This window comes from Lolium perenne, chromosome 6 (assembly GCF_019359855.2).
Source record: "Lolium perenne isolate Kyuss_39 chromosome 6, Kyuss_2.0, whole genome shotgun sequence".
NCBI classification, from domain to species: domain Eukaryota; kingdom Viridiplantae; phylum Streptophyta; class Magnoliopsida; order Poales; family Poaceae; genus Lolium; species Lolium perenne.
Window position 1 is genome coordinate 13,777,093 of NC_067249.2, and position 72,089 is coordinate 13,849,181.

At 44.3% G+C, this 72,089-nt stretch overlaps 1 protein-coding gene and 1 non-coding gene across 2 annotated transcripts; one reads left to right on the plus strand and one right to left on the minus strand.

Annotated features, from left to right (window-relative positions):
• Positions 1-25,919: 25,919 nt before the first annotated feature.
• On the minus strand, positions 25,920-28,507 carry LOC127308818 (probable metal-nicotianamine transporter YSL7). Its single transcript, XM_051339722.2, has one exon. It carries the CDS (start codon positions 28,356-28,358, stop codon positions 26,268-26,270), a length of 2,091 nt encoding a protein of 696 aa, XP_051195682.1. The 5' UTR covers positions 28,359-28,507; the 3' UTR covers positions 25,920-26,267.
• An 8,852-nt stretch (positions 28,508-37,359) lies between these two features.
• TRNAD-GUC (transfer RNA aspartic acid (anticodon GUC)) lies at positions 37,360-37,431 on the plus strand. The gene has a single exon. It is a non-coding gene; the product is annotated as a tRNA-Asp (tRNA).
• Positions 37,432-72,089: the final 34,658 nt, after the last annotated feature.

Genomic DNA, 72,089 nt, shown 5'->3' on the forward strand with positions numbered 1-72,089 from the left:
TTAGGGTTTAGGATTTAGGATTAGCTAGCTAGGGTTTTAGGGTAGGGTTTGGGTTAAGGTTAATTAATTAGGGTTTAGGGTTTAGGGTTTAGGGTTTGGGGTTTGGGGTTTGGGGTTTGGGGTTTAGGGTTTAGGGTCTAGGGTTTAGGGTTTAGTGTTTAGGGTGTACGTTTAAGGTATAATTAGGGATCATGGATTAGGGTTTTAGGGTTTAAGGTTTAGGGATCATCGATCGAGCTAGTGCACAGACACATTATTAGAGGCACCCGCGCCTTTGCGCATAAAGTGCATGCGTATATATATAATAAGTGTGTTTCTTGGCCACCAACGATATATATAGATCGAGAGAGAGATTGAAATATATATATATATCCCCAAGAATATGTTCAGATATATATTGAGATATATATATGCACGAATGATATGTCCATGGTATGCCATGCGCGCATGCACACTAATTGTATATATATTATGAGGCAACTTAATCAAATGTGTTTTCATTCGAGAGAACTTGTCAAGATTCAAGTTAATTAATTTATCAGCGCTAATTATTTGTTCGCCTGCTTGATGCGCAATTAAGTGTCGTTGGCCTATATATATGTAGTGTTTAATTAGGGTTTAGGTTTTAGGGTTAGCTAGCTAGGGTTTTAGGGTTAGGGTTAGGGTTAATTAGGGTTTAGGGTCTAGGGTTTAGGGTTTAGTACGTGTTTAGGGTTTAGGGTCTAGGGTTAGGGTTTAGGGTTTAGTGTTTAGGGTTTAGGGTTTAAGGTATAGGGTTTAGGGTTTAGTGTTTAGGGTGTTTAGGGTGTACGGTTAGGGTATAATTAGGGATTAGGGTTTTAGGGTTTAAGGTTTAGGGATCATCGATCGAGTGCACACACACATTAATTATTACAGGCACCCACGCCTTTGCGCATAAAGTGCATGCGTATATATATATATAAGTAAGCTTCTTGGCCACCAAAGATATATAGATCTAGAGAGAGATTGAAATATATTTAGGGTTTATGGTTTAGGGTTTAGGGTTCAGGGTCAAGGGTTGGGGTTTAGGGTTTAGGGTCTAGTGTTTAGGGTTTAGGGTATATGGAGTAGTGTTTAGGGTTTAGGGTCTAGGGTTTAGTGTTTAGGGTGTATGTTTAGGGTATAATTAGGGATTAGGGTTTTAGGGTTTAAGGTTTAGGGATCATCGATCGAGTGCACACACACATTATTAGAGGCACCCGCGCCTTTGCGCATAAAGTGCATGCGTATATATATAAGTGTGTTTCTTGTCCACCAACGATATATAGAACGAGAGATAGAGATTGAAATCCCCAAGAATATGTTCAAATATACGCACACACATGAATTATTAGAGGCACCCGCGCCTTTGCGCATAAAGTGCATGCATATGTGTGTTGTTCTGGCCACCAACGATAGATCGAGAGAGATAGATAGATTGAAATCCCCAAGAATTAGAGGACCCCTTGCACAAGTGTTGGCCATCTATATATAATATGAATCCCAATAATGTTCATACATGATAGGGCATATGTGTGAAGCAAATTTTTTTCGAGAACTTGTAAAGATTCAAATTTATCAGTGCTAATGGAAACTAGTGCACATTAGAGGACCCCCTCTTACACGTGTTGGCCATCTATGTATAGTTTGAATCCAAATAATGTTCATACATGATAGGCTATATGTGAATCAATTTTTTCTTCCAAGAACTTGTCAACATTCAAATTTATCGGTGCTAATGGAAACTAGTGCGCACTAGACGAGCCCCTTGCGCAAGTGCTGGCCATTGCATATAGTTTAAAACTCAAGAATGTTCATACATGATAGGCCATATGTGCAAAGGAATTTTTTTCCCGTGAACTTGTCAAAATTCAAGTTTATCGGTGCAAATGGAAACTAGTCCAAAAAATTACATAGAGGTCCAAGAGAACTAGACAATAACTAATAGGACCTGCAACTTTACAAAAACCCAAAACATATAGAAGAAAATCAATCGAGTCCTTCTGGACCGCACATCAGATCTCTGCTCCGCATCCTTTCCAAAGCAACTCCGTCGCCGGGGACGCACCACTTGGGACGGTGTCGCCGGTAGTCGCCAGGACGAAGGAGAAGAAGGGCCTCAGCAACGGCACATTGGCTCTGAGAAGGGCCGCTGAAAGGCCAAGATGTTCCCGGGCAAGACGGATGACGCCGTCGTATGCCCCGAGCTTGTGAACGTTAGCAGCTTGACTTCCCCATTGACCAGATCTGAAGCACTGACCAAAGCAAGCCTCACCGTTAGCGCCATCACCTTGATGGCACCAGATCGGGGTTTGGCCGGCAAGATCCGCCAGATTCACCGTAGGCCAGATCTGAAGCCGATGACGAGATCCCCGACTCCATTGCGCCGTTCTGCTCATTGGAAACACTGGATCTAAGCTTACAACAACATGAACTCCCTCGGATCCAAATTAACTGACTCAACTTTGCTTATCTAAATATGGATGTATCCACACATGTTTTTACTCGAGATACATACACGTCTAAGGAAAGTTGAATCAATTAATTTAGTTCGGAGGGTGTACGATATACAGAGAGAAGTCGGCCTCGTCTCCGCCGGCGAGGCTACCTGGAGAGAAGGGGGAGAGGAGCTGTGGAGTGGGAGAGACTCGAGAGAGAAAGAGAAGAGGAAGAAATGAGAGCTCCCTGGGGAAGAACATTATTTTTGTCGTTCTGCTCGTAGCTTGAAACTGAAAATTTTGGCCGCGCGCCAAATCATCCCACCGCATCCATTCGAAAATCCCGTGACCAGTTTTACCCTTTTAACCCTGGTCCGGAAGCTACAACCCACCGACCATGGAGGGCTCATTCGGTAACAATGAAATATCTTGCCTAGATCCCGAACCCTCCCCACAGGCCCACACCCACCCACCAACCATTCGCCCCATTAGCTCAAAAATACTCTCACACGCCAAAGCTCGACTCTCTACAAGATTAGATCTGCTTCGCCGCCGGCATACTCCTCCACAACAGAAGCCTTGATCGTGTTGGCTGTCCACCCACCTGATCCGCTCCCCCACCGCCCTCGCCACCGACGGATCTGCTTCACCGCCGACCTCGCCACCGACGGATCTGCTTCACCGCCGACCTCGCCACCGACGGATCTGCTTCACTGCCGACCTCATCCACAGCGTAGCAATCAACGCCTTTCCTGTTGACGCACCGGATCCTCTCCAACGAAACCGTGTCTACTTCACCGCGCCCCCCTCCACAGAAGCCGATCTATTCCACCGACTACCTCGGTGCAGCGGCTGTATCAACTTCACCGAATCCCTTGCCAGCCAACCAGATCTGCTTCACTAACGCCCGCTTCTACTGAAACAGGGTCGACTCATCGTCTCCCGCGTTCGCCGCCGGAATGCAAGTTGCCGCCCCCGTCCACCCCGCCGCAGCTTGGTTAGTACGCTGGCCCGTTAGATCGCGGTGTTTCTTTAGCCATGTTTTGTGTAGTTATTTGCAGATCTCATATGCCATTAAATTTCTTGATGTGTTACTTCGCATGAAGTTCGTTTAAATATTGTACAAGCATCAAAGCATTATCCGGCCGCTACCATCCTGTTCATTCTATCGACACCTGTGTGCATCCACATATTTATAGGGGACCCATTCATTTGTCGCCAACCGTTTTTGTACCGCATGCTATTCCTTTTATAGTCATGCTATGGGCATTTCCAATCTGGTTGTTCTTATACCACGTCATTAGCTCACCGCTAGCCGCTAGCTGTTTTCTCGTGTCTGCTATTCTTTATCGCTTTTATAATCATGCTATGTGCATTTCCAATCTGCTTGCTCTTATACCTCGTCTTTAGCTTATAGCTATTTTTTTCCATGAATGCTCCTCTGCCGCACGCCTTGTATAGTTATTCTTTGCGTGCATGTCCGGTCTTTGTATTATCGTAGACTAACTTGTCAATGTTATTTTTCCTAGGGATTGATCATGCGAACCACTTATTAGAATATCCAACATTAACAATGGGACGCTAGGGAAGGTTGGAATCTGAGTTCTTGGTTGGTAACTTTGGCGCTTTACTTCCGTTATTATCTATAACCTATATGCATTGTTCCTTATGCAAGAGATAAACACTTGGAACCCCGCCATAGCAATGCCATCCATGCTTTACTATGTTTCTTCCTATTTGATATGCTTGTCTTGGAGCAATCGCGAAGGTGATTTGAACTCGACATTTGGTCATTCTTAATGCCGCTTACTTTATGTGGAAAACCTTGGCATTACCCTACTCTAAATCAATGTCTCAAATTCGTATCTCATGCAAAGCAACATCTAGTTGGTTTTAATCGATATCTGGTAAATATTGGCTTATTCATTTGGCAGCTCAAGTTTTTTGTTATTTGAAACCAAATTTGACTTGGTCTTAAATGTGATATCTAAACACAGATTAAGGACAATGGAGCAGAGGATTAGCATTTCACTTGATGGCTGAACCTAAAATGACAGCATGTCGACCACGACTAGTGCACGCAAGAGAAGGACCTGCAATGAGCCAAGATGTTCTCGCTACATGTCGTTATCTGAACTCTACATTGCGTAATACATGTTTGAATAGTTAATTGTTGTAACTATTTTTGCAATATTACCAGAATGCAGTTTTAGTGAAGCAGTCATCATTAGAAGATAGTCGCCAAAGCGACCATGTGCAACATTATGATGTAAGTCTGCTTAGTACAAGTTCCATACATTGTCTTATTTATGCAACTTTTTATTATCTTATATCTACATTGCATAATAAATGTTTGAATAGTTCACTGTTGTAACTATGTTTGCAATATTACTAGAATGCAGTTGTAATGAAGAAGTCCTTAGTAGAAGATAGAGCGCTAAAAGGTTCCCATGGAGCCTATGCAACGATATAATGTAAGTCTGCGCTTAGTACTTGTGACTATCTCATATCGACAATGCTTAATACATGTTTGCATAGTTCATCGTTTAACTCTTTTTGCATTATTATCAGAATGCAGTTCTGATGAAGCAATCTTCATTAGAAGAGAGGCCCACAAAAATATCTGATCTTTGTTCTGATGCATCCTCTCATAGCCGTCAACCTAGACCATTCTTTTCATCAAACAGTGAACATCTCAAGGCTGTACTTTATAAAAGACATGGTATTGCTGCTTTAAGGTCTCAGAGTGATATGTTGACCAAGAGTACACAAGATTCAATCAAGGCGATTGCCAAATGTCAACATGTTATTGATGATGCTAATAGAAGTCCTCAATGATTCTATGTAATTTTTTTTATTTGGGCACATTAATTGCCTTGTAATTTTCCTAGTTATTTTATTTGTGTATGTAGTTGTGTGTATCATTGATATTAGATTTTAGGCTCATGTAATTTAATGCAAGTTGACTAGTCAAACAACCAGGGCCCTATAACAGATTGGGCCGGCCCATTAACAGTAGTGTGGGACCCACTTTCATTTTGGGCCGGCTCACTTACTTACTGGGCCGGCCCATTAACAGGAAAGTGGGACCCACCTGTGCTTTTGGCCCGGCCCACTGTCTTGTTGGGCCAGCCCACTTGCTACATGACGGACCCCACATACTAAATGGGCCGGCCCTTTAAGAGGAAAGTGGGACCCACCTGCGTTTTTGGGCCGGCCCACTAGCGTGTTGGGCCGGCCCACTTGCTATATGGTGGACCCCACATACTAAATGGGCCGGCCCTTTCACGGGAAAGTGGGACCCACCTATGCTTTTGGCCCGGCACACTAGCTTGTTGGGCCGGCCCACTTGCTATATGGTGGACCCCACATACTAAATGGGCCGGCCCTTTAACTGGAAAGTGGGACCCACCTGTGTTTTTGGTCCGGCCCACTATCTTGTTGGGCCGGCCCACTTGCTATATGGTGGACCCCACATACTAAATGGGCTGGCCCATTAATAGGAAAGTGGGATCCACCTGTGCTTTTGGCCCGGCCCACTGGCTTGGTGGGCCGGCCCATTTGATCTAATGTGGACCCCACGCACTAAATGGGTCGGCCCGATTAGCAGGAAAGTGGGACCCACGTGCTAATTGGGCCAGCCCAATAACTTCTTGGGCCGGCCCACTTGCTTTAAGGTGGACCCCACTTGGTCAAACGAGTGCATTTGGCCCGGCCCACATGCTTAGTGGGCCGACCCATTAATGTTTTGACCAGTCAACCTTAGAGGTTAGGCCCGGCCCACGTAACTAATGGACCAGCCCAGCTATATAGTTGACCGGTCAAACTAAGTCAGCTGGCCCGGCCCGCAAACTTAATGGGCCGGCCCGCTTAAGACGTGGCAGGCCTCGTGTGGGCCTACCATCTACCACGGGGTTTCAGCGGTTAACGCCGTTAACTGCCAGTTAACGGCGTCTGCCACGTGTCAGTTTGCATGACGTCAGCAGTCAACGGGCTCCCGGAAACACTTCTGCAACGGTCCGATTTTCCGTGGCGGAAGGGCACCCAAGCGCGACGGACCGGGAAAAACGTGGTAGGACTTTGCCTGACGCAGTTTCGACAACAGAACCCATATCGTCGGGTTAGGCCCATAGGCGACGAAAAACACCCCTTAGCGGACGATTTTGGGACGTTGCCTATCAGAACTTTTCTTGTAGTGTTTGTTGGCTTCCTCAAGAGAGAGCATCTTCTTTTTGAGCTCACCGATCAACTCAAGAGCATGGTCTCGATCCTTGGTGAGCCGAGAAACAATAGCTTCGTTGGAGTCTTCAAGGACGATGACACTAGCTTCAAGAGACATGCGTAGATTTCGTTCATCATCAAGCTCCTCTTTGAGAGAGGCAATCTCATTTGCCGCTTCCCTTTCCAACCTCTCCTTCTCCTCTATAAGATCTTGTGCCGCACCGAGTTGGCTCAAGAGAGCCCCAACATGAGTCTTGGTATCCCCTTGCATGTTAGTGAGAAAAGAATCCAAACCCATAATCTCACGTTTAACGGTGAGACTAGTGGCATCATCAATATATAAGGCGTTAGTCGAGGATTATGGTTTGGAGGGGGATTTTACCTCCGTGGATACCTTTGCCATAAGGCAACGAGCATTGTTAGTGATGAGGTTCTCATTGGGAGAGTCGAAGAGGGAGATAGAGGGAGTGGTAATGGCGATGGCGGCCACTCCCTCTCCTTCCTTGTTGGAGCTCTTGTCCCCACGTTCTTCATCTTCATCGGAGGAGTACTCTTCTCGAATGATGAAGGCTCTAGGCTTCTTGTTGTAGGAGACCTTGTCGTCATCGGACTTGGGGGAGAACTTGGAGAATCCTTTGGAGAGTGACTTGAACTTTTCCTTGCGGATAAGTCTTCCACCATGATCTTCTATTCTCTCAAACATACAATCCGCGACAACATGATTCTTGTCGCCGCAATTGTAGCATGTTCTTCCCCTTTGCCCCTCCCTTGGGCTCTTGGAGAGACTTCTTGGAGAATCACGTGATCTTCTTGGTCTTGTGCTTCGGGACTTGTTTCCATCCCAAAATTTCTTGGCGGCGAGAGCCATGTGCTCATGATAATTCATCTTGAGATCATCCGGTCCCCACTCAACGGGATCCTCATCGCTTTCACTATCCTCATGTACCCTCATCTTCAATGCAAGGTTGGGCTTGCGGGAGTTGTGAGCGCGAGCAACAAGATCCTACGCATTCTTCTTGGAGATGTCCAAAGCGATGACTTCGCTAAGAACTTCATCGGATGTCATAGCACGGAAGGAGGCGTTTTGGCGGATGGCCGTCAACTTCACTTCCTCATAAGGGAGGAGAGCGTTGTAGAACTTGCGCTTGATCCAATGGTCATCCACGAACATTGCTCCAAGATCTTGCATTTGTACGGCAAGAGCGATGAGGCGCCGATACATTTCTTCAGGGGACTCTCCTTCAATCATGACGAAGTTGTCGGCCATATTGTTCACTTCATCAAAACGAGAGCTTTGGATGCTTGCATTTGCGAGGAAGAGCTTCTCAAGTTTATCCCATGCTTCCTTGGCGGTCTTGAGCGAGCGGATATGAGCGCGATCCTTGGGCGTGATGGCCACGTGGATCATGTTGATGGCGGTGGCGTTGAGTTGGTCATCCACCACATCTCTTCTTGTCAAGTTCTTTGGGTCTCGTGGTGAATAGCCCTCCTCGATGATGCGCCAAAGCTCGGTAGAAGCGCTGCGCACATGAGAACGCATTAATAATTGCCAATTCTCAAAGTTGTTTGACTCAAGTAACGGTGGTGAACCATGCGACAAGATATGCGGCATAGGTATTGGAACGTTTATGGTGTAATCATTTGGTGGTGGCACCGCATGATAACCCCCTAGACATTCCGCAACCGGTGTCTCATCATCCTTCCCTTTTGTTGAAGTGCCAGTTGATACGTCTCCGACCTCTGGGGGCCCCACACACCAGGCTGGAGCGGCCAGGGGGTGGGCCGCGCCCCCCTACTGTGTCACCGCCTCGTTCGCCCTCCGACTCCGCCTCTTCGCCTATATAAAGGTCCCTGACCTAAAACATCGATACGAAAAAGTCACGGTACGAGAAACCTTCCAGAGCCGCCGCCATCGCGAAGCCAAGATCTGGGGGACAGGAGTTTCTGTTCCGGCACGCCGCCGGGACGGGGAAGTGCCCCCGGAAGGCTTCTCCATCGACACCACCGCCATCTTCATCAACGCTGCTGTCTCCCATTAGGAGGGAGTAGTTCTCCATCGAGGCTAAGGGCTGTACCGGTAGCTATGTGGTTAATCTCTCTCCCTATGTACTTCAATACAATGATCTCATGAGCTGCCTTACATGATTGAGATCCATATGATGATGCTTGTAATCTAGATGTCGTTATGCTAGTCAAGTGAATTTTACTTATGTGATCTCCGGAGACTCCTTGTCCCACGTGTGTAAAGGTGACAGTGTGTGCACCGTGTGGGTCTCTTAGGCTATATTTCACAGAATACTTATTCACTGTTATGGATAGCATAGTGAAGTGCTTATTTATATCCCTTTATGATTGCAATGTGCTTTGTATCACTATTTATCTATGTGCTACTCTAGTGATGTTATTAAAGTAGTCTATTCCTCCTGCACGGTGTAATGGTGACAGTGTGTGCATCGTGTAGTACTTGGCGTAGGTTATGATTATGATCTCTTGTAGATTATGAAGTTAATTATTGCTATGATAGTATTGATGTGATCTATGCCTCCTTCATAGTGTGATGGTGACAGTGTGCATGCTATGTTAGTACTTGGTGTAATTGCAATGATCTATCATGCACTCTAAGGTTATTTAAATATGAATATCGAATATTGTGGAGCTTGTTAACTCCGGCATTGAGGGTTCGTGTAATCCTACACAATTAGTGGTGTTCATCATCCAACAACAGAGTGTAGAGTGGTTTATGTGATCAATGTTGAGAGTGTCCACTAGTGAAAGTATAATCCCTAGGCCTTGTTCCCAAATACTGAAATCGCTGCTTGTTTATCGTTTTATCGCATCCGTATCACCGCAATATTCCCACCATCAACCACACGCCGCTTGTAGCATCAAGTATTTTCTGGCGCCGTTACTGCTGCTCATATATTCATACCACCTGTATTTCACTATCTCTTCGCCGAACTAGTGCACCTATACATCTGACAAGTGTATTAGGTGTGTTGGGGACACAAGAGACTTCTTGCTTTGTGGTTGCAGGGTTGCTCGAGAGGGATATCTTTGACCTCTTCCTCCCTGAGTTCGATAAACCTTGGGTGATCACTTAAGGGAAAACTTGCTGCTGTTCTACAAATCTCTGCTCTTGGAGGCCCAACACTGTCTACAGGAAAAGAAGCGTGAGTAGACATCAAGCATATTTTCTGGCGCCGTTGCCGGGGAGGAAAGATAAAAGGTACTCACACTCCAGCTCTCGGCTACTAAGCTATTTTCCGGCGCCGTTGTAAGTGCTCGAAGCTATTTCCTTTAGATCCTGCAATTGCATCTTTTTGTTTCTTGTTTATCACTAGTTTGGCATAATGGAAAGCAACAGTGAGCTTTTAAAATTATTTCCTGAGTTAAGACATGGATGGTTTGATGCGAAAATTAAAAAACCTATGGAACATATTAGTATGAATACTTTGAACACCATTGTTGCTAATGATATGGAAAATTCTAAGCTTGGGGAAGCTGGTTTTGATGAGCATGATATTTTTAGTCCCCCAAGCATTGAGGAGGAAATTTACTTTGATGATACTTTGCCTCCTATTTATGATGATTATAATGATAGTAGCCTTTTGGTGCCGTCTGTTATGGAGGATAAATTTGATTATGATTACAATATGCCTCCTATATTTGATGATGAGAATAATAATGATAGCTACTTTGTTGAATTTGCTCCCACTACAACTAATAAAATTGATTATGCTTATGTGGAGAGTAATAATTTTATGCATGAGACTCATGATAAGAATGCTTTATGTGATAGTTATATTGTTGAGTTTTCTCATGATGCTACTGGATATTATTATGAGAGAGGAAAATATGGGTGTAGAAATTTTCATGTTACTAAAACACCTCTCTATATACTAATTTTTTTGAAGCTACACTTGTTCTATCTTCCTATGCTTGTTACTTTGCTCTTCATGAACTTGTTTATTTACAAGATTCCTTTCCATAGGAAGTGGGTTAGACTTAAATGTGTTTTGAATTTGCTTCTTGATGTTCTCTTTTGCTTCAACTCTTATTTCTTGCGAGTGCATCATTAAAACTGCTGAGCCCATCTTAATGGCTATAAAGAAAGAACTTCTTGGGAGATAACCCATGTGTTTATTTTACTACAGCAATTTTGTTTTATATTTGTGTCTTGGAAGTTGTTACTACTTTAGCAACCTCTTCTTATCTTTATTTTGTTGCATTGTTGTGCCAAGTAAAGTCTTTGATAGTAAGGTTCATACTAGATTTGGATTACTGCGCAGAAACAGATTTCTTGCTGTCACGAATCTGGGCATAATTCTCTGTAGGTAACTCAGAAAATTCTTCCAATTTACGTGAGTGATCCTCAGATATGTACGCAACTTTTATTAAATTTGAGCATTTTCATTTGAGCAAGTCTGGTGCCTCTTAGAAATTCGTCTTTACGGACTGTTCTGTTTTGACAGATTCTGCCTTTTATTTCGCATTGCCTCTTTTGCTATGTTGAATGGATTTCTTTATTCCATTAACTTCCAGTAGCTTTGTGCAATGTCCAGAAGTGTTAAGAATGATTGTGTCACCTCTGAACATGTGAATTTTTGATTATGCACTAACCCTCTAATGAGTTTGTTTTGAGTTGGGTGTGGAGGAAGTTTTCAAGGGTCAAGAGAGGAGGATGATATACTACGATCAAGAAGAGTGAAAAGTCTAAGCTTGGGGATTCCCCGGTGGTTCATCCCTGCATATTTCAAGAAGACTCAAGCATCTAAGCTTGGGCATGCCCAAGGTATCCCCTTCTTTATCGACAACATTATCAGGTTCCTCTAGTGAAACTATATTTTTATTCGGTCACATCTTATGTACTTTACTTGGAGCGTCTGTATGTTTTTGTTTTTGTTTTTGTTTGAATAAATTCTTGTGTGGGAGAGAGACACGCGCTCCGCTGGTTCATATGAACACATGTGTTCTTAGCTTTACTTTTAATGTTCATGGCGAAGGTTGAAACTGCTTCGTTAATTGTTATATGGTTTGAAACGGGAAATGCTACATGTAGTAATTGGTATGATGTCTTGAGTAACTTGATACTTGGTAATTGTTATGCTCATGATTAAGCTCTTGCATCATATACTTTGCACCTATTAGTGAAGAAATACATAGAGCTTGCTTAAATTTGGTTTGCATGATTGGTCTCTCTAAGGTCTAGATATTTTCTAGTAAAGTGTTTGAACAACAAGGAAGACAATGTATAGTCTTATAATGCTTGCAATATGTTCTTATGTGAGTTTTGTTGTACTAGTTCATACTTGTGTTTGCTTCAAATAACCTTGCTAGCCTAAACCTTGTATTGAGAGGGAATACTTCTCATGCATCCAAAATCCTTGAGCCAAAAACTATGCCACTTGTGTCCACCATACCTACCTACTACATGGTATTTCTCCGCAATTCCAAAGTAAATTGCTTGAGTGCTACCTTTAAATTTCTATCCTTTGTCTTTACAATATATAGCTCATGGGACAAATAGCCTAAAAACTATTGTGGTATTGAATACGTACTTATGCATTTTATCTCTTATTAAGTTGCTTGTTGTGCGATAACCATGTTCCTGGGGACGCCATCAACTACCCTTTGTTGAATATCATGTGAGTTGCTATGCATGTTCGTCTTGTCTGAAGTAAGGGCGATTTACCATGAGTTGAATGGTTTGAGCATGCATATTGTTAGAGAAGAACATTGGGCCGCTAACTAAAGCCATGATCCATGGTGGAAGTTTCAGTTTTGGACAACAATCCTCAATCTCTTATGAGAATATTATTTGTTGCTAAATGCTTATGCATTAAAGAGGAGTCCATTATCTGTTGTCTATGTTGTCCCGGTATGGATGTCTAAGTTGAGAATAATCAAAAGCGAGAAAACCAATGCGAGCTTTCTCCTTAGACCTTTGTACAGGCGGCATAGAGGTACCCCTTTGTGATACTTGGTTAAAACATATGTATTGCGATGATAATCCAGGTAATCCGAGATAATTAGGACAAGGTGCGGGCACTATTGGTATACTATGCATGAGGCTTGCAACTTGTAGGATATAATTTACATGATACATATGCTTTATTACTACCGTTGACAAAATTGTTTCTTGTTTTCAAAATCAAAGCTCTAGCACAAATATAGCAATCAATGCTTCCCTCTGCGAAGGGCCATTCTTTTACTTTTATGTTGAGTCAGTTCACCTACTTCTTTCTGTCTTAGAAGCAAACACTTGTGTTAACTGTGCATTGATTCTTACATACTTGCTTATTGCACTTGTTATATTACTTTATGTTGACGACTATCCATGAGATATACATATTACAAGTTGAAAGCAACCGCTGAAACTTAATCTTCCTTTGTGTTGCTTCAATGCCTTTACTTTGAATTTATTGCTTTATGAGTTAACTCTTGTGCAAGACTTATTGATGCTTGTCTTGAAAGTACTATTCATGAAAAGTCTTTGCTATATGATTCAGTTGTTTAATCATTGTCTTTACCATTGTCTTGAATCGCTGCATTCATCTCATACACTTTACAATAGTATGATTAAGATTATGTTGGTAGCATGTCACTTCAGAAATTATCTTCATCATCGTTTACCTACTCGAGGACGAGTAGGAACTAAGCTTGGGGATGCTGATACGTCTCCGACGTATCGATAATTTATTATGTTCCATGCTTGTTTTATGACATTACCTACATGTTTTATACATACTTTATGATGATTTTATGCGTTTTCCGGAACTAACCTATTGACGAGATGCCGAAGTGCCAGTTCCTGTTTTCTGCTGTTTTTTGTTTCAGAAATCCTAGTTAGGAAATATTCTCGGAATTGGACGAAATCAACGCCCAAGATCTTAAAATCCCACGAAGCTTCCAGAACACCCGAGAGCCGCCAGAGGGGACCTCTGGGGGCCCCACACACCAGGCTGGCGCGGCCAGGGGGTAGGCCGCGCCCCCCTACTGTGTCACCGCCTCGTTAGCCCTCCAACTCCGCCTCTTCGCCTATATAAAGGTCCCTGACCTAAAACATCGATACGAAAAAGCCACGGTACGAGAAACCTTCCAGAGCCGCCTCCATCGCGAAGCCAAGATCTGGGGGACAGGAGTTTCTGTTCCGGCACGCCGCCGGGACGGGGAAGTGCCCCCGGAAGGCTTCTCCATCGACACCACCGCCATCTTCATCAACGCTGCTGTCTCCCATTAGGAGGGAGTAGTTCTCCATCGAGGCTAAGGGCTGTACCGGTAGCTATGTGGTTAATCTCTCTCCCTATGTACTTCAATACAATGATCTCATGAGCTGCCTTACATGATTGAGATCCATATGATGATGCTTGTAATCTAGATGTCGTTTTGCTAGTCAAGTGAATTTTACTTATGTGATCTCTGGAGACTCCTTGTCCCACGTGTGTAAAGGTGACAGTGTGTGCACCGTGTGGGTCTCTTAGGCTATATTTCACAGAATACTTATTCACTGTTATGGATAGCATAGTGAAGTGCTTATTTATATCCCTTTATGATTGCAATGTGTTTTGTATCACTATTTATCTATGTGCTACTCTAGTGATGTTATTAAAGTAGTCTATTCCTCCTGCACGGTGTAATGGTGACAGTGTGTGCATCGTGTAGTACTTGGCGTAGGTTATGATTATGATCTCTTGTAGATTATGAAGTTAATTATTGCTATGATAGTATTGATGTGATCTATGCCTCCTTCATAGTGTGATGGTGACAGTGTGCGTGCTATGTTAGTACTTGGTGTAATTGCAATGATCTATCATGCACACTAAGGTTATTTAAATATGAATATCGAATATTGTGGAGCTTGTTAACTCCGGCATTGAGGGTTCGTGTAATCCTACACAATTAGTGGTGTTCATCATCCAACAACAGAGTGTAGAGTGGTTTTATTATGTGATCAATGTTGAGAGTGTCCACTAGTGAAAGTATAATCCCTAGGCCTTGTTCCCAAATACTGAAATCGCTGCTTGTTTATCGTTTTATCGCATCTGTCGCCTGCAATATTCCCACCATCAACCACACGCCGGTTGTAGCATCAAGTATTTTCTGGCGCCAAGTATCGCTGCTCATATATTCATACCACCTGTATTTCACTATCTCTTCGCCGAACTAGTGCACCTATACATCTGACAAGTGTATTAGGTGTGTTGGGGACACAAGAGACTTCTTGCTTTGTGGTTGCAGGGTTGCTCGAGAGGGATATCTTTGACCTCTTCCTCCCTAAGTTCGATAAACCTTGGGTGATCCACTTAAGGGAAAACTTGTTGCTGTTCTACAAACCTCTGCTCTTGGAGGACCAACACTGTCTACAGGAAAAGAAGCGTGAGTAGACATCACCAGTCTCCCCAAGCCCTTCCTTTTGTGGATCTTTTGTTGCTTGCGCGACAAAATCAACAAGAGGAAGGGGGTTAGCTTTTGGTGGGGGATCCTCGGCACTTGCATTAGGATTAGCGATGGGGTTTGGTTTTTGTGCAACCAACTCCATCATCATCGCCTTCATTTGGGCAATGATGGATGACTCCAATTTCTTGAGGTCATCCAACGTAGCCGTTGTGGAATCAATGGGAGATGATGGAGCGGGTGGCACAAGGGAAGGTGACCCATTCTTATCCGCCTCTTGTTCGGCCATTTCTTAGGCGGTAAAGCCCGAGCAAGAAAACCTTGCTCTGATACCACTTCAATGGATCATAGCGAATAAGAGGGGGGGGGGTGAATGGCGCTACGACAAGTTTTAGTCTTTTTCAATTTTTATGCAACAGAAGGTAAAGGTGTGAACTTTAGCGATAGGGGTGATCCTACAATGATTCTAGGACAAGGGCAACAAGTAAAGGAATCAACAAGATAGCAAGAGTAAGGAGCAAGACAACCGGGGGCGCGGAGGCGAGGCGAGGTTTGTTTCCCGCAGTTCCTTCCACAATAGGAAGTACGTCTGCGTTGAGGAGGTGCTAGTCTCACACAAGAGACTAGATGGCCACACCACGAAGGAAGGCCTCACCTTCTTCCTCGAGAGAGCTCCACGAAGGTGCTCTCCCTCTTCCACTAAGGCACCGGTCGAGGCGGTGATTCCTTCACAAGGTTGGGGCGAGCTCCACACACAAGGATGCTCCCAACACCCTATGGAGCTAGTACATCACCAAGCTAGCCTCCATAGCTGCACATCTCCAATGCTCCACCATAGGAACCTGATACGTCTCCGACGTATCGATAATTTCTTATGTTCCATGCCACATTATTGATGATATCTACATGTTTTATGCACACTTTATATCGTTTTTATGCGTTTTCCGGAACTAACCTATTGACGAGATGCCGAAGGGCCGCTTCTGTTTCTGTTTTTTGGTTTCAGAAATCCTAGTAAGGAAATATTCTCGGAATCGGACGAAATCAACGCCCAGCATCTTAGAATCCCCGGAAGCATCCAGAACACCCGAGAGTCGCCAGAGTGGACCCACATGGGCCCCAGGAGGTAGGCCGGCGCGGCCCAGGCCCTGGCCGCGCCGCCCTATCGTGTCACCGCCTCTTCGACCCTCTGACGCCGCCTCTTCGCCTATATAAAGGTCCTCGACCTAAAACCTCGATACGAAAAAGCCACGGTACGAGAAACCATCCAGAGCCGCCGCCATCGCGAAGCCAAGATCTGGGGGACAGGAGTCTCTGTTCCGACACGCCGTCGGGACGGGGAAGTGCCCCCGGAAGGCTTCTCCATCGACACCGCTGCCATCTCCACCGCCATCTTCATCACCGCTGCTGTCTCCCATGAGGAGGGAGTAGTTCTCCATCGAGGCTAAGGGCTGTACCGGTAGCTATGTGGTTAATCTCTCTCTTATGTACTTCAATACAATGATCTCATGAGCTGCCTTACATGATTGAGATTCATATGAGCTTTGTATCACAATTCATCTATGTGCTACTCTAGTGATGTTATTAAAGTACTCTATTCCTCCTGCATGGTGTAAAGGTGGCAGTGTGTGCATCATGTAGTACTTGGCGTAGTTTATGATTGTGATCTCTTGTAGATTATGAAGTTAACTATTACTATGATGGTATTGATGTGATCTATTTGGTTATGTTGATCTATCTTGCACTCTAAGGTTATTTAAATATGAACATTGAATATCGTGGAGCTTGTTAACTCCGGCATTGAGGGTTCGTGTAATCCTACGCAATTAGTGGTGTTCATCATCCAACAAGAGGGTGTAGAGTCTAGCATCTATCTATTTATTCTGCTATGTGATCAATGTTGAGAGTGTCCACTAGTGAAAGTATGATCCCTAGGCCTTATTCCTAAATACTGCTATCGCTGCTTGTTTACTGTTTTACTGCATCTCTACTGTCCGCAATATTACCACCATCAACCACACGCCAGCAAGCACTTTTCTGGCGCCGTTACTGCTGCTCATACTTATTCATACCACCTGTATTTCACTATCTCTTTGCCGAACTAGTGCACCTATTAGGTGTGTTGGGGACACAAGAGACTTCTTGCTTTGTGGTTGCAGGGTTGCATGAGAGGGATATCTTTGACCTCTTCCTCCCTGAGATCGATAAACCTTGGGTGATCCACTTAAGGGAAACTTGTCACTGTTCTACAAACCTCGCTCTTGGAGGCCCAACACTGTCTACAAGAATAGAAGCTCCCGTAGACATCAAGCACTTTTCTGGCGCCGTTGCCGGGAGGAAAGGTAAAAGGCACTCATACTCCGGTTCCTGTGTAATGCATTTTCTCTGGCGCCATTGTGTGTGTGCTCGAAGCTATTTCCTTTAGATCCTGCAATTGCATCTTTTTGTTTCATGTTTACACTAGTTAGGCATAATGGAAAACAACAAAAATATGAGAGATCTTTATGAACTTTATCTTGAATTAGGACATGATGTGTTTGAAGAGAGAATTAAAAAACCCATGGAACTTTATATGCATGCTAATGGGAATGTTATTAATATGAATGCTTTGAACACTATTGTTGCTAATGCTATGGAAAATTCTAAGCTTGGGGGAGCTGGTTTTGATGAGCATGATCTTTTTAGTCCCCCAAGCATTGAGGAGAAAATTTACTTTGATGATACTTTGCCTCCTATTTATGATGATTATAATGATAGTAGCCTTTTGGTACCGCCTGTTATGGAGGATAAATTTGATTATGATTACAATATGCCTCCTACACTTGATGAGAATAATAATGATAGCTACTTTGTTGAATTTGCTCCCACTACAACTAATAAAATTGATTATGCTTATGTGGAGAGTAATAATTTTATGCATGAGACTCATGATAAGAATGCTTTATGTGATAGTTATATTGTTGTGTTTGCTCATGTTGCTACTGAAAGGTATTACGAGAGAGGAAAATATGGTTGTAGAAATTTTCATGTTACTAAAATGCCTCTCTATGTGCTGAAATTTTTGAAGCTACACTTGTTCTATCTTCCTATGCTTGTTACTTTGCTCTTCATGAACTTGTTTATTTACAAAACTCCTATGCATATGAAGCATGTTAGACTTAAATTTGTTTTGAATTTGCTTCCTGATGCTCTCTTTTTGCTTCAAATACTATTTCTTGAGAGTGCATCATTGAAATTGCTGAGCCCATCTTAATGGCTATAAAGAAAGAACTTCTTGGGAGATAACCCATGTGTTTATTTTGCTACAGTACTTTTATTTTGTATTTGAGTCTTGGAAGTTGTTACTACTGTAGCAACCTCTCCTTATCTTATTTTGTTGCATTGTTGTGCCAAGTAAAGTCTTTGGTAGAAAGGTTCATACTAGATTTGGATTACTGCGCAGAAACAGATTTCTTTGCTGTCACGAATCTGGGTCCAATTCTCTGTAGGTAACTCAGAAAATTATGCCAATTTACGTGAGTGATCCTCAGATATGTACGCAACTTTCATTCAATTTGAGCATTTTCATTTGAGCAAGTCTGGTGCCTCAATAAAATTCGTCTTTACGGACTGTTCTGTTTTGACAGATTCTGCCTTTTATTTCGCATTGCTTCTTTTGCTATGTTGGATGGATTTCTTTGTTCCATTAACTTCCAGTAGCTTTGAGCAATGTCCAGAAGTGTTAAGAATGATTGTGTCACCTCTGAACATGTGAGTTTTTGATTATGCACTAACCCTCTAATGAGTTTGTTTCGAGTTTGGTGTGGAGGAAGTTTTCAAGGGTCAAGAGAGGAGGATGATATACTATGATCAAGGAGAGTGAAAACTCTAAGCTTGGGGATGCCCCGGTGGTTCATCCCTGCATATTTCAAGAATACTCAAGCGTCTAAGCTTGGGGATGCCCAAGGCATCCCCTTCTTCATCGACAAATTATCAGGTTCCTTTTCTTGAAACTATATTTTTATTCGGTCACATCTTATGTACTTTACTTGGAGCGTCTGTGTGCTTTTGTTTTTGCTTTTGTTTGAATAAATGCTTGTGTGGGAGAGAGACACGCTCCGCTGGTTCATATGAACACATATGTCCTTAGGCTTTACTCATAGTATTCATGGCGAAGTTTCTTCTTCGTTAAATTGTTATATGGTTGGCATTGGAAAATGATACATGTAGTAATTGCTAAAATGTCTTGAATAATTTGATACTTGGCAATTGTTGTGCTCATGTTTAAGCTCTTGCATCATATACTTTGCACCTATTAATGAAGAAATACATAGAGCTTGCTAAAATTTGGTTTGCATAATTGGTCTCTCTAAGGTCTAGATAATTTCTAGTATTGAGTTTGAACAACAAGGAAGACGGTGTAGAGTCTTATAATGTTTACAATATGTCTTTTATGTGAGTTTTGCTGCACCGGTTCATCCTTGTGTTTGTTTCAAATAACCTTGCTAGCCTAAACCTTGTATCGAGAGGGAATACTTCTCATGCATCCAAATCCTTGAGCCAACCACTATGCCATTTGTGTCCACCATAACTACCTACTACATGGTATTTCTCCGCCATTCCAAAGTAAATTGCTTGAGTGCTACCTTTAAAATTTCTATCCTCTACCTTTACAATATATAGCTCATGGGACAAATAGCCTAAAAACTACTGTGGTATTGAATATGTACTTATGCACTTTATCTCTTATTAAGTTGCTTGTTGTGCGATAACCATGTTCCTGGGGACGCCATCAACTACTCTTTGTTGAATATCATGTGAGTTGCTATGCATGTCCGTCTTGTCTGAAGTAAGGGAGATTTACCACTAAAATGGTTAGAGCATTGCATAATGTTAGAGAAGAACATTGGGCCGCTAACTAAAGCCATGATCCATGGTGGAAGTTTCAGTTTTGGACAAATATCCTCAATCTCATATGAGAAAATTAATTGTTGCTACATGCTTATGCATAAAAGAGGAGTCCATTATCTGTTGTCTATGTTGTCCCGGTATGGATGTCTAAGTTGAGAATAATCAATAGCGAGAAATCCGATGCGAGCTTTCTCCTTAGACCTTTGTACAAAGTGCATAGAGGTACCCCTTTGTGACACTTGGTTAAAACATGTGCATTGCAATGATAATCCAGGTAATCCGAGCTAATTAGGACAAGGTGCGGGCACTATTAGTATACTATGCATGAGGCTTGCAACTTGTAGGATATAATTTACATGATACATATGCTTTATTACTACCGTTGACAAAATTGTTTCTTGCTTTCAAAACCAAAGCTCTAGCACAAATATAGCAATCAATGCTTCCCTCTGCGAAGGGCCTTTTCTTTTACTTTTATGTTGAGTCAGTTTACCTATTTCTCTCCATCTTAAGAAGCAAACACTTGTGTGAACTGTGCATTGATTCCTACATACTTGCATATTGCACTTGTTATATTACTTTGAATTGACAACTATCCATGAGATATACATGTTACAAGTTGAAAGCAACCGCTGAAACTTAATCTTCCTTTGTGTTGCTTCAATACCTCTACTATGAATTATTGCTTTATGAGTTAACTCTTATGCAAGACTTATTGATGCTTGTCTTGAAGTACTATTCATGAAAAGTCTTTGCTATATGATTCATTTGTTTACTCATGTCATTTACATTGTTTTGATCGCTGCATTCATTACATATGCTTACAATAGTATGATCAAGGTTATGATGGCATGTCATTCCAGAAATTATCTTTGTTATCGTTTACCTGCTCGGGACGAGCAGAAACTAAGCTTGGGGATGTTGATACGTCTCCGACGTATCGATAATTTCTTATGTTCCATGCCACATTATTGATGATATCTACATGTTTTATGCACACTTTATATCATTTTTATGCGTTTTCCGGAACTAACCTATTGACGAGATGCCGAAGGGCCAGTTCCTGTTTTCTGCTGTTTTTGGTTTCAGAAATCCTAGTAAGGAAATATTCTCGGAATCGGACGAAATCAACGCCCAGCATCTTAGAATCCCCGGAAGCATCCAGAACACCCGAGAGTCGCCAGAGTGGACCCACATGGGCCCCAGGAGGTAGGCCGGCGCGGCCCAGGCCCTGGCCGCGCCGCCCTATCGTGTCACCGCCTCTTCGACCCTCTGACGCCGCCTCTTCGCCTATATAAAGGTCCTCGATCTAAAACCTCGATACGAAAAAGCCACGGTACGAGAAACCATCCAGAGCCGCCGCCATCGCGAAGCCAAGATCTGGGGGACAGGAGTCTCTGTTCCGACACGCCGCCGGGACGGGGAAGTGCCCCCGGAAGGCTTCTCCATCGACACCGCTGCCATCTCCACCGCCATCTTCATCACCGCTGCTGTCTCCCATGAGGAGGGAGTAGTTCTCCATCGAGGCTAAGGGCTGCACCGGTAGCTATGTGGTTAATCTCTCTCTTATGTACTTCAATACAATGATCTCATGAGCTGCCTTACATGATTGAGATTCATATGAGCTTTGTATCACAATTCATCTATGTGCTACTCTAGTGATGTTATTAAAGTACTCTATTCCTCCTGCATGGTGTAAAGGTGGCAGTGTGTGCATCATGTAGTACTTGACGTAGTTTATGATTGTGATCTCTTGTAGATTATGAAGTTAACTATTACTATGATGGTATTGATGTGATCTATTTGGTTATGTTGATCTATCTTGCACTCTAAGGTTATTTAAATATGAACATTGAATATTGTGGAGCTTGTTAACTCCGGCATTGAGGGTTCGTGTAATCCTACGCAATTAGTGGTGTTCATCATCCAACAAGAGGGTGTAGAGTCTAGCATCTATCTATTTATTCTGCTATGTGATCAATGTTGAGAGTGTCCACTAGTGAAAGTATGATCCCTAGGCCTTATTCCTAAATACTGCTATCGTTGCTTGTTTACTGTTTTACTGCATCTCTACTGTCCGCAATATTACCACCATCAACCACACGCCAGCAAGCACTTTTCTGGCGCCGTTACTGCTGCTCATACTTATTCATACCACCTGTATTTCACTATCTCTTCGCCGAACTAGTGCACCTATTAGGTGTGTTGGGGACACAAGAGACTTCTTGATTTGTGGTTGCAGGGTTGCATGAGAGGGATATCTTTGACCTCTTCCTCCCTGAGATCGATAAACCTTGGGTGATCCACTTAAGGGAAACTTGTTGCTGTTCTACAAACCTCTGCTCTTGGAGGCCCAACACTGTCTACAAGAATAGAAGCTCCTGTAGACATCAGAACCCTTCTCCAATGCTCCACCATAGGAACCCTACCACCAAGATCCACTAAGGAATAGCTAGTATTGGTGAAATCTCTCTTGGTAGAACTATAGATCGGGGTCTCCTCCACCACTACTCAAAGTTTGGGCAAGATTGGTTGGATGGTGAAGGAGATCCTCAAGGATTAAGCTCAGCAACAATGGAGGAGAGAGAGAGGGAAGAGATAAAATCGTGTTGGGGAAGAAGGAGCCCTTAAATAGGCTCCTCCAAATCCAACCGTTATGTCCAGTTTTTGCCTAAGCGGTACTACCGCTTCTGGGAAGCGGTACTACCGCTCTGAGTTCGAATTCCCCCAGATCTGGTCCACGTGGACGCAGAGCGGTACTACCGCTCGCGGTACCGCTCGAGGTACCGCAACAGGGTCCAAACCTTACTGGACTCGAAGCGGTACCGGAGCGGTACCAGAGCGGTACTGCCGTAACTAGTTACGGTACCTGTGCGGTACCGTGGGCGGTACTACCGCTCGTGAGTGGTATTACCGCTCCAGGTACTGCAGAGGTACCACAACTCGTACTGTGGATCAATTTCAGCGCAGAACTCAGAGCGGTACCGTGGGCGGTACCTATAGGGGTAGCGGTACTACCGCTACAGGTACCGGTAGTACCGGCCTGGCTAAAACTGGTTTTCTCCCCTTTTTCTCTCCAGCCATGTCACCTCGCGATACACACACAAAACCAGAAAAACCTATCAACTACGCTTCAGTCTTCCGATCTTGACGTGTTCAGCGAGGTCACCGTGCACTTGCAAATCTAACAATGATACTCAAGGCACACGGTGAGATTACTCAAGCGTTGTCATCAAACACACAAAACTTGGGTTTAAACTTTGCTCTTACATCTGTACGGAGAGAATCAAGCTGACGCCAAATAGCAGCACTCTGAGTGTAGAACTCATCAATAGTGGAATCACCCTGCTGAAGGGCATGCTCCTGGCGGACCACAGACAGGTAGAGAGCATCCCTAGACGGCTGATAGCGCTGACGAAGAAAAGCCCACTGAGCAGTTGCGTTGGGAAGACCCATAAACTCAGCAGCATACTGAGGCAGAACACTGGAGGTGAGAATAGTAGCAGCACGAGCATCCTAATCTATCCACTGAGTGTACTCGGTCAGATCCAGCCGGTAAGTCGCAACGGCAGTAGAGTGGTCCTGAACCTTCTGGTCATAATCAGCCAGAGCAGTGTCATCAGCACTCTTGGCTGCATCCTTATCCGCCTGAGTAGCATCAGGGGCAAGGGCAACAGGTGGCGGTGCAACAGGCACCGTAGGAGCAATAGGGCGCGGCGGACAGGAGACCTCACCAGAAAGCACACCCCAAAGACGAAGACCGTGCATGTGGACGCGCATGAAGGCAGCGAAATCATGGTAATTCGCGCCATCAAAGATCACCGGGCAGCGAGGGATCGCAACATAGCCCGAGGAAGACATAGCTCTCTCTCTCTCTTCTTTCTTTTTTGCCTTTTTCGTTTTTTTCTTGCAAAACGGATCACGATCTGGTCAACGATGACCAGCCGCCAGCGGGAGATTGCCGGCGATGGAGGCCAAGTCCCGGCGAATCCTGGCGATTCCCGGCGATGGAGGGCAATTGACAGCCCCGTCGACCTTTTCCCGGCAGATCCCGGCGGAATCGGAGGTTCCCGGCGGCAGGCGGAGGCGAGCGGGAGCGGGAGAGGCGAACGGGAGCGACTGCCTGGCGGGCCGAGCGCCGGGCGGAGCAGGAACTGGCGCGCCTGGTGGCGAGCGGCAGATCTCGGGCGGAGTCGGGCGGAGCAGGGACTGGCGCGCCATGGGGAGCGGACGAGGAGCAGCAGAGGAGCGAACGGACGAGCAGCAGATGAGGGTCGAGGACGAGGATCGAGGAAGAGCAGCAGGGGTCGAGGACGAGGAGCGGACGACGCACGAAGACGAACAAGCAACGTCGGCCGGGAAAACTAGAGGATCAATTTTTGCTCTGATACCATGTTAGGGCAATATGCTTGTTGTATTACCAGGGGGTCAAAGGCCACAATGTATAGTACATGTAGAGGTGCACATATGCAGAAAGCCCCCTAACATATGGGGAAACTACACAATATACAGATATATACATCTAACACCCTAAACCATGGATACATTAATTCTTGAGTTTGTGGTCCCTTTCCTTAGCTCAATTACACTTGAAATCAAATTTTTCACAAGATTTATCTTTGTAAAATTTCATGTGTAGAGTGTCTTTGCTATGGGATGGAGATTCTCTTATAGAAGATGGTTGACTCCTGATCTCATCATTCAGGAGGCTGGGTTGCTTCAGCTGATGAATCAAATAAATTTGACTCAGGAAAATGATTATCCTAGATGGAAATGGTCAAAAAACGGCTGCTTTACTGTGAAATCCGTGTACAAACAGATATGTGGGAATGGTAGAGACAGATCCTTTAAGCATCTGTGGAAGAGCAAAATTCCTCTCAAAATCAAAATTTGGCTCTGGTTAATTTGGCATAATGCAATAGCCACCAAGGACAACCTCCTCAAACGCAATTGGTCTGGGAATCCCAACTGCCAGTTTTGCAATGAGCAAGAAACCATCTCTCATCTCTTTTTTGGTTGTTCTGCAGCCAAATTTGTCTGGAGTGCAGTGGCTACTACTGTTAAATCTCCCACTCGACCTGGGAGTTTCTCACAATTCTTTTGGTGGTTTCCCCAATTTGCTTCTGTCAGCCGCAACACCCAGATAGCTGGTTTAGCAGCTATTTGCTGGGCTATCTGGAAAACTAGGAATAAAGCCTGCTTTGAGCAAAAGATGATTAGCTCTCCCTTTGATCTAACCAGCTACGCTGCTGTGTTTATGAATTATTGGGCAGGTTTACATGGAGAACAAGATGCTTCAGATCTTCGTGCTGGTGCAGACGGGCTTTTGCGCCTGGCTGAGGTGGCTGGAGTAAGATCTTCTGGAAACGATGGTCGTGGCGATCTTCTGCGTTTGGAGGATAATAGAACTGGAGAAGATGCAAATGATGATGATGCTGCCTGATTGTTCTGGGATTTATGCTTGTAGTTGTTTCTTTTGAGTAAATTCTTCCCCTTTGGCTGTAGGCAGGGGGTGCTCAGATTGTTAGTCTTTTAAAACTGTTTGTTGGTCCTGTAAATATTCCTCCCTAAAACGCTAGCATTAGGCGGCGATCCTCCGCTTTTGTTTTTGTTGTTCGTGAACACTGGTATATTTTCGTTATCTCCCCCTGATAATGAAAATTCGATCCTTGTTGGATCGTTTGGAAAAAAAAATGTGTAGAGTGTCTTAGCCTACTGTGGAAAACAAACCTTAACGGTGCCAATTCTCGTTAAGTTCTTCGATAATCGCCTATTCACTCCCATTTAGCAGGCGTAGACGGTCTTTCATCGTGCTTAGTTATTTCCCCCGAATGTTTCCTTGGCATAACAACATGCGTGTTACATATCCTGCAAGAAAAACTATTTACTTTGTCAATGTCATGATGTGTCGATATGCTTCTCATTATAATTTGCATAGTGTTCCATATTCAACCAAATTAGATGGCATGATTTCCATTCGGTGTGTAGGTTGATTATCTTGAGATGATAAAGGCATATAGAAGTACATTTGAACTGCAGATCGTGTTTGACCCCTTCTCATGTTTCCTTCGCTAACATGTACTACATGCGTATGTACTTATATACATTTCATCCAGGTTTCTAACTATTATACATTGCATGCTCACCGTTTAAATTCATCGAAAATGACATCTGTCCCGCACGCAGCAACGGGCGGGATTTAATCTAGTTTCCCTCACGACTGAAAACGACATCTACGATCAATCTATGTCTGAACTAGTCAGTCCGTCCGTGCATGGTTAATGTCTTCCCCTACGCGAAGCTAGCACATGTTGCCTTGTGAAGCTATGTTTTCGCGGGCAGTGTCGCCAAGAAGGCATCCAACTTCTCATTGTCACCTCGGGACAAGAACTTGATGCAGATCGGCCCCGTCGCCTTGGTCAGCGTGAGCAACGACGACACGAGCGAGCCGAGCCCATCACCGCAGATGAGCCCAGACGCCACCGCCGACGACAGCATCCGCTCCCCGCGAGGGTCCATGCGCTCCCACATGTACAGCACCACGCTCCCAATGCACATCCCGATCGGCATGTCTGGCGGCACGAAGAAGGCGATGGCCATGGCGACGGTGCTCGGGATATACCGCCGCATGGGCCAGCTCTGTCGGCTGGCCACCTCCCGGATCAGGCACAAGGCCAGCGCGAGAAGGAAGAAGACCTTGGCGAGGAGCATGCTGTGCTTCGGGAGCCCTTCCTGGCCGACGCTCAGCATAGCCATGCCGCGGTACACCCTGGCGTATGGCACGTCGGGGATGTCGCCGCCGGCGGCACCTCCCGTCTTGTACACCTTGTAGAATATCCAGAAGACGGTGGGGTTGATGATGCAGCCGAGGGTGGTGCCAACCAGCTCGCTGATGAGCACGGCGCGCGGCGAGGTGAGCGTGAGGTACCCGGTCTTGAGGTCCTGCATGACATCTCCGCCGTTGGTGAGCGTGCACATCATGATCCCGCACGCGACGAGCCCAGCCACCACGCCGCCGTCCTTGATCCCGACCCACGAGCCGAACACCATCATGGCGATCTTGGCGTAGGTGCTCGACAGGTTCATGTCCGTGATGCCGTAGCCGTAGGCGTTGCAGAAGGTGAAGAGGGGCGCCGTGATGTAGACGAGCGCAACGTGGTAATATTTCAGTTGCCGGTACAGCAGTGGGATTACTAGAGTGGAGACGGCGGCGAGGAGAACGTAGACTCCGATGGTGACCATGTTGGGTATCTGGTCCCTGAGGAACACCTGCGCCCGGCGGCGCTCGTCGAAGCTCTTGGCGGTCGTGGTCTGCTGCTCCATGTCCATGGCCCCGCCGTTGCTTCCGGCGTTCAGGCACTGGAACGGCTGTGTGTTGCCCTGCGACGCCAGCACCGGCGGCTGCTGGCGGCGTTTAGCCATGGTGCGGGACGTCCGGAACATGATGGTGAGGAAGTTGAACAGCCCGTCGGCCAGGATCATCGACACGCCGACGAACACCTTGTATCCCTTGATGCCGCTGAGGCTGCCCTGGCCAATGTTGCGAGGGTACCAGTCGCCCTCCTTGGTCTCGATGTACGGCCAAAGGATCCCCCAGGAGACAAGCGACCCGACGAGCATGGAGATGGTGATCATGTAGGGGCAGATCATGCCGACCCCCACATTGGTCATGGAGAAGTCGAAGAAGAAGCCGTGCCTGTAGGCTTGCATCCCGAACGTGGGGAACACCCTGAAGCCGCAACTCCTCCCGGCGGAGAAGAACCACTGGAAGATGGACCAGACCAAGGACCCTCCGAGGGACCTGAAGAGCATCTCCACCTGGATCTTGGCCTGGGTGGCGCCCTGCGGTGTGTTGAAGCTGTTGATGAGGTGCGCCGTGGCCGTGCCGCTGGGGAACGTCAGCTGGTGCCGGATGACCATCACCTTCCTGAAGGGCATGATGATGAATATGCCGGCGAAGCTCACCAGGAACAGGAACCCCACCATGCGGATGATGCCCGGCTCCTCGATGTTGTTGTCGTGCTTCATGCTGACTCCCGCCGAGCTCCCGCCCATCGCCAGCAGGAAGGTCCCGAACCCGCCCGAGAACGCGATGTTGGTGCAGGCCACCACGCACGTCTGGATCACCGTGTTCTCCTGCCGAGTGAAGGGCAGGTGCGACACCTCCAGGTAGTCCAGCATGCGGATCAGCGCGCGCGACAGGTAGAATCCCAGGAGACACGCCGGGATGCTCAGCGATGGGAGGAACCCCGAGTTGAGGCTGATCTTCATGGCCACCACCGTCAGCGTCACGGCCAGGACGAAGCTCACCGCCAGCGACCGCACCGTGATAGTCTCCGACAAGGACGGCACGGGCTCGGCCTCGTAGGCGCGCTCCGTGGACATGCCTTCCTGGAGATCACACACCGACTCCATTAATTGTTGTTGCGCGCAACGGCCTTCTTCTCATAAGAGATTCAGGGTGGGTGATTCTTCTTTGACCTCTTTCTGTATGCATGCATGCATGCATGCATGCCTCTCGGTTTGTTTGTTACGCAAACCCAAGGCACACGTTGACACAAGCAAGTGATGGCCAGAGAATGAGGAAATGGGGAAGATCGAGCTTGGTGGTTAGGAAGCATTTTCTAAGTATGGTCTACTGCTATATTTTCTCAACTCCAAGTATAGTTTGCTTTTGGTGCCATGTCGAACCAAAACAACAATTGATACATTCATGCAACTAAATAAGGAAAGAACATCCACTCACCACAAATAGCATGTAATTAAAAACGAATTGAATAGCATGCATCTTTTGAGTAGTATTTTCTAGCTGGAACACCTTGCATTCCAGTTACTAAGGTGCAACTAAATGGTGTGCCACTCTGAGAAAACTAGGTTTAGATGAGATTGATTTAGGCTGCTGACATAGGCATCCCAAATGGGCCTGCCGAAGATAGTACCCGGGGTTTACTGAAGGCCCACTACCCGAAGAATAAGAAGATTCGGGAGCCCAAGATATATCAAGGAAAGTCAAGAGTTGTAATAGGAAGTGTTATTTGTAATCTGGCGGGATGAGTTAGAAACCGTTCCGGACTATGTAACTTGTATAGCACGAATCCCTCGGCTCCACCTCCTATATAAAGGGGGAGCCGAGGGACGAAGAGGGAATCGAATCATTATCTGCAAACCCTAGTTTTCATAATCGTCGAGTACTTTTCGGCTGAAACCTTCGAGATCTACTTACCCTCTACTTCCAACTAAACCCTAGCCTACAATCCATAGGCATTGACAAGTTGATACCTTGTCAATTGGCGCCGACCATGGGGACTAGAGGCGTAAGGATCTGATCTCGATGGCACGCTCAAGATCTTCGACATCGTCAACCGCAAGCAACACAATGGATCGAGGTAAACAGATCGCTGCTGGTCTTGTCGATTTTGTTCCTCACCCACCCTCCCATTTGGATGCATATGCGTATCTGGCGGAGCCCATGGAGATGACGTTCGGAAGGTTTCACTTTCGCGTCGAGAAGGAAGGATCGTATCGTGTCGAGATTCCGATTTCGTCGGGATCGTCGGTGGTCGATTCCGATTTTTCAAGCTATGCATCGTCAATCGAGTCAGGAGAAGAAGAAACCTCGGCGACACGTTACGCACTCGAACAAGAGAGAAACTCGACAAGATCTTCAACGACATGTCGTTTGAGTCATCTGCGGACTCATATATAAGCGATGGCTCAAGCGATGTCGACAGTTACGACTTCATCGACAAATCTATCACAGTGGGCAAGGTCTTCATCAATCTCAACGATGATGTCACCAAACCCAACGTAGATCTGAGTACAAAGTATCATCAGATTTATGCCATTGAAGATCAAGAGGAGACATCTGAGGCTTTCGACAGTCTGGGAAATCCATACGTCGATCCCTCCAATCTGCGACAAGGCCTGGGCAACAAATACGTCGGGCCAGAGCCGCGAGATAGAGTTCAACTTTCACAAGCAGCGTGGGACAGAGCCGCGAGAGCTATGAACGGTACAGAACCAATGGCTACCACGGCCACACCAGAGGAATTGCAAGCATATCAATATAGGCTCGCACGAGCTGCGAGGGAATTGGAAAACAGACAAATTGAGTTGAACAGAGAAAGGAAGCGCCTTCGCATCCAGCAGAGAAGGGCAGATCTGAGTCGACAATCTAGAACTTCGGGTGATAGCCACAGGAGGCTCGGAACAGAGGAAGATCAAGGTTACAACACATACCCGAAGCGAAAGAGAGCACTTGGTTCAAAACCTCGACATGTCCTTTATGTCGATAGACACAAGAGGAAACATTATCCCTAAGACACCGAAAGCTGGGTATATGGCGACACAAGCTTTTATCCTCGCGTCTAAACCACCTCCAGGTGATCCAAGGGAAACACTATACAATATGGCGATAGCAGAGTTGGAGCTATGGGGACAGCGTTCGTTTCAACGCCTCCCGAAGGAACAGCAAGGCAAAATAGTCCACGACTGCAGAAGCAACGGCGGCAGCCCCCGAAGGACCAAGTGGAGCAAGAGATACGGTAGCACAAGCAAGAGTCGACAGAGCACGACAAAGCGTAAGGGATCATCGGCAATCTCCGGAGCTTAACGACGAAGATATGTGCGGCTTGCCATGCTTCACGAGGAGAGTCCGAAAAACTCGAGTCCCTTCAGGATTCAAGCTACCCGACAATTTCAAAAAGTTCGACGGCCTTCAAGATCCAGAGGATTGGCTAGTCGACTATCTAGAGACAGTGAAGCTCACGGGAGGAACCAGGGCAACAGCCATGCAAAGCATTCAGGTGCATTTGAGTGGAGCCGCAAGATCGTGGATAAAGAAACTCACTCCGGGATCTATCGACACCGGGAAAGTTTCGAGGACGTGTTCGTCAAGAACTTCAGATCCACGTGCAAAAACCTGCGTCGTTAGAGGAGTTGAGAGCATGTCGACAAAAGCCGGATGAGCCAATGAGAAAGTACATCCAAAGGTGGAATATCATCAAAAATTCAGCAGAAAATATATCCGACGAGAGAGCGATAGATGCGTTTGTCGCAGAGTCGGGCGTGGAGATTTTGTCGAGGATTTGGGAAGGACCAATCCAAAGACAGTATCCGCGTTAATGGAGATAGCAAAGAAAGGGGCAGATGGAGAAGACGCTGTCCACAACAACCGGCACAGGACGCCACAGGAGGACCGTGGGCGAAACTATCAACCGAGGCGAAGATTTCCTCGGCAGCAGAACTACGACGCTCCGGGACAAATTTCGGCAGGTTTTCGGACAAATACAGAGGACGCAACAGAGATGATTACCAGAGAAGCAATGAACAGCGAGGTGATAACAGGGATGATTCACGCAGCAGGCAAAATAGCGGGCCTAGGTTCCCAAGACCTTTCGTGTCCCCTGAAGAGATGATGAATGGACCGTGCCAGATGCACTTTTTCCTCGACAGCAACGGTAAAAGACAGTCAGGGCACTTGCGTAAAGACCGTCGAAATTTTCGTGCAATGTTGCGGTATGCAGAAAACGCTAACGCGGGCAGCACAGAGAAATCCTCGAGAACCTAGAAGCGAGATTCACTTGCCGCCTCCTCCCGCGATCACAGACGACAATCGGCATCGGCTCGTAATAGCGGCAGCACCTGCACCACCACCTTATGTTGATCCTAACTCCAATGGAGCAAAGGTCGATGATTCGAAGGGAAGGCCGTCCAATAGAGCTCGTAAAGTAATCTCACGACGGTGTTTATGGCAGAGAAAATGCCTCCACCAACAGTTGAGTACCTTAATTGGTCGGGACAAGATATCGGCTTCACAATAGCAGATCATCCGCAGCAAGTTCCTCGACTGTGGCGATCAAGACTTATTCGCCAAGCGATTATCGCGGGATTTGATGTCTCTCGAGTGTTCATAGACGGCGGCGTAGCTTAAACCTTATGTATGCAGATACATTGAGGAAGATGAACATATCCTTAGCAAACTTGAAACCAACAGACACAAGGTTCCACGGCATCACACCGGAGAAACCAAGTTATCCATTGGGGAAGATCAATCTCGACGTTCGCTTTGGGACCCGCGAAAATTATAGAATCGAGAAGCTCGAATTTGAAGTCGTAGATTTTCCGTCACAATACCACGCTCTGTTGGGACGACCAGCATATGCTAGATTTATGGCGGTGCCACACTATACATACCTGTTGTGGAGGTTGCCTGGGCCAAAGGGACCAATCACAGTCAAAGGAAGCTTTGCCTTAGCCGATAAATGCGACAAGGATTTTCACCGGTCGTCGAAACTTTCGGGATGCAAGCTGAGTACTTGGCGTCAAAAAGCATGACCGATTACGACGTACTACCAGACGTTGGAAGGCCAAACAAAGAATCAACTTTCAAGATCTGAGAAAATTCAAAAGAAGTGCAGATTCACCCGATGACCCGAAAAAGACGACATCTATCGCAAACGACATGGATATCGCATAGGAAAGCGCGCTCGTCGAGTTCCTCCGTGAGAACTGGAAAATCTTCGCATGGTGTCCAGCTGACATGCCAGGAGTACCCAGGGAACTTGCCGAGCACCACCTAAACTTGGATTCATGGCGAGACCAATCAAACAACCTTTGCGGCGTTTCTCGGAACCAAACCGCAAAGCCATGTCGTCGTAAATTAATCGACTACGAGAAGCTGGTTTTATCAAAGAGATATTCACGAAGCCACATGGGTAGCAAACCCGGTCTTTGGTGCCGAAGAAAAACACTAAGGTCCTTCGCATGTGCGTCGACTTTACGTGTCTCAATAAACATTGTCCAAAGGATCACTTTCCCTCCCGAGGATCGATCAAATTATCGACTCCACGGCTGGATGTGAACGTCTTTCCTTCCTGGATGCATATTCTGGTTATAACCAGATCAGATTGAAAGAAGAAGATGAAGTAAAGACCGCGTTTATTACACCTTACGGCGTGTTTTGCTACGTAACAATGCCCTTCGGTCTAAAAATGCGGGAGCAACATATCAGAGAATGATGCAGAAGTGTTTGGCGACACAGATCGGAAAAAACGTACAAGTATACATCGACGATGTCGTCATAACGTCAAAAAAGGGGACAACACTGATCGAGGATCTCAAAGAAACTTTTGATAACCTCGACAAATTCTGCCTGAAGCTGAACCCGACGAAGTGTTCCTTTGGCGTCCCAGCAGGAGAACTTACGGGGTTTCTAGTCTCAGCAAGAGGGATTGAAGCAAATCCCGACAAAATACAAGCTATCGTAACAATGAGGAAGCCAACAAAGTTGAAGGAGATACAACGACTAACGGGCGAGTCGCAGCCTTTGAGCAGATTCGTCGCTAGGCTGGGAGAAAAAGCGTTACCATTCTACGCTCCGATAAAGCAAGGAGATAAATTCCAAGTGGAACGAAGAAGCCGACAGAGCTTTCGAGGATTTGAAGCGCACAATCTCGACACCACCAATTTTGGTGGCGCCAAAAGAACGGGAACCCCTCCTGCTGTATATCGCAGCCACGCCCCAAGTGGTGAGCACGGTGCTAGTTGTTGAAAGGGAAGAAGAAGGAAAACTCCACGGCGTGCAGAGGCCAGTATACTTCGTCAGCGAAGTTTTATCACCCTCAAAACAAAGGTACCCTCAGTACCAAAAGATAGCATATGGAGTGTTCACAACAGCATGAAAATTGCGCCACTATTTTTCGGCACACCCGATCATAGTGGTCAATGAAGCTCCCTTGTCAAATATATTGAACAATCCAGAAGCTACGGGTCGTGTCTCCCTTTGGGGAATAGAACTTTCCCCTCGGGACATCACGTATGAAAAAAGAAAAGCAATCAAGTCGCAAATACTGCCGGACTTCATTGCAGAGTGGATGGAGTTGCAAAATACAGGACCTCCAGACTTGTCGAGAACCTGGACCATGAACTTTGACGGGTCCAAAAGACTAGAAGGAGCTGGCGCAGGAGTAGTACTCATATCACCTGAAGGCGACAAGTTAAAGTACATCCTTCGGATGACGTTCCCTAACGCATCTAACAATGAAGCAGAATATGAGGCTCTCATACACGGGATGAAGATGGCGAAAGCCTGCGGTGCAACTCGACTAAAAATCTTTGGCGACTCACAGTTGGTGACGCAGTCAATGATAGCATGATGGCATACAAGGAGGTGTACAACGAGCTCGAGAAGTTGTTCGATGGATGCGAAGTAAATCATATTAGTAGATTGAGCAACGACGAAGCCGACGTTCTTGCAAACATCGGGTCGCAATGCCTTGCAGTCCCGCCAGGTGTATTCTGGGAAGAGATAACAGAGAGATCCACCAAGTCGACAAAATCAAAAAAGAAGGAGAAGAAACCCTCGGGGGCTACCAAGGAAAAGCAAGAGGAAGAAGAAGATCAGGACCTGGTCATGGTGATACAGATACCGTGGATGCAGCCGTACATATCATACATCCTCAGGAAAGAAATACCCGATGATCCAGTTGAGGCAAGACGAGTAATTCGACGCTCCAAAGCTTTCACGGTGGTCAAAGGAGAATTGTATAAGCGAAGTATTTCAGGCGTCTTGCAAAGGTGTGTTACACCCGAAGAAGGAAGAATAATTCTGAAGGACGTACACGAAGGAATATGTGGCCACCACGCGAGTAGTCGAGCTATTGCAGCCAAGGTCTTTCGGGCAGGATTCTACTGGTTGACAGCAATCGAGGACGCCAAGGACATAGTAAGAACTTGCGACGCGTGTCAAAGGTTTGCCGCAAAACCTCACTCTCCAGCAGCAGAGCTAGCACCAATACCATTGTCATGGCCCTTTGCTCAATGGGGACTTGATATGGTGGGCAAGTTACACAAATCCTGGCCAGGAGGAAAGGAGTATATGCTAGTAGCTGTCGACAAATTTACAAAGTGGATAGAAGCGAAGCCGATAAATTCACCAGATGGAGCATCCGCAAAAAATTCATAAAAGACCTCGTCTTCAGATTTGGAGTGCCCCACAAGATCGTCACAGACAACGGCAAGAACTTTACATCCCACGAATTCAAGGATTATTGCGAAGAGGTGGGCATCAAGTTGCACTTTGCGTCAGTTGCACATCCTCAAACCAATGGGCAAGTCGAGAAAGCCAATGGCATCATCTGCAATGGCATCAAGAAACGCTTGTTAGGACCACTGGAAAAAGCTCGGCATACCTGGCCAGAAGAACTACCAAGTGTGTTGTGGAGCATCCGAACAACACCAAACACAAGAACACAGAAACTCCGTTTTTCTTGGTTCATGGAGCAGAAGCAGTACTACCAATCGAGATAGAGCACAACTCTCCACGTGTCGTCGAATATGACGAAGAAGTGTCGAGAAAAGCACTAGAAGACGACGTGGACGCACTTGATGAAGCCCGAGACGAAGTATTGTCTCGGGTAACCAAATACCAACAGGACTTGAAGAATTACCACAGTCGACGTTTGCGGCCAAGATCTTTTCAGGTGGGAGACCTAGTTCTTCGGCTCACGCAAAAAAGTCATGAAAAACTCGAGTCACCATGGCTTGGCCCTTACATTGTCACGGAAGTAATCGGAGGAGGAGCATACAGGATAAAGGACAAGAAGACAGGGGTGGAGGAGCCAAACCCCTGGAACGTGGCGCAACTCAGGCGGTTCTACGCCTAGAGTCGAAATATAGTCCTTGCAAAACTTCAATGTACTGAAACGCCCGCGAGTTTTCAGACGCACTCTTTTCCTTTTTCGGGGCACCGAGTGGGGCCGGAGAAGGTTTTTAATGAGGCGGGCTCGCGGTGCTGCAATATAATAAAGATAGTGTCAATATACCTTTCTCTTTATCGACATGTTCAAAGTCTTCGCTCCGACGAATTTCAATATAGTACATCAAAAAAGGAAAAACCTCGCCTTGGTATTAAAATACCTCGTGAGTCAGTAAAAATACAAAATAGTACTCAATAAAGAAGCTCGGGGGCTCATATTCGCCATAAATATATAAATGCCTTGGTTCAAAACCTCGCAATATATAAATACAGTAAAGAGTCACCGAAATGCTCGGGGGCTACTTCGACAAAAAGTAAAATTTCGAGTATGGCAATATAGAAATTGCGGGAGCCTACAACCAAGCACAAGTCCTTGGCTGTAGCCTCGGGGGCTACTCCCATCGGGAGCGCTGTTCGCGCACCCGAGAGATAAAAAAAGAAGAAAGAGATCATATTGGGAAATAATGACAATATAGCGACAAGGTGGACTAAAATGTTGAGCCTACAACCAAGCACAAGTTCTTGGTTGTAGCCTCGGTGGCTACTCCCATCGGGAACGCTGTTCGCGTGCCCGATGAAATTAACAAAGGAAAAATAGAAAAGCAAGAGAGTATATTTCGAGTTATAATTAACTCTACATATACTCCCATCGGGAGAGCAATATAAGTTATATTTGACTCGATAAAATGTGCCATTCCAACAGCCGGAAAAGCACTCGACAATATATTCTCAGAACGCCGAAGTTGCGATCAATTTCTGAATGCCGCAAATTTGCGAAGGTAAGACCCCAGATCCGTTCTGCTGGGCGTGGCATCGCCAAAGACTGCGCTCTGCTACCTTTATCCGTATCAACAGATACGAAGAAAAATCCTAACGGACGCGTTAGGTACCCGATAAATTTGATCGGGACTCGATTAATGGTAAGACCTTAAGCGGTACCTGTCGAAGTTTACACCAGTATCCCGAGATCATGTCCAGGGACGTGATTTTGAAGTAGGTTTTTGCGGATTGCCACTAGAGCAGTTAACTAGTACCTGATCCGTCAGATGAACTAGCCCCAACTACCATTATCCCTGTACAATATAGAATTTTATGTGAAGAAATATAAAAAAGTTGAAGCCTTTGAATAAAAATAAACAGTGGAGATTTTCCCTGATTCTACGATTCAAGCAAAATCTCGGGGGCTACTGACATAGGCATCCCAAATGGGCCTGCCGAAGATAGTACCCGGGGTTTACTGAAGGCCCACTACCCGAAGAATAAGAAGATTCGGGAGCCCAAGATATATCAAGGAAAGTCAAGAGTTGTAATAAGAAGTGTTATTTGTAATCTGGCGGGATGAGTTAGAAACCGTTCCGGACTATGTAACTTGTATAGCACGAATCCCTCGGCTCCACCTCCTATATAAAGGGGGAGCCGAGGGACGAAGAGGGAATCGAATCATTATCTGCAAACCCTAGTTTTCATAATCGTCGAGTACTTTTCGGCTGAAACCTTCGAGATCTACTTACCCTCTACTTCCAACTAAACCCTAGCCTACAATCCATAGGCATTGACAAGTTGATACCTTGTCAGCTGCGGTGACCGGGTTTTTTAGCCACCATAACGGCTAAATTATCAGACTCCTAATATGTATAGTTGGCATGAGCAGCGCATAAAGTCGTTGTAGTATAGTGGTAAGTATTCCCGCCTGTCACGCGGGTGACCCGGGTTCGATCCCCGGCAACGGCGTTTGTTTATTTTTAGCAATTCTTCACTCAACTTTTTTGCTGCGTGACATGACATTTTACTCCTCTGTTTATTTTTAGCAATTCTTCACCTCAACTTTTTTGCTGCGTGACATGACATTTTACTCCTAGCAATGCCGTTTCTTCAAAGATTATTTCTTGTCTTCCATGAATTTCTGAATGAAAGAAAGATGCATTTCTTCTTCTTTGCTTCGTCCTTTGCAGTATCTTTTAGCGTGTGTAACAAAATATCTTTGCAACGTGCCCTTTCGTCTTTGTATGTAGTTCCTGTGTATGACATGGAAAAGGTAGAAACAATCTTTTATGAACGAGCATTGCTAGGAGTATAGTATATATACTATGTCAAGTAGTAGTAACAAAGTTGAGGTGAAGAACTTTTAAAAATGTTATGGCATGTTGTATTTTTTAGTGTGTGTAATAAAAAATATTTACAACATGCCTTTTCATTTTCTGATGAACATTCGTTACATGAAACTGTCGGAACGATAGTCTTTAATAAGAGAATTGGTGCTCATTTTGTACAAGTTATTTGTATGGTTACGCATTGGATCCAAGATGATCCTTCCTTCTATCGGAGGCGTAGCGGACACATATGGCTCTTTGATGACCCTGGTTCGATCCCCAGCAACGGCGTCTGTTTATTTTTAGCAATTCTTCACTCAACTTTTTTGCTGCGTGACATGACATTTTACTCCTAGCAACGCGTTTCTTCAAAGATTATTCCTTGTCTTACATGAATTTCTGGCAACAGTGTCTGTTTATTTTTAGCAATTCTTCACCTCAACTTTTTTGCTGCGTGACATGACATTTTACTCCTAGCAATGCGTTTCTTCAAAGATTATTTCTTGTCTTCCATGAATTTCTGAATGAAAGAAAGATGCATTTCTTCTTCTTTGCTTCGTCCTTTGCAGTATCTTTTAGCGTGTGTAACAAAATATCTTTACAACGTGCCCTTTCATCTTTGTATGTAGTTCCTGTGTATGACATGGAAAAGGTAGAAACAATCTTTTATGAACGAGCATTGCTAGGAGTATAGTATATATACTATGTCAAGTAGTAGTAACAAAGTTGAGGTGAAGAACTTTTAAAAATGTTATGGCATGTTGTATTTTTTAGTGTGTGTAATAAAAAATATTTACAACATGCCTTTTCATTTTCTGATGAACATTCGTTACATGAAACTGTCGGAACGATAGTCTTTAACAAGAGAATTGGTGCTCATTTTGTACAAGTTATTTGTATGGTTACGCATTGGATCCAAGATGATCCTTCCTTCTATCGGAGGCGTAGCGGACACATATGGCTCTTTGATGCACCCGTCTGGAGATGGTTGCTCGGAATATCTATAACCAGGTGGCTTGCGGCTTTCTAGAAGATTACATGATGCATGAGGATATATTTTTGGTCCCGCTGATTGATCTTTAAGTACACCCTGTGTGATCCGTGAGACGTAAGTTTCTACAGAAAATAATTAACATGAAAAATAAAAAAATCAATATCATTGCATACGTTATGAAATTATTTTCATATGATATCTACAGAATGCTCCCTCATTGCCATGATATAGTGCGCATTTTTTCATGAAAGTCAAACTACGCTAACTTTGATCAATATGGCCGGCACAATCTGTTGGCCTCGTTTGGAGGTGTGTTTCGGCGTTAATTTGTTGCTATTTCGCAGTGATTGATGGCTCATGGCAGCTTATAATTCCATGTGTCTACTGAGTGTGATGGATAGTTTGGCTTAGCTCTTAAAACAAAGTTAGTTCATCTTGTTTAAACTTTGTCATATGCGGTTCCTCAGCAGAGAGAAAACACTAGTGTTTTACTTCTTGTACCTAATAATTAACAGAACCAAAAAATATATATTGTTTGTTAGTTATTAAAAATAGTAACCACATAGTTAAGTACTTGCCCGTTGCCACAATGTAGTGCATATAAGATTTTTAAAAAGTCAAACGATGTTAACTTTGACTAATTTTTTTTATAAAAATGTCTACCAAATGTATAGGGTATGAAAGCATATATCACGAGGAATCTAGTAGTAATGATTTGGTATTCTTTTTACCTACATACTTATTAGTTAAACTTTACATCGTTTAACTTTTAAAAGTTCTTATACGCGCTACATTTTAGAACACATCGAAGATTATATGAAACAAAACTATTACTAACTAAAGACGCGGGATCTGAAACAAAACCATCATTAAATGTTTAAATATGATCTGAAACAAAATTATTACTACTCGCGCGCGTGTGGAAGAAGATCACGGCAGTTGATATGATCTGTAACAAAATTAAGTATTACAACAACTAACTAAATTACTATGCACAAGGCTAAAAAGACAATAGATCATGTATGTAGTGGGCCAAATCTTGAGCAGGGTGCATGTTGGTCTTGGTCGTGTGCATATATGCATGCTTAACTTGAGGATTAGTCGATCTCAAAAAAAAAAAAAAAAACTTGAGGATTAGTCTTCTGGCGGTATGCTGCTGGGAGTATAAAATATCACGGCATCACTGGCTCTCCTGTCCTGGGGTGGCGCGCACATGTCCCACCAATTGCACCAAGAGCCGCCGTCCCCGACTCGCCTAGCCCCGCACGACGCCACCCAGAAGCCGCCGCCGGACTGCAGGAGCCTGACACCGAATGCCGCCGTCCCGCTCCGCATGTCCGCGGTGAGGCTGTCCATGAGGGGGCCCGGGAGGCGAACGCCGGTGCCCTTGGCGACGAAGCGCGCCTCCGTTGACTTCTTCGGCCCCACGCAGAGCCGGTGCGACGCGGTGGTGGTCGTGGTGGCCAGCCGGGTGCAGCGGTAGGACACCTCTAGGTACGTGTCGGCGCCCATGCACTCGCCGTGTAAGGGGTTGGTCGACGTGAGTCGGAGGGTGAGGTTGAACTGCGGATCCAGCTGCGGGGCGGCAGGTAGGTCGAGACCGGAGACGGTGTCGATGGCGACGCTGTATTCCCTGCTGGGCATGGTGGCCACCACGATGAGTATCAAGCTAGCCCGCGACGAAGACGGCGAAAAAGGAGGTCGTGGCGCATAGTACTGCGCAATTGTTGGACGGCATGGTGGCTGCCGGAGATTTACCACCGTGCTGGCTGCTGAGAGAAACGTCCGTGGTTTAGGGAGGTTGGTTGGCTTTGGTCTGGGGCGCGCGTGCGTGCGATGCCATAGATCATGTACGCGGGTTCAGTTCGGGTCCGGCAGCTATTCTGCTCCGAATTGAAGACACATAGGAAACACTAGTATGTTTTTGGTTTGAACTCTGATTGTTGGTATTTTTTTTTTTGGTTTGAACTCTGATGCTCAAGCCCCATGACTCTCATCCAACGTCCAAAGAAGAAAAGAAAAACTCTGATACTGAAGCCCCGTCGATAGACCACGCCTGAGCATCGTGAGTTCCATTTGTATTCTGTTTTGGTTTTAGACTTGTAACTTCCAAGATGCCATGGAAATATGGTCCGGCTCTATGTTTTCCCGCATAATATTCAGGCGCTATGTGTTACTTCATGAATTGTTGGCACAAAAAATGTAAAACCTGAAATAAAACTGTGTTTCCACCATCGCACTACTGTAAAACCTCTAAGCACGAGGTGTTGTTTCGGTGTAAATTCTAAATTTGGCGTCCTCCCCTTGTTGCATGGTCACTAGGTATTGATTATTTTTTCATGCAGATACCCGGGAGTTTAGACTTGCATTATTTCACTTGTTTAATCTGCCAAGCCAGGGATGCCTTGGAAACAAACAAGGATAATAATTTGTTAATTAATGGTTGCATAGTGTTGATGTTGTTTAAGTGTGTTTGTCTCCACATGATTTATCTTTTTTCTAACACCAGTGTCAAGCTGTTGAGGGAAATTTTATATCAGTGCGAGGAGATCTTAAATATTCAGAAGTTTAGCAATGTGTATGTCCCGGCTAAATTTCGCCATGAACATTATGAGTAAAGCTAAGGACATATTTGTCCATATGCAACAGCGGAGCGTGTCTCTCTCCCACACAATGAATGCTAGGATCCACTTTATTCAAACAAAACAAAAACAAAAGCAAACAGACGCTCCAAGTAAAGCACATAAGATGTGATGGAATAAAAATATAGTTTCACTAGAGGAACCTGATAATGTTGTCGATGAAGAAGGGGATGCCTTGGGCATCCCCAAGCTTAGATGCTTGAGTCTTCTTGAAATATGCAGGGATGAACCACCGGGGCATCCCCAAGCTTAGAGCTTTCACTCTCCTTGATCATATTGTATCATCCTCCTTTCTTGATCATTGAAAACTTCCTCCACACCAAACTCAAAACAACTCATTAGAGGGTTAGTGCATAATAAAAATTCACATGTTCAGAGGTGACATAATCATTCTTAACACTTCTGGACATTGCACAAAGCTACTGAAAGTTAATGGAATAAAGAAATCTATCAAACATAGCAAAACAGGCAATGCGAAATAAAAGGCAGAATCTGTCAAAACAGAACAGTCCGTAAAGACGAATTTTTTAGGTGCACCAGACTTGCTCAAATGAAAATTCTCAAATTGAATGAAAGTTGCGTACATATCTAAGGATTACTCACGTAAATTGGCAGATTTTTCTGAGTTACCTACAGAGAACACTGCTCAAATTCGTGACAGCAAGAAATCTGTTTCTGCGCAGTAATCCAAATCTAGTATGAACCTTACTTATCAAAGACTTTACTTGGCACCACAATGCAATAAAATAAAGATAAGGAGAGGTTTCTACAGTAGTAACAACTTCTAAGACTCAAATATAAAACAAAGTGCAGAAGTAAAATCATGGGTTGTCTCCCATAAGTGCTTTTCTTTAACGCCTTTCAGCTAGGCGCAGAAAGTGTGTATCAAGTGTTATCAAGAGATGAAGCATTGGCATTCTTACCAGAGGCTCTGCGTCTACCCTTCTTACTCTTATTTTTACTCTTTGGTTTGGAGAATATATGACTACATCCAGGTATGGAGGAATTTAGAGTGCCTTTTCCCACATCTATGGTTACTCCCAAGAGTTTCAGCACGGATCTTCCAAGTGTGATTTGTCATGTACCTACACATTCAATAACGAGATAATCAGTGGATACCGTTTTTACAAGAAAGGTTGTGAATACTCCTTCAGCTATTCCCTTAGGAATTATAACAGAGTTATCAGTGAGAGTTATTCCTTCTCCACCTTCAGTAAGTCCCCAGAGTGTCAAAGTTTCATAAATACTTTCAGGCATAAAGCAAAATTCAGTCATAATATCACAACGAGCATCAATTTTTTTACCATCAATAGTAACTTTAATAGTGGGGTCCCACATTGACGGTTCAGAGTTTATTGGAACATAATTAAAATGCTCACGAATCCGACCATACCCTTCTTTTAAGCAAGATACACTTGTCTCAAGAGTGTTCAATCTATTATAAATACTAACAAGGGATGGATCAAAATTATTAGTGGATCTAGATGATGTAACCAATTTTTTTATGGCATTAAAAGCTTGATCCCCATCACAATGAAGGAAATCTCCTCCCACTACAGCATCTAAGGAATATTTATAACGAAGAATAAGCCCAAAATAAAAATTACTAAGAAGTAAACATAGCGTCATTTTAGGTTCAGTTTTATTATAAGAATCAAAAAACTCTAGACCAGGCTTCTTTAAAACTCTCCTCACCCCCTTGTTTAAAAGTAAAGATTGATTCCTCGGGTGATAGAGTAACAACTACGGGACTAGTCATGATAACAAAAATAAAGTAAATGCAAATAACTAGTGTTTTTAATATTGCAAACAAGACAGTAAATAAAGTAAAGCTAGTAACTAATTTTTTTGTATTTTGATATAATGCAGCAAACAAAATAGTAAACAAAAATAAAGCAAGACAAAAACAAAGTAAAGAGATTGGAAGTGGAGACTCCCCTTGCAGCGTGTCTTGATCTCCCCGGCAACGGCGCCAGAAAAATGTGCTTGATACGCGTACAGCACGCGTCCGTTGGGAACCCCAAGGGGAAGGTGTGATGCGTACAGCGGCAAGTTTCCCTCAGTAAGAAACCAAGGTTTATCGAACCAGTAGGGGCCAAGAAGCACGTTGAAGGTTGATGGCGGCGGAGTGTAGTGCGGCGCAACACCAGGGATTCCGGCGCCAACGTGGAACCTGCACAACACAACCAAATTACTTTGCCCCAACGTGACAGTGAGGTTGTCAATCTCACCGGCTTGCTGTAACAAAGGATTAGATATATAGTGTGGATGATGATGTTTGCAGAGAATAGTAAGAACGAGTATTGCAGTAGATTGTATTCGATGTAAAGAATGGACCGGGGTCCACAGTTCACTAGTGGTATCTCTCCAATAAGAAATAGCATGTTGGGTGAACAAATTACAGTTGGGCAATTGACAAATAAAGATGGCATGACAATGCACATACATGTTATTATGAGTAGTGTGAAATTCATTTGGGCATTACGACAAAGTACATAGACCGCTCTCCAGCATGCATCTATGCCTAAAAAGTCCACCTTCAGGTTATCATCCGAACCCCTTCCAGTATTAAGTTGCAAACAACAGACAATTGCATTAAGTATGGTGCGTAATGTAATCAACACAAATATCCTTAGACATAGCATTGATGTTTTATCCCTAGTGGCAACAGCACATCCACAACCTTAGAACTTTCTCACACGTCCTGCATTTAATGTAGGCATGAACCCACTATCGAGCATAAATACTCCCTCTTGGAGTTACAAGTAACGACTTGGCCAGAGCCTCTACTAATAACGGAGAGCATGCAAGATCATAAACAACACATGGATGATAGATTGATAATCAACATAACATAGCATTCCATATTCATCGGATCCCAACAAACGCAACATGTAGCATTACAAATAGATGATCTTGATCATGTTAGGCAGCTCACAAGATCCGACAATGATAGCACAATGAGGAGAAGACAACCATCTAGCTACTGCTATGGACCCATAGTCCAGGGGTGAACTACTCACACATCACTCCGGAGGCGACTATGGCGGTGAAGAGTCCTCCGGGAGATGATTCCCCTCTCCGGCAGGGTGCCGGAGGCGATCTCCTGAATCCCCCGAGATGGGATTGGCGGCGGCGGCGTCTCTGGAAGGTTTTCCGTATCGTGGCTCTCAGTACTGGAGTTATTATCGACGAAGGCTTCTTATAGGCGGAAGGGTAGGTTTAGGGGCGACGCGAGGGCCCCACACACCAGGGCCGCGCGGCCAGGGCCTGGGCCGCGCCGCCCTACTGTGGCGTCGCCTCGTCGCCCCACTTTGTTTCCCTTTCGGACTTCTGGAAGCTTCGTGGAAAAATAAGATCCTGGGCGTTGATTTCGTCCAATTCCGAGAATATTTCCTTACTAGGATTTCTGAAACCAAAAACAGCAGAAAACAACAACTGGCTCTTCGGCATCTTGTTAATAGGTTAGTGCCGGAAAATGCATAAATATGACATAAAGTATGTATAAAACATGTGTATATCATCAATAAAGTAGCATGGAACATAAGAAATTATCGATACGTTGGAGACGTATCACAGGGTTGTAGGTTAGGCAAACAGATTCAGTTTCCCTATCCTGCTAGTGCGTCTGTATCTCAGCGACCTTTTGATTTAATTCATTCGGATGTTTGGGGTCCGGCTCCCTTTCCTTCGAAAGGGGGTCATCGATACTACATTTTGTTTATTGATGATTTTTCACGGTACACCTGGTTGTTTCTTATGCACTCTCGCAGTAATGTGCTTTCTATTTATCAGCGTTTTGCAGCCATGGTTCAGACTCGGTATTCCACGCCTATTCGTGTGTTTCGTGCTGATTCTGCCGGAGAGTATATCTCCCAGCACCTGCGTGGTGTTCTTGCTGAGCAGGGCACCCTTGCCCAGTTCTCGTGTCCCGGCGCCCATGCTCAAAATGGTGTCGTCGAGCGTAAGCATCGTCATATTCTTGAGACTACCCGTGCTATGATGATCGCTTCCTCTCTTCCGCCGTATTTCTGGGCTGAGGCTGTCGCTACGTAGACTTACCTCAACATTCAGACTTCTGCTGCCCTTCAAGGTGGCATTCCTCTCGAGCGTCTTTCTGGTAGCTCTCCAGATTACTCGACTCTTTGCTTATTTGGTTGCGTTTGCTTTGTTCTTCTCCCTCCTCGCGAACGCACCAAACTAACCGCTCAGTCTGTTGAGTGTTTTTCTCGGATACAGTGATGAGCATAAGGGCTATCGCTGTTGGGACCCTGTTGGTTGTTGGATGCGCATCTCTCGTGACGTCACGTTTGATGAGACGCGTCCCTTCTATCTGTAGGATAACGTTGCATAGAAAACAAAAATTTTCCTACCGCGAACACGCAATCCAAGCCAAGATGCAATCTAGAAGACGGTAGCAACGAGGGGGTATCGAGTCTCACCCTTGAAGAGATTCCAAAGCCTACAAGATGAGGCTCTTGTTGCTGCGGTAGACGATCACTTGCCGCTTGCAAAAGCGCGTAGAAGATCTTGATCACGATCGGTTCCGGCGCCACGAACGGGCAGCACCTCCGTACTCGGTCACACGTTCGGTTGTTGATGAAGACGACGTCCACCTCCCCGTTCCAGCGGGCAGCGGAAGTAGTAGCTCCTCTTGAATCCGACAGCACGACGGCGTGGTGTCGGTGGCGGTGAAGAAGTCCGGCGGAGCTTCGCTAAGCTACGCGGGCAATATGGAGGAGAGGGGGGCGGCTAGGGTTTGGGAGGGGTGGCCGGCCACTCTATGGGGGGCGGCCAGCTTGTGGTCTTGGGGGTGGCCGGCCCCCTCCCTTGGCCCCTCATTATATAGGTGGATCCCAAGTGTTGGTGTCCAAGTCTTCGAATAAGACCCGAAACCAAAACCTTCCATAAGAGGGGGAAACCTAGCCCAACTAGGACTCCCACCCAAAGGTGGGATTTCCACCTCCCATGTGGGGGGTGGCCGGCCCCCTATGGTGGAGTCCACTTGGGACTCCACCCCATCTAGGGCTGGCCGGCCATGGAGGTGGAGTCCCATGTGGACTCCACCTTCCTTGGTGGTTTCTTCCGGACTTTTCTAGAACCTTCTAGAACCTTCCATAGAACCTTCCGCGACATTTTATTTCACATAAAATGACATCCTATATATGAATCTTATTCTCCGGACCATTCCGGAACTCCTCGTGATGTCCGGGATCTCATCCGGGACTCCGAACAAATATTCGAACTCCATTCCATATTCAAGTACTACCATTTCAACATCCAACTTTAAGTGTGTCACCCTACGGTTCGTGAACTATGCGGACATGGTTGAGTACTCACTCCGACCAATAACCAATAGCGGGATCTGGAGATCCATAATGGCTCCCACATATTCAACGATGACTTTAGTGATCGAATGAACCATTCACATATATTACCAATTCCCTTTGTCTCGCGATATTTTACTTGTCCGAGGTTTGATCTTCGGTATCACTCTATACCTTGTTCAACCTCGTCTCCTGACAAGTACTCTTTACTCGTACCGTGGTATGTGGTCTCTTATGAACTCATTCATATGCTTGCAAGACATTTAGACGACATTCCACCGAGAGGGCCCAGAGTATATCTATCCGTCATCGGGATGGACAAATCCCACCGTTGATCCATATGCCTCAACTCATACTTTCCGGATACTTAATCCCACCTTTATAGCCACCCATTTACGCAAAGTGGTGTTTGGTGTAATCAAAGTACCTTTCCGGTATAAGTGATTTACATGATCTCATGGTCATAAGGACTAGGTAACTATGTATCAAAAGCTTATAGCAAATAACTTAATGACGAGATCTTATGCTACGCTTAATTGGGTGTGTCCATTACATCATTCACACAATGACATAACCTTGTTATTAATAACATCCAATGTTCATGATTATGAAACTAATCATCCATTAATCAACAAGCTAGTTTAAGAGGCATACTAGGGACTTCTTGTTTGTCTACATATCACACATGTACTAATGTTTCTGTTAATACAATTCTAGCATGATATATAAACATTTATCATAAACATTAAGATATAAATAATAACCACTTTATTATTGCCTCTAGGGCATATCTCCTTCAGTCTCCAACTTGCACTAGAGTCAATAATCTAGATTACATTGTAATATACCTAACACCCATGGCATTCTGGTGTTGGTCATGCTTTGCCCTAGGGAGAGCTTTAGTCAACGGATCTGCTACATTCAGATCAGTGTGTACTTTGCAAATCTTTACTTCTCCATCTTCGATGTACTCGCGAATCGAGTGGTAACGCAGCTTGATATGCTTCAGCCTCTTGTGTGACCTTGGCTCTTGTGCATTGGCGATGGCACCCATGTTATCACAGTAAATGATTAATGGGTCCAATGCACTAGGAACCACACCGAGCTCTACAATGAACCTCTTCATCCATACCGCTTCTGATGAAGCCTCTGAAGCCGCTATGTACTCTGATTCTGTTGAAGACTTCGCCACCGTGCACTGCTTTGAGCTTGCCCAGCTTACTGCAGCACCATTCAATATAAACACGTACCCAGATTGTGACTTAGAGTCATCAGGATCAGTGTTCCAACTTGCATCGGTGTAACCGTTTACAACGAGCTCTTGGTCACCTCCATAACAAAGAAACATATCCTTAGTTCTTTTCAAGTACTTCAGATATTCTTGACCATTGTCCAGTTGTTCCATTCCTGGATCACTTTGATATCTGCTAGTCAAACTAACAGCATGTGCTATATCCGGTCTAGTACATAGCATGGCATACATGATAGATCCTACTGCCGAGGCATAGGGGATGTTACTCATCCTTTCTCTTTCTTCTGCCGTAGCCGGTCCTTGAGTCTTACTCAATACCTTGCCTGGTAACATAGGTAAAAACCCTTTCTTACTTTCGTCCATTCTAAACTTCTTTAGAATCTTGTCCAGATATGTACTCTGTGATAGCCCTATTAGGCGTCTTGATCTATCTCTATAAATCTTGATGCCTAATATATATGATGCTTCACCAAGGTCTTTCATTGAAAAACTATTATTCAAATAACCCTTAACATCGCTTAATAGTTCTATATCATTCCCGATCAATAATATGTCATCTACATATAATATCAGGAATGCTACAGAGCTCCCACTCACTTTCTTTTAAATACAGGCCTCTCCATGACACTGTATAAACCCGAAGTCTTTGATCACCTTATCAAATCGTCGGTTCCAACTTCTTGATGCTTGCTTCAGTCCATAGATTGAACGCTGAAGTTTGCATACTTTGTCAGCATTTTTAGGATCAACAAAACCTTTGGGTTGTACCATATACAACTCTTCCTCAATGTCTCCATTAAGGAACGCCGTTTTGACATCCATCTGCCAAATCTCATAATCGAAAAATGCAGCTATTGCTAACAAAATCCTCACAGATTTTAGCTTCGCTACAGTGAGAAAGTCCCATCGTAGTCACCGCCCTGACTTCGCCGGCAACCCATTGCGACAAGTCGAGCTTTATAGATAGTAATATTACCATCAAGATCTGTTTTTCTCTTGAAGATCCATTTATTCTTGACAGCCTTTCGGCTATCGTAAGTCTACCAAAGTCCATACTTTGTTATCATACATGGATCCCATTTCGGATTTCATGGCTTCTTGCCATTTGTTGGAATCTGGGCTCATCATCGCTTCTTCATACGTCGCAGGATCCTCATCATTGTTATCCACAATCATGACATTTAGACAAGGATCATACCAATCAGGAGTGGCACGTTCCCTTGTCGATCTGCGAGGTTCGTAGTTTCCTCGTTCGAAGTTTCATGATCATTATCATTAGCTTCCTCTCGTTGCCGGTGTAGGCGGTACAGTACAACTTCCGTATCGCGCTACTCGATCAACGAGTATAGATTCATCAATCTCATCGAAGTTCTACTTTTCTTCCAAATACTTCTTTAGTGAGAAATTCTTTCTCAAGAAAGGTTCCGTTCTTAGCAACAAAGATTTTGCCTTCGGATCTGTGATAGAAAGTGTACCCTATAGTTTCCTTAGGGTATCCTATGAAGACGCATTTCTCCGCTTTGGGTTCTAGCTTGTCCGGTTGTAACTTCTTTACATAGGCTTCGCAACCCCAAACTTTCAGAACGACAGCTTAGGTTTCTTATTAAACCATAATTCATACGGTGTCGTTTCTACGGATTTTGATGGTGCTCTATTTAAAGTGAATGCGGCTGTCTCTAATGCATAACTCCAAAATGATAACGGCAAATCAGTAAGAGACATCATAGAACGAACCATATCTAAGAGAGTTCGATTACGACGTTCGGACACACCGTTACGTTGAGGTGTTCCCGGCGGTGTCAATTGTGAAAGTATTCCGCATTTCTTTAAATGCATGCCAAACTCATAACTCAGATATTCACCTCCACGATCAGATCGTTGAAATTTAATCTTCTTGTTACGTTGATTTTCTACTTCACTTTGAAATTCCTTAAACTTCTCAAAAGTTTCGGATTTATGTTTCATGAAATAGATATACCCATATCTACTCAGATCATCTGTGAAGGTTAGAACATAACGATAACCATCACGCGCGATGCTACGCTCATTGGTCCACATACATCGGTATGTATGATTTCCAATAAGTCGATGGCTCGCTCCATTATACCGGAAAATGGAGTCTTTGTCATTTTTCCCATTAGACATGCTTCGCATCTATCAAGTGACTCAAAGTCAAGTGATTCAAGTAATCCATCAGTATGGAGTTTCTTCATGCGTTTCACTCCAATATGACCAAGACGACAGTGCCACATATAAGTAGAATTATCATTAAGTTTAATTCGCTTAGCATCAATGTTATGTATATGCGTATCACTACTATCGAGATCTAACAGAAATAAGCCATTCTTTTGTGGTGCTCGACCATAAAAGATATTATTCATAAAAATAGAACAACCATTATTCTCAGACTTGAATGAATAACCGTCTTGCATTAAACAAGATCCAGATATAATGTTCATGCTCAACGCAGTACATAATAGCAATTATTTAGGCTTAAAACTAATCCCGAAGGTAGATGTAGAGGAAGTGTGCCGATCGCGATCACATTGACCTTGGATCCGTTTCCAACGCGCATCGTCACTTCATCTTTCAGCAGCTTGTCGTTTATTCTTTAGTTCCTGCTTTGAGTTACAAATATGAGCAACCGAACCAGTATCAAATACCCAGGTACTAGAACGAGAACCAGTTGAAATGAACATCTATAACATGTATATCAGATATACCTTCTTTCTTCTTCTTGACAAGGCCGCTCTTCAGATCAGCCGATACTTGGAGCAATTACGCTTCCGGTGTCCCTTCTCCTTGCATAATAACACTCAAGATCAGGCTTAGGGCCGTTCTTAGGTTTCATAGGAGGCGTGGCAGCTTTCTTGCCACCCTTCTTGAATTTTCCTTAGACTTGCCCTGTTTCTTGAACCGGTGGTCTTGTTGACCATCAACACTTGGTGCTCTTTCTTGATCTCAATCTCAGCAGCTTTTAGCATGCCAAAGAGTTCAGTAACTCCTTGTTCATGTTCGCATATTGTAGTTCATCACAAAGTTCTTGTAACTTGGTGGCAGTGATTGAAGGACACGATTAATCCCGATCTGTTAGAAATCACTATTCCCAAGTCATCGAGTTTCTTCGCATGCCGGTCATGGCGAGCATGTGCTCACTAACGGAGCTGCCTTCTTCCATCATGCAATCGAAGAATTGTTTCGATGCTTCATAGCATTCCACGGCCGCATGAGTCTCAAAAATAGCTTTCAGCTCTTTCATCAACTCATGAGGATCGTGGTGCTCAAAACGTTTTTGAAGATCGGATTCCAGATCGCATAGGATGGCACACTCGAACTTGAGAGTACCTAATTTTCCGAGTCTCGTAAACAGCTTTTACTTCATCGGTTTCAGTTTACCAGGAGGGTCACCTAGCGGTGCATCAAGCACATATTGCAGTATTTCCACCAGAGAGGAAGATCCTCACATGACGGAACCGATCGGTGAAGTTGCTACCGTTGCTCTTAAGTTTCTCTTTCTCTAGGAACCGATTAAAATTGATTGGGGACGCCATCTCTACAACATATATTTGCAATAGTTTAGACTAAGTTTATGACAAATTGAGTTCAAATTTTAATTCAACATAATTAAAAACCTAAGTGAACTCCCACTCAAAACAATATCCCTCGCATTGTCTTAGTGATCACACGAACCAAATCCACCGCACCTAAACCCGATCATCACGAGAAAAGGTGTGATTTCAATGGCGAACACTCAAAATGTTCATCATATCAACCATATGATTCATGCTCTACCTTTCGGTATCTCGTGTTCCGAGACCATGTCTCGTACATGCTAGGCTCGTCAAGGCCACCTTAGTATCCGCATGTGCAAAGCTGTCTTGCACCCGTCATATGTACTTATTGAATCTATCACACCCGATCATCACGAGGTGCTTCAAACGACAAGACTTGGTAACGGTGCTACTAAGGTTGAACACTTTATTATCTTGAGATTTTAGTGAGGGATCATCTTATAATGCTACCGTCGCGATCTAAGCAAAATAAGATGCATAAAAAGGATTAACATCACATGCAGTTCATATGTGATATGATATGGCCCTTTTGTTCTTGCGCCTTTGATCTTCATCTCCAAAGCACGGACATGATCTCCATCATCTTCGGGCATGATCTCCATCATCGTCGGCGTAGCGTCAAGGTCAATGGCGCCGTCTTCATGATTGTCCTCCATGTAGCAACTATTACAACTACTTTGAAATACTACTCAACATGAAATTTAAAGACAACCATAAGGCTCCCGCGGTTGCCACAATACAATAATGATCATCTCATACATATTCATCATCACATTATGGCCATATCACATCACCAAACCCTGCAAAAACAAGTTAGACGTCTCTAATTTGGTTTGCATATTTTACGTGGTTTAGGGTTTTCGAGAGAGATCTAATCTACCTACGAACATGAACCACAACGTTGATACTAATGTTTTCAATAGAAGAGTAAATTGAATCTTCACTATAGTAGGAGAGACAGACACCCGCAAAGCCTCTTATGCAATACATGTTGCATGTCGAACGAGGAACAAGTCTCATGAACGCGGTCATGTAAAGTTAGTCCGAGCCGCTTCATCCCACTATGCCACAAAGATGCAAAGTACTCAAACTAAAGATAACAAGAGCATCAACGCCCACAAACCATTGTGTTCTACTCGTGCAACCATCTATGCATAGACACGGCTCTGATACCACTGTAGGATAACGTTGCATAGAAAACAAAAAATTTCCTACCGCGAACACGCAATCCAAGCCAAGATGCAATCTAGAAGACGGTAGCAACGAGGGGGTATCGAGTCTCACCCTTGAAGAGATTCCAAAGCCTACAAGATGAGGCTCTTGTTGCTGCGGTAGACGATCACTTGCCGCTTGCAAAAGCGCATAGAAGATCTTGATCACGATCGGTTCCGGCGCCACGAACGGGCAGCACCTCCGTACTCGGTCACACGTTCGGTTGTTGATGAAGACGACGTCCACCTCCCCGTTCCAGCGGGCAGCGGAAGTAGTAGCTCCTCTTGAATCCGACAGCACGACGGCGTGGTGTCGGGGGCGGTGAAGAAGTTCGGCGGAGCTTCGCTAAGCTACGCGGGCAATATGGAGGAGAGGGGGGCGGCTAGGGTTTGGGAGGGGTGGCCGGCCACTCTATGGGGGGCGGCCAGCTTGTGGTCTTGGGGGTGGCCGGCCCCCTCCCTTGGCCCCTCATTATATAGGTGGATCCCAAGTGTTGGTGTCCAAGTCTTCGAATAAGACCCGAAACCAAAACCTTCCATAAGAGGGGGAAACCTAGCCCAACTAGGACTCCCACCCAAAGGTGGGATTTCCACCTCCCATGTGAGGGTGGCCGGCCCCCTATGGTGGAGTCCACTTGGGACTCCACCCCATCTAGGGCTGGCCGGCCATGGAGGTGGAGTCCCATGTGGACTCCACCTTCCTTGGTGGTTTCTTCCGGACTTTTCTAGAACCTTCTAGAACCTTCCATAGAACCTTCCGCGACATTTTATTTCACATAAAATGACATCCTATATATGAATCTTATTCTCCGACCATTCGGAACTCCTCGTGATGTCCGGATCTCATCCGGGACTCCGAACAAATATTCGAACTCCATTCCATATTCAAGTACTACCATTTCAACATCCAACTTTAAGTGTGTCACCCTACGGTTCGTGAACTATGCGGACATGGTTGAGTACTCACTCCGACCAATAACCAATAGCGGGATCTGGAGATCCATAATGGCTCCCACATATTCAACGATGACTTTAGTGATCGAATGAACCATTCACATATATTACCAATTCCCTTTGTCTCGCGATATTTTACTTGTCCGAGGTTTGATCTTCGGTATCACTCTATACCTTGTTCAACCTCGTCTCCTGACAAGTACTCTTTACTCGTACCGTGGTATGTGGTCTCTTATGAACTCATTCATATGCTTGCAAGACATTTAGACGACATTCCACCGAGAGGGCCCAGAGTATATCTATCCGTCATCGGGATGGACAAATCCCACTGTTGATCCATATGCCTCAACTCATACTTTCCGGATACTTAATCCCACCTTTATAGCCACCCATTTACGCAGTGGTGTTTGGTGTAATCAAAGTACCTTTCCGGTATAAGTGATTTACATGATCTCATGGTCATAAGGACTAGGTAACTATGTATCAAAAGCTTATAGCAAATAACTTAATGACGAGATCTTATGCTACGCTTAATTGGGTGTGTCCATTACATCATTCACACAATGACATAACCTTGTTATTAATAACATCCAATGTTCATGATTATGAAACTAATCATCCATTAATCAACAAGCTAGTTTAAGAGGCATACTAGGGACTTCTTGTTTGTCTACATATCACACATGTACTAATGTTTCGGTTAATACAATTCTAGCATGATATATAAACATTTATCATAAACATTAAGATATAAATAATAACCACTTTATTATTGCCTCTAGGGCATATCTCCTTCACTATCCTCACCCCACCTCGGGTACTTATCCAGTGGATGACATCTCTTTTCTTCTTTTTCCGGATGCACCCCCTGCTGTCCTTCCTCCCCCTCCTGCTTATGATGCACCCCCTTTGGCGCCATCCTCTCGTTCGTCTAGTCCACCTAGTACTCCTCGTTCTCCGGCTTCGGATCCTTCCGATGCTGTCCTTTCTTCTTCTTCTGATGACTTGTCTTCTGCAGATGAGCTTCCTCCTTCACGGCATGTTCGTCAGCGTCGTGCTCCAGTTCGTTACTCTCCTAGCCAGTATGGTCTCTCTGTCGTTTCCGAGCCGACTTCTTATCGGGATGCCGAGCGTCATCCTGAATGGCAACTTGCCATGGCTGAGGAGATCGCTGCGCTTGAGCGCACTGGCACTTGGGATCTTGTTTCTCCCCCTGCTGGCGTTCGTCCCATCACGTGTAAGTGGGTCTATAAAATTAAGACTCGCTATGATGGATCTCTTGAGCGCTATAAAGCGCGTCTTGTGGCTCGTGGTTTTCAGCAGGAGCACGGCCGTGACTATGCTGAGACTTTTGCTCCTGTGGCTCATATGACTACTGTACGTACCCTTCTTGCTGTTGCTTCTGTTCGCCGCTGATCTGTCTCCCAGCTTGATGTTCAGAATGCTTTTCTTAATGGTGAGTTGAGTGAGGAGGTTTACATGCAGCCTCCTCCTGGGTATTCTGTTCCCGATGGGATGGTTTGTCGTCTTCGACGTTCTCTCTGTGGTCTCAAACAGGCCCCTCATGCCTGGTTTGAGCGCTTCGCCTCTGTGGTGACTGCTGCTGGTTTCTCTCCTAGTCTTCATGATCCAGCACTTTTTGTTCACACTTCTCCTCGTGGGCGTACACTTCTTCTTCTCTATGTTGATGATATGATCATTACTGGTGATGATCTTGAGTATATTGCCTTCGTCAAGGCTCGTCTTCGCGATCAGTTTCTTATGACTGATCTTGGGCCTCTTCGCTATTTTCTTGGCATTGAGGTTTCCTCCACTTCTGATGGCTTTTCTATCTCTCAGGAAAAGTACATTCAGGATCTTCTTGCTCGTGATGCTCTTGGGGATGAGCGCACGGTTGATACTCCTATGGAGCTTAATGTTAAGCTTCATCCTACTGATGGTGATCCTCTTCCTGATCCCACCCGTTATCGCCATCTTGTTGGGAGTCTTGTTTATCTTGCTGTCACTCGTCCTGATATTTCTTATCCTATTCATATTCTGAGTCAGTTTGTCTCAGCTCCTACCACTGTTCACTATAGTCATCTCCTCAGTGTTCTTCGTTACCTTCGTGGCACGATCACTCGTCGCCTTTTCTTTCCTCGTTCCAGCTCTCTCCAGCTCCAGTGCTACTCGGATGCTACGTGGGCGAGTGATACGTCTCAAACGTATCTATAATTTCTTATGTTCCATGCTAGTTTTATGATAATACTCACATGTTTTATACACACTTTATATCATTTATATGCATTTTCCGGCACTAACCTATTAACGAGATGCCGAAGCGCCAGTTCCTATTTTCTGCTATTTTTGGTTTCAGAAATCCTACACAGGAAATATTCTCGGAATTGGACGAAACAAAAGCCCAGGGTCTTATTTTCCACGGAGCTTTCCAGAAGACCGAAGGAGATACGAAGTGGGGCCACGAGGCGCCCACACCATAGGGCGGCGCGGCCAAGGAGGGGCCCGCGCCGGCCTATGGGGTGGGGCCCTCGTGCCTCCCCCGACTCTGCCCTTCCGCCTATTTATTCCCTCCGTCGCGAAAACCCTATTACCGAGAGCCACGATACGAGAAAAGTTCCAGAGACGCCGCCGCCGCCAATCCCATCTCGGGGGATTCAGGAGATCGCTTCCGGCACCCCGCCAGAGAGAGGAATCATCACCCGGAGGACTCTACATCACCATGATCGCCTCCGGACTGATGTGTGAGTAGTTCATCCTTGGACTATGGGTCCATAGCAGTAGCTAGATGGTTGTCTTCTCCTCTTGTGCTATCTTGTTAGATCTTGTGAGCTGCCTATCATGATCAAGATCGTCTATTTGTAATGCTACATGTTGTGTTTGTTGGGATCCGATGAATATGGAATACTATGTCAAGTTGATCATCAATCTATCATATATGTGTTGTTTATGATCTTGCATGCTCTCCGTTGCTAGTAGAGGCTCTGGCCAAGGTTATACTTGTGACTCCAAGAGGGAGTATTTATGCTAGATAGTGGGTTCATGCCTCCGTTGAATCTGGGACAGTGACAGAAAGTTCTAAGGTTGTGGATGTGTTGTTGCCACTAGGGATAAAACATCAATGCTTTGTCTAAGGATATTTGTGTTGATTACATTACGCACCATACTTAATGCAATTGTCTGTTGTTTGCAACTTAATACTGGAAGGGGTGCGGATGCTAACCCGAAGGTGGACTTTTTAGGCATAGATGCATGCTGGATAGCGGTCTATGTTCTTTGTCGTAATGCCCTAAGTAAATCTCATATTAGTCATCATGAAATGTATGTGCATTGTTATGCCCTCTCTATTTGTCAATTTCCCAACTATAATTTGTTCACCCAACATGCTATTTCTTATTCGAGAGACACCACTAGTGAACTGTGGACCCCGGTCCATTTTTTTACATCTGAATACAATCTACTGCAATCATTGTTCTCTGCTGTTCTTCGAAAACAAACATCATTTTCCACACCATACGTTTAATCCTTTGTTTACATCAAGCCGGTGAGATTGACAACCTCACTGTTAAGTTGGGGCAAAGTATTTTGATTGTGTTGTGCAGGTTCCACGTTGACGCCGGAATCCCTGGTGTTGCGCCGCACTACACTCGTTCACCAACAACCTTCACGTGGCCTTCATCTCCTACTGGTTCGATAACCTTGGTTTCTTACTGAGGGAAACTTGCTGCTATACGCATCACACCTTCCACTTGGGGTCCCAACGAACGTGTGCTTCACGCGTCAACAGCGAGTGATCCTACGGATCGTCGTTCACTTTCTACTTACTGTGTGTTTCTTGGTGGTTCGCTTGTTGCTTGGAAGACGAAAAAACATGTAGCAGTTTCCCGTTCGAGTGTTGAGGCTGAGTTGCGGGCTATGGCTTTGTTGATTGCTGAGGTGACCTGGTTACGGTGGTTGCTTGCAGATTTTGGGGTCTCTGTTACGACACCCACTCCACTTTTGTCTGACAGTACAGGTGCTATCAGTATTGCACGTGATCCGGTCAAGCATGAGCTGACCAAGCATATTGGTGTTGATGCTTTTTACACACGTGCTCAGGTGCAGGATGATGTTGTTGCGGTTCATTATGTGCCTTCAGATTTGCAGTTGGCGGATTTCTTTACGAAGGCACAGACTCGAGCGCAACATGATTTCTTACTCTCCAAACTCAGTGTTGTGGATCCACCATGAGTTTGAGGGGGGAGGGGTGTTAGATGTATATATCTGTATATTGTAGTTTCCCCATATGTTAGGGGGCTTTCTGCATATGTGCACCTGTACATGTACTATATATTGTGGCCTTTGGCCCCATGGTAATACAACAAGCATATTGCCCTAACATAGGGAAGGTATATATCATATGATTCATATGTCCCATTTGAGAAGGCTAGGACACAAAGTTCCTGGTCACAAAGACCAGCCTACTTCTCGTTGAGCTATAACACTGAGTAGTCTTTGCACAACCACTTTGAGGGGATCTTCACAAACTAGGTAATCATGCCTTAAAAAAATATTATCTCCTTCATAAATCACCGGAATCTTTCCAAGTGACACCACTAGACAACTCAGAAGGCACACACCCTCCAAGAAGTAACACCGCAAGGCTAGTCACAAAACCTCCTCCCGCACGACCCCAACCCGAGCCCCCACCGCACCCCTCCCCCCGCCGCCGGGCAAAGCCCCGGTGGCGTGGCGGCGGCGGGGGGGGGGGGGGGGGGGTTCCTCTGCTACGCCGGGAAGCGCCCGGCCTAGTCTTCGCATGGTGTTATGGGACGGCATCGAGATGGTGGAGGCGATGTCGCTTCAGAATAAGGATGCTGGAGCTCGATCCCCATCTCGGCAAGGCCACTTGTCGCGGCGCCGGTGAGCTGCTGGCCTGGTTTCCTCTCAGATCTATGGATCGGGGGAGGGTGGATTCCCTGGGCACGGTCAAATTTCGACCCTGCCGTGGAGTTTGCGGAGTCTGTCCTAGAGTCGGAGGAGTGCTGATGCTGTTGCCTTCTCCTCGACCGGCCGTGGTGGCGAGGGAGAGGAAGGAGATGGCACCACTGTCTTCCTTTTTAGGGTTTGTGTTCTTCTGGTGGTTTGCGACTGTCACGTTTTGCAGCTTCTTCCAGCCGACCTTGGTGGTGAGGGGAGGAGGCGGTCCGACGTGGCGATGCCAAAATCGGCCAGATGGTCGGGAGAAAGACCCTTCTTCCTCCTTGTCGGTATGATTTGTTGCTGCTGTTCTTCTTCTTCCTCGGTGCTGATGCTGGAGGGAGTTCCTGGTTTGCCCGAGCGGATGGCCCGGCCGCGGTGCTGGACCAGTCGGTTGACTCGAGATCCCTTCCTTCTAGAAGGGACACTTTTCGCGGTGTTCAAAGCCAAAGATGGCGACGGCTGCTGCAGGCGTCTTGGATTGGTGTCCATGCCTTCTCGGCACTGGTGTCAAGGAAGGAGGAAGCAGCGTGGTGGCAATTGCGCCGTGGTCGAAGATGATGACCTGCTTGCGCTTGGTTGTAGTTCTTTCTGCTGTAGGGGTCTTCTCACAAGTTTATGGGATGATGACACAGGGCTCCGGAGATCTTCATGGGTTATGGTGGTCTTAGGGTGTTCTTGGTCCTTTGTGTTTGTGTTTCTCAGTGCTTGTAAGGGTCAACAACTTTGTATCTTTCCGTGATATGAATGCAGTTCTCAAAAAAAGCAAGGCTAATCACTTGGACGATGAAGGCCCCACAAAGATTAGAAAAAAGCTTTAAAGGCACCTTAGATCTCGCAAGATTGGAGTTGAGGTTTTTGATGCCGTTTTTGGCTTACAACTTGACATTCTCAAGATGGCTTCAAATTAGACAAACGCTTTTGGTTTGCTATGACCCGTTACTGGTGGGGAGATGAAGATAATCAGAAACATATGCATTGGTTTGCTTGGTGGAAGATGTGTGTACCAAAGAAGAAGGGAGAGACCTTCACTGTTTTAACCTAGCGATGTTGGCCAAACAGGCTTGGAGACCCTTGTGTGAGCCAGACTCCTTGTGTGCTCAAATTCTTAGAGCTAAGTATTATCCCAACGGAGATCTGATTAATACTGAGTTACAGAAGGGCTTGTCTTACACTTGGCAAAGCATTTGGGCGGGTATCCAAACAATCAAGAGAGGTCACATTTGGCGCATTGGGGATGGAAAACATCGATATATGGGGGATGCCTGGATCTCAAGCAACCCATCGAGGAAAGTGATTACACCTAGGAGAAGGAATGTAACGAGGGTCTCTGAGCTTATTGATACAGTCACCAGAACCTGGGATGAGGAGAAACTCCGGTCTGTCTTCTTCTCGGTGGATGTTGGGAGAATCATAAAAATCCTGCTGGCAGTGGGAATGATGGGAGATTTTGTGTCCTGGAACTATACAAGGACTGGCATATTCTCTGTTCGTTTAGCTTATTTTACAGAATGGGATCATCAACATGGTCGTAAGCTACTGAGAATGAATGCTCAATCTAAGTTATCAATTAACCCGGTGTGGGAAAATATTTGGTCTCTCAGAGTGCCTGCTAAGGTCAAAATATTTTCTTGGAAGTTACTACATGGCACTTTGGCTGTAAGGGGGTACTGGCTAATCGGCACATTATTTCGAGCAGCCAATGTCCCATTTGTGCAGTTCATTGCGAAGATACTCTCATGCTTTTTTTTTCAAATGCCCCAGAGTTGTTGAAATATGGGAAAACCTTGACCTCTCGAGGCTGATACAGGAGGTGGTTTCTGAAGACCGGGCAGGTTCATGCGTCTTTGAGGTGCTCATGAGACGGGGCAATGATACACGGGAGAATTTGAATGGTATAGGGCTGAGGGAGCTAGTGGCAATGTCATGCTGGTATATGTGGTGGGAGCGAAGAAAGTTTGTCCATGAGGAGCACGTGTAGAGGCCAGCAAGATCCGCTTAGGCCATTCAGTCTTTAACACTAAACTATGATAGAGATCTTAAGAAAAATGCAAGAGCGAGAAAGGAAGGGTGGGAGAAACCAAGAGATGGTTATACTAAACTCAATGTAGATGCAGGGTTTTCAGTTCAGTCTTTCTCAGGTGCTTCAGGAGCAGTTATCCGTGATGATCATGGAAATTTCATTACAGGTAGCTCCAATGAGATACCACATGTGGGTGATACAGCGACAGAAGAGGCTAGGGCGTTGCGCGATGGTCTTTTACTGGCATGCCAGACTGGTTGCTCCAAAATTGAGGTGAATAGCGATTGCATGGAAGTCATTGAGGTAATGCAACAAGAGGGAAACTCAATTGGACCTGCTGTGGCGATTTATGAAGAATGCGCCTTTCTATCTCGAGGTTTTGCTCATGTTATCTATAGTTATAGCCCGAGGGATAACAACTGTGTAGCTCATTGTTTAGCTAATAGAGCAGAGGGATCTCATTCACTAGCATGAGGATTGATACGTCCAATTTGCATCACTATTTTATATCATAATTTGCTGTTATTCATTGATATATTTCATATTGGGACACAATACTTATGTTATTTCATTTATTTTGCATGTTTCATCATTATTGGAGGATCAAGCACCGGAGCCAGGATTCTGCTAGAAAAAGCACCGTCAGAACGCAATATTTCGGAAGATCAACTGTGGAAGGAAATTATACCAAAAATCCTATTTTTCAAGATGACGAAGGAAGCCAGAAGGAGGAGCCAGCTGGACCCAGGGTGGGCCCACACCATAGGGCGGCGCGGCCCATGGCCTGGCCGCGCCACCATGTGGTGTGGGGGCCCCACAGCCCCTTTCGCCTCCTTTTCTTCGCGAAATCCTTCGTCCCGAAAACCTAAGCCACAGAGGGTACCTCACGAAGAGTTACAGCCGCCTCTGCGGGGCGGAGAACACCAGAGAGAAACGAGCTCTCCGGCGGGCAGGAATCCGCCGGGGAAATTCCCTCCGGGAGGGGGAAATCAACGCCATCGTCACCGTCATCGAGCTGGACATCATCTCCATCACCATCATCATCATCTTCATCATCATCACCGCCATCTCCGCCGCAGCACCTCGTCTCCGCCGTAGCAATTTGGGTTTGATCTTGATTGTTTGATAGGGGAAACTCTCCCGGTATCGATCTATACTTGTTGTTGATGCTATTGAGTGAAACCATTGAACCAAGTTTATGTTCAGATTGTTATTCATCATCATATCACCTCTGATCATGTTCCATATGATGTCTCGTGAGTAGTTCGTTTAGTTCTTGAGGACATGGGTGAAGTCTAAATGTTAGTAGTGAACTATGGTTGAGTAATATTCAATGGTATGATATTTAAGTTGTGGTGTTATTCTTCTAGTGGTGTCATGTGAACGTCGACTACATGACACTTCACCATTTATGGGCCTAGGGGAATGCATCTTGTACTCGTTTGCCAATTGCGGGGTTGCCGGAGTGACAGAAACCTAAACCCCCGTTGGTATATCGATGCAGGAGGGATAGCAGGATCTCAGAGTTTAAGGCTGTGGTTAGATTTATTCTTAATTACTTTCTTGTAGTTGCGGATGCTTGCAAGGGGTATAATCACAAGTATGTATTAGTCCTAGGAAGGGCGGTACATTAGCATAGGTTCACCCACACAACACTTATCATAACAATGAAGATTATTTAGCCGTATGTAGCGAAAGCACTAGACTAAAATCCCGTGTGTCCTCGAGAACGTTTGGTCATTATAAGTAAACAAACCGGCTTGTCCTTTGTTCTAAAAAGGATTGGGCCACTCACTGCAATTGTTACTCTCGCACTTTACTTACTCGTACTTTATTCAACTGTTACATCAAAACCCCCTGAATACTTGTCTGTGAGCATTTACAGTGAATCCTTCATCGAAACTGCTTGTCAACACCTTCTGCTCCTCGTTGGGATCGACATTCTTACTTATCGAAAATACTACGATACACCCCCTATACTTGTGGGTCATCAAGACTATTTTCTGGCGCCGTTGCCGGGGAGTGAAGCGCTATTGGTAAGTGGAATTGGTAAGGAAAACCTTTACTGTTTGTGCTGATTTTATTTCTGCCTGCTGCTATAAGTCATTATGGAGAGATCTTCTCTTCAATTTTTATTTGGTAAATCTACTACTACTGCAACGGTAGTGGATGAGGCGCCAGGTGAGGAAGTGATACCATATAAAATACCTATGAAAATTATTGAACGTGTTATGGATAACCGCTATGAAGGGGATGGAACTGTCCACCCTGGAGATCATTTATTGTTCTTGCATGAATTATGCGGTTTATTCAAGTGTGCAGGTATTGCTATGGATGAAGTGAGGAAGAAACTATTCTCTTTATCGCTGTCTGGTAAAGCGGCGCATTGGTATAAATTACTGGATAATGGGGATTCTCTTGAATGGAATGATATTGTGCCCCGGTTTTATTCTAAGTTCTATCCTCCAAGTGAAATTCACAAGGATCGGAATCGCATATATAATTTTTGGCCTCATGATGGAGAGAGTATTGCCCAAGCTTGGGGGAGATTGAAGTCTTCAATGCTCAAATGCCCCATTCATGAGCTTCCTGGTAATGTTATTATTGATAATTTCTATGCAAGACTTTCTTTTCAAGACAAGACCTTGCTGGATACTTCTTGTTCTGGATCATTTACACACAACAAAGAAGAGTTTACAAGGGACCTTCTTGATCGGATCCAAGAAAATACTGAAGGTTGGGAGAACGACAAGGATAGAGAATCAGGTATAATTTATGATTATAAATGCATTGAAGCTTTTATGGATACTGATAATTTCGTAATATGAGTGCTACATATGGTCTTGATTCTCAAGTTGCTGCCAATCTTTATAAAGCTTTTGCCTCTCATTATGAATTGCCTAAGAAGAATTTTGATAAGTATCATGAACCGTATAAAGATAAAATTGATTCATCTATTAATAAATGCGTTGTAGTTGAAACTGCTGATCATGTTATTCCTGAAGCTTATATTGAAAAAACTCCTTTCCCTTCTAAAATGAAGGAGTACTCTGTTATAAATAGTGCGGTTCATAAAAGTGAAAAGAAACCTGTAGAACCTGAAGAACAAATAAAAGTTGAACCTGCTGTTGCAATAGTTAAAGATCTTGTGACTAAAAATGTGGAGGATGGTCATATTATTTTCTGTGAAGATGCTTCTAATATTGTTTCACATCCTAATAAACCCAAACAAGTTAGTGTTCCTATGCTATCTGTTAGAATTGGTGATCATTGCTATTATGGTTTATGTGATATTGGTGCAAGTGTTAGTGCTATTCCTTATGAGCTTTACACGGAGATTATGCACGAAATTGATTCTTGTGAACTTGAAGATATTGATGTGGTTATTCAGCTGGCTAATAGAGAAACTATTTCTCCAATTGGTATTGTTCGAGATGTGGAAGTTTTATGCGGTAAGATTAAATATCCTGCTGACTTTTTGGTACTTGGTTCTCATTGCTAGTGATTATTGTCCTATTATTTTTGGTAGACCTTTTCTAAATACTTGTGGAGCTATTATAGATTGCAAGAAAGAGAAAATTTTGACTAAATTTGCTGGTGAATCTTATGAGTTTAACTTCTCTAAATTTACCAAAACTCCTTATAAAGCTGATTTGCCTAGTGATGATTTTAAAATGGAGCAGTGTGCATCTATTGTTCTTGTTCCTAATAATCCTTTGCAGCAACATTTGGAGGATAGCGAGAGTGAAGTTTTTAGGAAAGAAAGAGATGAGCTTGAGGAAATTTTTCTTCGCCAACCTATTCTTAAGCATGATTTACCGGTGGAAGATCTGGGTACAACACCGCCGCCAAAGGAAGATCCTGTTTTTGATTTAAAGCCTTTACCTGATAATCTTAAATATGCTCATATTGATGATAAGAAAATATATCCTGTTATTATTAGTTCTAAGCTTTCAGAGATTGAGGAAGAAAGGTTATTGGAAATATTGAAGAAACACCGAGGAGCTATTGGCTATACTCTTGATGATTTGAAAGGGATTTCTCCTTCTATTTGCCAACATGCTATTAATATGGAAGATGATGCAAAGCCTGTTGTTGAACATCAGCGTCGTCTAATTCCGAAGATGAAGGAAGTGGTAAGGAATGAGGTATTAAGACTTCTTGAAGCTGGTATTATATATCCTATTGCTGATAGTAGATGGGTTAGTCCTGTGCATTGCGTTCCCAAGAAAGGAGGAATGACTGTTGTGCCTAATGATAATGATGAGCTCATCCCTCAAAGAGTAGTTGTAGGGTATAGAATGTGCATTGATTTTCGAAAAGTTAATAAAGTTACTAAGAAAGATCATTACCCTTTACCATTTATTGATCAAATGCTAGAAAGATTGTCTAAAAATACTCATTTTTGTTTTCTTGATGGTTATTCTGGGTTTTCACAAATTGCTGTTAAAGCTAAAGATCAAGAGAAAACCACTTTCACTTGTCCCTATGGAACTTATGCTTATAGACGTATGCCTTTTGGTTTATGTAATGCTCCTGCTACTTTTCAAAGATGCATGTCTGCTATTTTTCATGGTTTTTGTGAGAGTATTGTAGAGGTATTCATGGATGATTTTTCCGTCTATGGGAATTCTTTTGATAGTTGCTTGCGAAACCTTGATAAAGTTTTGCAGAGATGTGAAGAAACTAACCTTGTTCTTAATTGGGAGAAATGCCACTTTATGGTTAATGAAGGAATTGTATTGGGACATAAAATTTCTGAGAGAGGTATTGAAGTTGATAGAGCTAAAGTTGAAGCAATTGAGAAGATGCCCTATCCTAGGGATGTTAAAGGTATTCGTAGTGTTCTTGGTCATGCTGGGTTTTATAGGAGATTTATTAAAGATTTCTCCAAGATTTCAAAGCCTCTTACTAATCTTCTTCAAAAAGACGTACCCTTTGTTTTTGATGACGATTGTAAGGAAGCTTTTGAAACTCTAAAGAAAGCCTTAACAACTGCTCCTATAGTTGAACCTCCTGATTGGAACTTACCATTTGAAATTATGTGTGATGCTAGTGATTTTATTGTAGGCGCTGTTCTTGGACAAATGAGTAGATAAAAAACTGAATGTTATTCATTATGCTAGTAAAACTCTTGATGCTGCTCAAAGAAATTATGCTACAACTGAAAAAGAATTATTAGCTGTAGTCTTTGCTTGCGATAAATTTAGATCTTATATTGTTGATTCAAAAGTTACTATTCATACTGATCATGCTGCAATTAGATACCTTATGACAAAGAAAGATGCTAAGCCGAGGCTTATTAGATGGGTACTTCTTTTGCAAGAATTTGATTTACATATTGTAGATAGGAAAGGTGCTGATAATCCTGTTCTTTGATAATTTGTCTAGATTGGAAAATATTGCTTATGATCCTGTTCCTGTTAATGATAGTTTTCCAAATGAACAATTGGCTGTAATAAAGGTGAGCTCGCGAGACAGTCCTTGGTATGCTGATTATGCTAACTTTATTGTTTCCAAGTACTTGCCTCCAACCTTTTCAGCTCAGCAAAAGAGGAAATTCTTTTATGACTTGAGGCATTATTTCTGGGATGACCCACACTTATACAAAGAAGGAGTGGATGGTATTATGCGAAGATGTGTTCCCGAATATGAACAACAAGAGATATTGAGTAAATGTCATGGTAGTGCTTATGGAGGACATCACGCCGGAGAAAGAACCGCGCAAAAGGTTCTACAATCAGGTTTTTATTGGCCAACTCTCTTCAAGGATGCGAGAAAGTTTATTTTATCTTGTGATGAATGCCAAAGGGTTGGTAATATCTCCAGACGTAATGAAATGCCTATGAATTATACTCTTGTTATTGAATAGTTTGATTGTTGGGGATTTGACTTCATGGGACCTTTTCCGTCTTCAGAAGGTAACACTCATATACTTGTTGCTGTTGATTATGTTACTAAATGGGTGGAAGCCATACCTACAAAAAGTGCTGATGGTGAGACCTCTTTAAGAATGCTTTAAGACATTATTTTTCCTAGATTTGGAGTGCCTAGATATATTATGACTGATGGAGGTTCTCATTTTATTCATGGAGGTTTTAGAAAAACTCTTGCTAGGCATGGTATTAATCATAGAATTGCTTCCGCTTATCATCCTCAAACTAGTGGTCAAGTAGAATTATCAAATAGAGAGATTAAATCTATTTTGGGAAAGACTGTTAATAAAACTAGAAAGAATTGGGCTAGTAAATTGAAGGATGCACTATGGGCTTATAGAACTGCTTATAAAAATCCCATGGGAATGTCACCTTATAAAATGGTTTATGGGAAAGCTTGTCATTTACCTTTAGAACTAGAGCACAAAGCTTATTGGGCTGTTAGAGAATTAAATAAAGATCCTAAACTTGCCGGTGATAAGAGGTTGTTGCAATTAAGTTCTCTAGATGAATGGAGAAGTGAAGCTTATGAAAATGCTAAACTCTTTAAAGAGAAAGTTAAAAAATGGCATGATAGAAGGATTATCAAAAGAGAATTTAATATTGGGGATAAAGTCCTATTGTATCGGTCTCGTCTCAGATTTTTTGCAGGGAAATTACTCTCGAAATGGGAAGGACCATATGTTGTCGAGGAGGTGTATCGTTCAGGAGCAATCAAAATTAGCTCTCTCCAAGGCAATGCCACGCAAGTGGTGAATGGACAAAGACTCAAGCATTATATCTCAGGTGATTCTTATAATGTTGATGTTGATATTATTCAAGTGGAAACACCGGAGGCTTTCATCAAAGGACAAATTGACAAATCCGCGTAACTCGACTTTGAATAGGTAACAGTACTGGTAATGAAAAGTTCGCAATTTACTTTCCGAACTATATTTTTGCTGTTTTTGGAAAATATGAAAAATTACGAGATCGAAACGGAGTGGAAAAGACGCACGAGGGCGTGCCACCATAGGCCGGCGCGGCCTGACCTGGGCCCGCGCCGACCTATGGTTTGGCCGCCTCGTCGCCCCTTTCCGACTCTGGTTCGATCTGGTACTTTCCTTTTGTCGTAAAAATCTTTGCTATATAATCCCCCGGACCCCTGGAGGTCCGTATATCGTTTTCTCGACGTGTTTTGTTTCGAGCTGTTTCTGCCAGGATCTGTTTTTAGTTTAGAAGCACCATGGTCTTCAAGAATAAGGGCAAGGAGTTTCCGGATGAAGATAATCGAGATCTTGGGTGGAAAGAGGATGACAAGGACGTCAAGGAAGAGGATGAAGAAGAGGTGGAGGAAGATTCGCGCGCACACCCGCGTGCTACCATCGCAAGCATCAAGGTGGTAGACAACCCTTTTAGTGCAAACAAGAGCGCAAGAATTCGCACTGGAGGAGCGGTTCCACGTCATTACCTAGCTCCGAAAACATCTTTATCAGGCATTCACCATCCCTTCCACAATCTAATTTTCAATAATCAAATTGAAGGGACTCCCAAGGTAGCATTGCCTAGCAATTGGGATATAGATCGCTCTAACACTGCAGGAAGGAGGAAGCCTGAGGGTGAAGAGTGGGGATATAACTCCAAGAGTTGGGATTCGCCGTCGGACAGACTTCTTAACCGCGTCGAGCACAATTCGGAGATGATTCGCAATCTCACATACAAGATTGATGAGCTTCAGGAGCTTATTGAGAAGCTTGTCAGGAATTCATCACCACCATCGCCGAAGGAGTAATTCATCATCGGTATTGGCATCCCCTTGGTTTGTTCCAAGCTTGGGGGAGTGCCGCGGTATCACATCATCACTATCTTTTACTTTTTATTGTCAAGTAGTGTCATATCATGAGTAGGGAAGTTATCATATAAGATGGGTTGCAGTTTGGAAGTATCTCTCCTTTAGTTGGTTATCTATGTATCCCTTGGTGTGAGTTATCGTTATGGAATATTAATGAGAAGTCTTATCATTTACATATTGCACATCTTATTTTAGTTTGCAATCTCTATTATATGATTTACCTTGTTGTTAGTATTGGTATCACTTTGGGAGCATTGAATAAATCTATTTGGTTTTGGCAAACTTAGCATTGGTCAATAGCAACAACACTTTGAGGTTTAAGTAGAAAAAAAGAGAAATACATGTAGTTGTTTCATTGTCTTTCTTTCTTGTTAGCTCATAGCTTATTATTCTGAAGTTAAAATTGTTTGTGCTTACAAGGAAGATGCATGATTGTTTCTATCCCATGTATATTTGTTTGTTTCCCTCAACTCTTATGCTTGCTAATTAACCTTGCTAGCCAAAAACCTGTACTGAGAGGGAATACTTCTCGTGCATCCAAACTTTAGCCCAAACCTATGTCATTTGTGTCCAACATACCTACCTACTACATGGTATTTTCTGCCATTCCAAGTAAATACTTCACGTGCTACCTTTAAACAATTCAAAATTTAGTATCTCTTATTTGTGTCAATGTTTTATAGCTCATGAGGAAGTATGTGGTGTTTTATCTTTCAATCTTGTTGGGCAACTTTCACCAATGGACTAGTGGCTTCATCCGCTTATCCAATAATTTTGCAAAAAGAGCTGGCAATGGGATTCCCAGTCCCAAATTAATTAAACTAAATAGACACTCCTCCATGGTATGTGATTGATGGACGGCACCCGAAGGATTCGGTTAGCCATGGCTTGTGTAAGCAAAGGTTGGGGGGAGTGTCATCATCATAATAAAACTAAAATAAAAAGGCACTCCTTCATGGTATGAGATTGTTGACAGGCACCCGAGGATTCGGTTAGCCATGGTTTGTGAAAGAAAGGTTGGAAGGAGTGCCACATAAAATGAAAATAATATGGGAGCCGCTCTTTGAAGGTTTGTCTGGCAAGGGGGTTAGAGTACCCGCTACCAGTCGTTGACAACAACAAACACCTCTCAAAATGTTACTTTTATTCTCTTTATATGATTTCAAAACTGAAAAGCTCTAGCACATGATTTAATCCCTGCTTCCCTCTGCGAAGGGCCTGTCTTTTACTTTATGTTGAGTCAGTAAACCTATTTCCCTCCATCTCAAGCAAGCATTTGAGTAGTTGTGATCAAACCATTATATTGTGATTTGCTTCATCATGTCTTTTATTCTTCCTTGTTTAGTACAAGTTTTATCTGAATGAATATAGCTTTGCAAGTTATCAATGATCATGAAGAGACCATTATGATTGAGTATGCAAGTTGTGCCTTACAAACTTTAACATGAGAGCGCTGCTCAATGAGATAAGTATAACCTGTTAATTGTTCTCTGACCAAGAACGAAGTTTGCCATCACCAACTATGATTTCTTATGCACCTTTATTTGTGATTACCTTATACTGGTTTCAAGTTGAGTTATATGAGGAAGTTGTTTACTAGAATGCCTTGTGTGAATGAATATGATGCTTCTTGTCCGTATTTTATTCATCGACTCTTCACTCCATAAACATGTGGTCCTGTTTACCGAGCTCGCCGCTTGGGGACAAGCGAAGTCTAAGCTTGGGGGGAGTTGATACGTCCAATTTGCATCACTATTTTATATCATAATTTGCTGTTATTCATTGATATATTTCATATTGGGACACAATACTTATGTTATTTCATTTATTTTGCATGTTTCATCATTATTGGAGGATCAAGCACCGGAGCCAGGATTCTGCTGGAAAAAGCACCGTCAGAACGCAATATTTCGGAAGATCAACTGTGGAAGGAAATTATACCAAAAATCCTATTTTTCAAGATGACGAAGGAAGCCAGAAGGAGGAGCCAGCTAGACCCAGGGTGGGCCCACACCATAGGGCGGCGCGGCCCATGGCCTGGCCGCGCCACCATGTGGTGTGGGGGCCCCACAGCCCCTTTCGCCTCCTTTTCTTCGCGAAATCCTTCGTCCCGAAAACCTAAGCCACAAAGGGTACCTCACGAAGAGTTACAGCCGCCTCTGCGGGGCGGAGAACACCAGAGAGAAAAGAGCTCTCCGGCGGGCAGGAATCCGCCGGGGAAATTCCCTCCGGGAGGGGGAAATCGACGCCATCGTCACCGTCATCGAGCTGGACATCATCTCCATCACCATCATCATCATCTTCATCATCATCACCGCCATCTCCGCCGCAGCACCTCGTCTCCGCCGTAGCAATTTGGGTTTGATCTTGATTGTTTGATAGGGGAAACTCTCCCGGTATCGATCTCTACTTGTTGTTGATGCTATTGAGTGAAACCATTGAACCAAGTTTATGTTCAGATTGTTATTCATCATCATATCACCTCTGATCATGTTCCATATGATGTCTCGTGAGTAGTTCGTTTAGTTCTTGAGGACATGGGTGAAGTCTAAATGTTAGTAGTGAACTATGGTTGAGTAATATTCAATGGTATGATATTTAAGTTGTGGTGTTATTCTTCTAGTGGTGTCATGTGAACGTCGACTACATGACACTTCACCATTTATGGGCCTAGGGGAATGCATCTTGTACTCGTTTGCCAATTGCGGGGTTGCCGGAGTGACAGAAACCTAAACCCCGTTGGTATATCGATGCAGGAGGGATAGCAGGATCTCAGAGTTTAAGGCTGTGGTTAGATTTATTCTTAATTACTTTCTTGTAGTTGCGGATGCTTGCAAGGGGTATAATCACAAGTATGTATTAGTGCTAGGAAGGGCGGTACATTAGCATAGGTTCACCCACACAACACTTATCATAACAATGAAGATTATTTAGCCGTATGTAGCGAAAGCACTAGACTAAAATCCCGTGTGTCCTCGAGAACGTTTGGTCATTATAAGTAAACAAACCGGCTTGTCCTTTGTGCTAAAAAGGATTGGGCCACTCGCTGCAATTGTTACTCTCGCACTTTACTTACTCGTACTTTATTCAACTGTTACATCAAAACCCCCTGAATACTTGTCTGTGAGCATTTACAGTGAATCCTTCATCGAAACTGCTTGTCAACACCTTCTGCTCCTCGTTGGGATCGACATTCTTACTTATCGAAAATACTACGATACACCCCCTATACTTGTGGGTCATCAAGGATCCGCCTGATTTTATTGTTGGGCTTCTAGCCAATGATGTAAACCTTTTTGTGAACTAGCAGGAGCAAGTTTTTGACGCACTCTTTTTCTTACCAGGGTACCTAAGGGGACTGGAAGGTTTTTAATGAGGCGGCTTGCTTGCTTAATATATTGTGATTTATAAAAAAAATACAAACGATTTTTTTAAATAATCTCAATCGAAGGTCGTAAAAATGGAATGCAGCCTAAGAGCATCTCCAACAGGCGCGCTAGAACACGGGCGCGGCATAAAAACTGCCGGTTTGCAGTGCGCGGGAGGAAAATTGGCCCTCCAGTAGGCGTTGCAAACCGCGCGACGCTGTAAAATTTTTAGG

Excerpts from the sequence above, each read along its gene's own strand:
- LOC127308818 (XM_051339722.2), bottom strand. The coding sequence starts at position 28,358 with ATGGAGTCGGTGTGTGATCTCCAGGAAGGCATGTCCACGGAGCGCGCC.